Source organism: Myodes glareolus, chromosome 12 (genome assembly GCF_982192425.1).
Source record: "Myodes glareolus chromosome 12, mMyoGla1.1, whole genome shotgun sequence".
NCBI classification, from domain to species: domain Eukaryota; kingdom Metazoa; phylum Chordata; class Mammalia; order Rodentia; family Cricetidae; genus Myodes; species Myodes glareolus.
Genome location: NC_142037.1, coordinates 17773672 through 17831286, shown reverse-complemented (window position 1 = coordinate 17831286; position 57615 = coordinate 17773672). Strand labels below are relative to the sequence as shown.

Here is a 57615-nt window from a genome sequence, read left to right as displayed (position 1 = left end):
GGGGTTAAAGGTGTGTGCCACCATGCCCTTTGGAATTTTATTTTTGAGACTTATTTTAAAAGCAAATAATTTTGTGTGTATGCATATTAAAAAAAACTTTAGTTTTTCAGTGTTGTTTGTAATATTGCTTCATGTTGTCTTTCCAAAGTTAGAAATAGTCACTGTTCTTTAGGTAAAGCAACAGTTTTAAATTCTTCAGGGAAGTGGAGGCACAATGTACTTAAAGGATGCTCATCTCTTACTGTCAGTAAATCTGCTCCATAATCCCATCTGAAGTTCAAATAATTTATAGGTGGATTAAATATTAGTAGTTATGGGAGCAAATCAGAGTCCTCCTTATCATGCTTCGGATGAACCTTGCATCTTCTTGATGATATTATTTACCTTTCAGGAGAGTCCCTAAAAGAAACTCTTCAGTCTTAAGTCCTTCCATGCTGCCACTGCCAAAGTCCCCCCCCCCACCCCCGCCCCAATTGCAGGAAACAGCTTGATGATGCTATCCTTACAGCCTTCTCGACCTTGTCCTCAAATGATCCACACCTCACGGGCCAGTTTATTTCTGAAGTCATCAAAAGCCTGCAAAACTGTGACATTATAGAGCTCATAAATGCTGTGCGATCTGATGCAGCCTTGGCCAGTGACTTCTCCCTGCGGCCGACCCTCCCTCGCTTCCACTAGGAGGAAAAAGAGAAATGTTTTAAACCATTTTCTCCGTAATCTTTGCGGGGGGGGGTGTTACTAATATTTAAATAGAAGGGGGGAGGAGATGCGGCTGAGGATGGCGAGAACGGAGGAGGTGGGGGCGGAGCCTCTGGCCGCAAATATCGCCGCCGCTGAAAGGGAAGGAAGGACATTCGCAAACGCAGCAGCCACTCTGCCGGCACCCAGCGATGGGGCTGTTTGAGGCTTGAGCACCGAGCTCAGACCGGAGAAGGGCGAGAAGGGCCAACCACAGCAGGTGGAAATCCGATCCAGAGCCAGCAAGCAAGAAGAAAGTACCTGAGCACGGCTCCTCCTCCACCCCTTCAGCTAGCGAGAACTACTTTTACCCTCATTGTAAAAGAGAGACTGAGGGAAGGTGAAGGCGATCTGTTTATTAGGAGGGCTTCAGAGAATCCCGAACAGGGCAAGCCGCCGCCCGGTACACCGAGCACAGCCATCCTGGGCTTCTGAAGATAAACCCTTTCCGGAGAATTCCAGCTGGAGTCGCTGGTACAGTTCTATTTTTGTATTTAAATACATATGCTCTTCGCCTCCCCTTTTTTGTTTATCTGTTTGATTGGTTTTGGATTTTTTTTTGTTTTTGTGTTTGTGTTTTTTTGTTTTTTTGTTTTTGTTTTTCGAGACAGGGTTTCTCTGTAGCTTGGAAGCCTGTCCTGGAACTAGCTCTTGTAGACCAGGCTGGCCTCGAACTCAGAGATCCGCCCGCCTCTGCCTCCTAAGTGCCCGCCTCTGCCTCCTGAGTGCTGGCCACCTCCCTTTTAAAAACACGGCCCTTTCTGGTAGCAGGAGTGACACGTGTCAGTACAGAGTGGGAATATTTGCTGCTCTCTCCCGTTTGCTGTCACTTTTAGAGGGTGGGAGCGCTCTCTGTTTCTGAAAAGGGCGTTTTAATTGGGAACTCTTTTTCCACGTATCTATACATTTACACGCACAAGAAGCGTTTAGAAAGAGACAGCTCCTTTTAGCTGGTGGAGATCCGAACCCTACGGAGAAAGATGGAAAAGGGGGCCCGACACCGAAACAACCCTGCGAAGAACCACCCGGGTGGGAGCAGCTCAGACACCAGCACTCAGGCGGAGGCTGGCTCCGGAGGAGGCGGCGGCGTGGCCCTGAAGAAAGAGATCGGATTGGTCAGCGCCTGTGGTATCATTGTAGGTGAGTCCAGGTCCTCTATGACCCCAGCACCACCCCATCCCCTCTCCCGGGGTCCTCCGTGGGACATTAACCCCTCCATGGCTTCTAAAGCAGCTTTGCTTTGTCTAAGACCTGTGTTGTCACCCACCTGTGCTGGCCAAGTCACGCTGTGGGAAAGTGATGTCTGTCATACATCGCCTCAGCCAAGCCAGGCAGAGCGGTGCTTTCCTCAGAATAGAACAAAAAGAGTTCAGGAACCAGACGGGCCCTGCGTCCCAAGCATTGCCTGGGAATTTGTTTAAAGTGTAACAAATTCTTTCCGGCTCGTCCCTAGGCAGTTCCGATCCAGGAGAGCCTAATTCAGGCTGAGACTAGATTTTTAACTAGCTTTTAGCAGCCACCCACAGCGGGCTGTGCACATGCTTTGGGAGCATATTTAGTATTTTGTTGTCTTATGTTATGAAGCTCTGTGGTGTGTAATGCAAAGAGCCAAAAAAGTAATAACACTGCTCTGACTCTTTAGGCTGGTCCGTCCGATGTAGCCCTTGTACAACAGATGCGACAGGGCTGTTCTTCCTGTCTCATAGATGAGGAAAATATGGAAGGGGAACCAGCTGATTGGACTATGTTCTTCTCTAAGTGGAGTTTGCGGTTTCTCTGGTTGCCTAGTGGGAGGCACCTGTGTATTAACGCCCACAGAAGACCCTGTGAGGTTCTCGGAAGGGATTAGGAGTAACTAGAGTGTGGGTTAGAGAAGGAATAGATGAGGGAAATGTGTGTTCCGGCGTGGAAGCTCTTCAGGAGAAGAGCCTGGGCCGTTCTGAGAGTACCGATACAGGTCTCTCTTCCCAACAGCTCTTGTGCAAGGCACAGGCTTCCAGAGACAGCTCCATGCCTTCACAGTACATTCTTGTCTTTGTAAGGAAGCCCAGGAGCTGAGCACTGGGCCGTGGTTCGTCATTGTCTTCTCCATCTAAAGATGGGGCTTTAGGCTGCTGTCTTTGGCAGAGGGCCTCGTCCCACGGAGAGGTCCTCTCAGCCTCAGAGGTGCCTCTGCTGTCTCTCCTGGAGTTTCTGTGTGCTGTGTACCTGTCTCGAAGGTGTACTGTGTCTTGCTGCCCGTGAGTTAGTTTCTCTGGATGGCACATGGCACGGTGTTCCACAAACTGCTCGGGAACATTTGGCTCCACAGCAAGAGTGACACTGGAGAACATCCTTGAAGTCACATAAAATCACTACAGTATTTAGATAATCCTCTTCACCTCTCCACCCCGACTTCAGTGACCGTGTCCTCTCCAACCCCTTTTCAAAACCGACTGCTACCTAATTACCCTAAGCATTGGCAGTTATAAAAAAACAATGTTGTGAGAGAACAGTTCCATAAACAATTAGTCATGGTTTTTCTTGTTATATTTTATTATTACCTTTTCTTGTTATGGTTTCTTTTACTTTCCTTTATCTGAATTGTTCTAAAAAGAAAAATGAATTCAACCTGGTACTCAATCTGTGTAGCGCATACCAATTTAAGGTCTATAAATAGGCCAGAGGCTGTTACGTCTTTCATCAATTTGACTGATAGGATTAGCATCCCCCCACCCCTTGGGAAGTGTCTGATTCATACACAGATGTTCACACACACACTCACAACCTTTTTCTTCCATACTCTGCTTTGCTCACCCATCACCCAATATATAGGGTTTTTCATAGATGGAGGACATTTTCCTATATAATAAGGTTTGTGAGTGTGTGTGTGTGTTTTAATTTTTTTCTAATTTTTTTTAGTATTTTTTTTCTAATGAGCATGTTCAGGTATAATAAGTACCGTTTCAGGGTGGATATTACTACTGCTCTATCTTTAGTGAGAGAGGAAAGAGCTCCTCCTGATGACAAGAAGGTTGACAAATCTGGCCCAAATGCTCCAGGTGATTTTAGGGAAATCAGGATGTTTTTCTAGAGTGTTAGAATCATTTTGCCTTCACTCAAGATAAGCTGAGCAAAGAGCTTTCTTCTTAAGGATGACACGGGACAAAATCTTTTCTCCGTTCCCCCAAGTGAAGAGAAGGTGGTTTTTGTCCTCTTCTGGATGGGTTTCCAAGTGCGCGATAACAATTCAGTTGTTTTCAAGGCCAAGTGCAAACATAAGAGATTGTATTTTCCATTCCCAGTAATCTAGTGCTCAGCATTACCACTGGTGGAAGAAAGATAATTAAAGTGATTTGAAAAGACACAGGAAGGACTGGGGAGATGGCTCAGTGGCTAAGAGCACTTGTTGCTCTTCCAAGAGGACCCAAGTTCAGTTCTCAGCAACCACATGGTGGCTCACAACCATCTGTCACTCCAGGTACAGGACACCTGACACCCCTTTCTGACCCCCGTGGGCATCATGAAAGCTGGCAAAACTTACGCGCACAAAAACAAATAAATCTAAAACAGGCTTGTTGTTTGTTTTAGAATATACACTGCTCTCACAGAGGACTCAGGCTTTGTTCCCTGCAACCACACTGGGCATCTCACAGCCCCCTGCAACCCTGGTTCCACAGGATCCAACATCCTCTTCTAGCACCCAAGGGCACCAGGCACGCATGTAGTGCATATGCATCCATGCCTGCAGCCAACCACATGAAATACAAATAAATCGTCTTAATTTATTATTTTGTGTGTATAGGTGCTTTGCTTGCATGTGTGTCTATTTCACACATGTGTGGTGTCTATGGAGGCCATAAGAGAGGATTGGAGTTACTGAGAGTTGTGAGTCACCATGTAGTGCTGAGAATTGAACCTAGGTCCTCTGAAAAAGCAACCAATGCTCAGAAACTCTGAGCCATCGTCTCTCCAGTCCCCAAATAAATCTCTTTCAGAAAGGAGTGAGTAATAGCCAGGTGGTGGAGGCCCACAACTTTAACCCCAGCACTCGGGAGGCAAAGGCAGGCAGATCTCTGTGAGTTCGAGGCCAGCCTGGTCTATAAGAGCTAGTTCCAGGACAGGCTCCAAAGCTACAGAGAAACCCTGTCTTGGAAAAAAAAAAACAGAAAGAAAAGAAAAGAGCCAAGTAATTTCCTAAGTGAATCAGATTCTTTGTGAGAAAGCGGCATGCGCCCTGGATCTGTTTCATGTCCTGCTAGTTTTTGAAGGAATAAGTTAAAATATGTTTCATATAAGCTCATCAAACTTTATCCACAGTCATCATAGATGACTAGGAGTAGCAGTTACGATGGAATGTAAGATGGACCAATAGAGAGTCATGCTCTACAGCTGTTTATGGTCAGCGCAGGGTGATGAGATCCTTGTCCTTTAAGCAGGGAGCAGCGACAATTAGCAGTGGTGGGGTCATGCAGCATCTAGAGTAAAGCAGGTGAAGGGTGGGCGGTGTCAGAGGAGAGAAGGCCTCTTGGAGGGTGTGGGGAAGGGCAGTGAAGGCGATTCTCGGAGATTTTGTAAATAAAGGAATTTTGACAGAGTTGTTTTCTTGCTGCTTGGCTGAAGACCATCTGCTTGGAACGTTTTGCCGACTCAGGAGTGGGTTGGGAGGAAGGACATCAGGGAGGGAGACAGAGATTTCAAGTAATGGCTTAGTCTGTGATCCCGGCCCTTGGAAGGATTGTGGAGAGTTTGGGGCTGGGTACAGCTAAGTGAGGACCAGAGGGCAGGAGAGGAGAGAAGTCCTGTTCCTCTCTGAATCCACAGTGCAGCAGAGTAAGAAACAGTCACTCCGATGACTTGAACTGAATCGACTCAGGAAGATAGCTGGGAGGAAACACTTGCAGGCTGTCTCAGCAGTGCGTCTTTGTTTTTCATGCACAAGGCCCCAGGTTCAATCACCAGTCCAAAAGCATTTGTCTAAACCAGGCATGATAGCACTTGACAGTGATCTCAACACTCCAGAAGTTAAGGAAAAGGGGTCATGGGTTCAGGGACAGTCTAGCTGTGCATCAAAATTCTATCTCAAGAAAAGAAAAAAAAAAAAAAAACAAGAAAGCAACCAAAAACCGTGAGCCATGGGCATTTACCTAAAAGACTGCTGGGAGCCTAGCTTGGAAAATTGTTGAGCTAGGATTAATTTCAACAACCTGGATAGTTGTTACTTTTCAGTTTTTCTGGTTGTTGCCAGTGGTGGCCCTAGGGGTGGGATCTAGCGGTTCATTAATGGCAAGAGATCTAACACTGAGCCACACATTATCCTGGTCCTCACTGTCAGGCTGTTGCCTTCAGGTATACGCTGGTCAGGGGCCCCCGCCCCCAGGGTGGCAGATGTACTGTGAATGTAAACTCCCTCTAAACCTAGAAGGGTGTGGGAACAGAAAAAGCAATTTGCTGATGATATCAAAATTCCCATTGACAGCCATTATTCCATACGCACACGCACGATGCCAGGTACTCATTATCTGTTTGTCCCTCACAGTAACCTCCATGTGCCCGGCACACGTTATCTCTTCTCACAGATAAGGAAATGAAGGTTCAGAGAAATAAGCAGTTTGCCAAAGGTCATATAAAGAAAATTTTTGGAGCTTCAAACTCTTAAGCATTATTATCTCTTCTTTCTATTTTCTCATTACATTGTGTGTGTGTGTGTGTGTGTGTGTGTATACACTACTCATGTGTATGTATGCAGGTTGAGAACAACTTCAGGAAATTAGTTCTCTAATTCTACTCTGTGAGTCCTGGAGATTGAACTCAGGTCATCAGGCTGGGTGACAAGGACAATCCCCCCACAGAGCCATCTCGCCGGCCCTGTTTCTATTATTATACATCAAATGGGTGTTTTCCTTGAAAATCTCAGCAGGAGTCCTTATTTGTATAGATAAAACATCGTTGCTGCATTCCTATAGAGGAAAGTTCTAGTGTAAGGGATGCCGGGTGGCATCTGAGGGTGCGTGGAGGAGGCCATGCCCCTGCTGCAGTTACAGGAACACCAAGGATGCTCAGTCTGAGGCAGCTGTCCAACACAGGTCATGTTCCCATTAACTCCCTTGTAAGCTATCGTCCTTCCTAGCCATGTGAGGGATGAGTCTACAGAGTTACCTAATATCTAGGTAGCTTTACACCAGTCGCGTATTCAGGTACTTAACTGGAAGAGGTGGGAGTTAGACCTAAAATCAAACAAGCCAACCACAGAGTCTAAAAAAAAAGTGTACTTGTAATGTTTTCAGCATACTGTGTGCCCATAAGGGATATTTGCTGTGACATTACCGGACTTAGGTCTGGCTGCAGCACTGACTCTCAACAGGTTCTTACTATGCAGCTGAGACCATCTTTAAATTTGCCACACAGCTGACCTAACTCAAACAATGCTTCTTCCTTAGCCTCCCAAGTTCTGGGCTTATAGGCATATGCCACCACAACTAGCTAGTGTTTATTTACTTGTTTGTTTGTTTGTGTTTGGTGGTAGTGGAAATGCATACATACATGCATACATAAATACTTACGTGCTAATGCATGTCTGTGTGTGGACATGTGCATGTGAATGCCAGTGCCTACAGAGCCAGAAGAGAGTATCAGACAGCTCGGAGCTGGAGTTGTGAGCCACCCAGCATGAGTGCGAGGAACAGAATTCTGGTTCTAGGAAACAGCAGTGTGCATTCTTATCACCACTAAGCCGTCGCTCCAGCCTCTTTGTTTGGAGGGGACAGAGTTCCACTACGTATGTCTAGCTGAGCTAGAAACCACTTGGTGATTGAGGGTCGCCCCAAACTTGAAACATGTGCCACCATCCAATCATTTTTTGAGGCAGGGTCTCTCTAATTCAGGATGTCCTTGTAGCTATGTAGCCCAGGCTAGCCACAAACTAGTGGCGGTCTTACTACTACGGCCTCTCAAGCGCTGGGATTACAGATGGATGCAAAGCACACATCTGACTTCTGTTTGTTTGGTTGCTTGTTTTTGAGGCAGGATCTGTAGTCTAGGTTGGCCTAGGGTTAACTTCCTTTCTCAGCCTGCTAAAGGCTGGGATTAAAGTTACATGCCACCGTACCCAGCTAGAACAGAATGGTGTTTATTGAGCTCTTACTCAATGCCAACTCCTGTGCTGTACGGTCTTTGCAGATATTATCTTATTTAATCCTGTCAATAATCTGTGGAAGTATAGGTCATAGCTACTTTAAATATGGGAAAACGGAGTCATGGAGGTAATTTGCTGAGGACCGCACAGCCGGTAACTGAAAGGTCTGAGTCCATTTCTAACAATCCAGAGAGAGGGAGGAAAGCTGGCGCGTGTCAGGTGGTACTGGAGAGGGTCCTGGAGGGGGGCTGCCCTGGGAGTGGGATCTGGAGAAACCATGGGTAGGTGACACTGGAAGCCTTTTCAAAATAGGGGTATCTGAGCCGAGTGTGTCAGCTCACACCCGTCGACTCAGTGCTTGAAAGGCTGAGGCAGGAGGATGCTAAATTCAAGGCCAGCCTGAACTACACAAGTGAAGCGGGGAGATCTAGAGAGAAAGCAAATGCGTGTGAGGGGGAGGGGTGTCATGGACTCCGCCCCCTCAGAAGAGCTTACAGTCTAGCTTCTAACATCACAGATTTGTGTCTGATTCCAGAACCGTTTGGTGAACGTTGACTGGAGGGAGCAAGTCTGAAATGCGCTTCTTCAGTTTATGTTCCTTTTTAAAGAAGCCAGGGGACTATTAGGATTTGGTTCATTCAGGATGGAAATATGCTAAAACTGTCATTGTTCTCAAAGAGAATCTGGGACAGAAGCCAGTTCAAAAGCATTTCAAAACAAACACATCTTGGTGAGTAGGAAAAGGTATAGCCAACAGTCAGGAGCTACCATCCCGCGAATGCGTTCTGCTTACCATGTGCAAAGAGAGCTACCGCACCTTCAAGGACTCTTGCACAGTTGGTACCAGGATAGAAATAAAGATTCCATGTAGGTAAATGGGCAGCTGATAGCAGAGATGGGTGCCCACCTGGGTCCTTGAGCAATGCAGACATGCTCCCAGCATGGAGTACAAGATGGCCCTGGCCAGGCATCCTGTTGCATGCTTCCTGCCTCCAGGAACTGGAGAGCTCAAGGGCAGTTTGTTTGAACTTGCAGCTCTCTGGCGCAAATATGTTCCCTCTAAGGGCAGAACTGTGCAGAATAAGGGACTAGCAGGAAATACTAGGGAAGAAACTTAGTACCCAGTAAAGATTTTTAAAAGTACCTAAACCGGGACTAATGACCCACGCCTGAAATTCCAGCCCTTGGGAGGTAGAAGCAGGAAAGCGGTTACACTTCAAAGCCAGCCTGGTTCACCTCATAGTAAATTTCTGAGCACTCGGGACTATTTAGTAAGACCCTGTCTCCACAAACAAAACAAAACAAACAACACTAAGTAGCAGACCTAAGAGCCCGTTTCACTTCAGCAATGGTGACATAGCAGACATAAAAACACTGTGAGCAAATCAAATGACTGCTTCAGGGAGGTGGCGCCACACGCAGACCAGACCTTCTCGTAAGGCTACTGAGGTTTGCTGCTTTCCTCGCACAGAGCTAAGCCAGCAGTCTGTTCCCAACTCAAGAAAAAAAAAAAAAAAAAAAACCCTCCAGGAATTTCTGCTGTTGTTCTTCATGTTTTCTTGTTGTTACTGTGGGATGATGGGCAAGATCTCAACATGCAGCCAGAAGCAGGCTGTTCCAGGAAAAGATTCTGATCTACAGAAAACAAGGACCATTTGGGAGCCCCGGGGAGCTAGAAACTGCTCTCTTCTCACCCCCTCTCCCCAATTCCAGGGCTTGAACCCAGGACCTGCTCCACCCTAGACAAGTACTCTCCAACTGAGCCGTAGCCACTGGCTCCCTTCTCTGAGTTTTAATTCCCTGCTGAGCTACATCTTATTGGCCTCCCAGAGCATGCCAACAGAGAGCTGTCTTCACCACGCCCGTCTCCCGGGACACCTGGCAATGGCAGTGTGCAGGCTGGAGCCCAGGGCTGCTAGGCATAGATGAGGACTGCTCAGGGTTTTAACCGTGATTGTGCATAATTAGGCCTTGTGCTGAGCACGGGTGAATTTCATTTCTAGGAAGCAAAATAATCTCACAAGTCTATTCTGAGCTGTGTTATTTATAGACTGGTTGAAGTTTGGGTTGAAAAGCTTTATCGATCGCCTCGTCCCTCATCCTTTGTCATGCTCACGGGTGTTCCCATTGGTTTGCTTTAAATATCTTCAGCATCAGCATCGGTGACATCACTGCTGGGCTGACGGTTTCATAGCGTGCCTGAAGATGGATCAGATCTCAGGCAGAGCTGTCCATTGTTAAAGCTGGTGCGGCAGCTGGAGCGAGCGTTTCTCATCTGTGTGCCTGGGGAGGTGCTTGCTCACACGTGGACGGAAAGCACACAGACGCTGCAGTTGCTTCTCCACAGTCCAGGTGTGGGGTATGGTTAGCAAGAAACAACACGGGAACTTCAGGCTGCTTCCAGGAGGCATTTGGGAGCCAGGCATGGAGGCTCGTACCTGTCATCCTAGCACTTGGGAGGCTGAGCAGTAGGGTTGCCACAACCAGCCTGGACTATATGGCAAGACCCTGTCTCAAAATTAAAATATTTTAAAGAAAGTTCTAAAAGGTTTTTAGGCCCAGGCTCTGAAAATAGGAAGTTTAAGCCAAAAATTTCCAGGATTTGGATGAGTGTGTTGTAGAGTTCAGAGGACATTAGAGATACAGCGGGAAAGAATGGGCTTTGGAGATCGTCTAGAGTTAGCAAAATGCTTCTCTATGCATGATGTGTGTGCGTGATGGGGTGTGTGTGTGTGTGTGTGTGTGTGTGACTCCGTGTGAATACAAGTGCATTCATGAGTGTGACTAGGGGCATGTGCATGCCACAATACATATGTGGAAGTCCAAGGACAACCTTGGATGTCAATCCTGCTTTTCACCTTTTCAACTGTCTCTCTGTTGCTTGCCACTGTATATACCCGGCTGGTTGGTCCTTCCGACTGCTGTGGATTTTCTTGTCTCCCCTTTCCATCTCTGCACTAAGATTAGTACAGACATGTGGTTTTACATAGGTTCTGGGTATTTGAACACAGGTCTTCGTGGTTTTCTGGCAAGCATTTTAACCACCAAGTCATCTCTTCCACCCCCTATATACAATCTTTGTAACCTTTTTTGTACCTACGTGGTAGGGGCTGTGAAACAGGGCCTCATGTATTCCAGGCTGGCCCCAAATATACTATGTAATTCTGGTCCTCCTGCCTCTGCCTCCCCAGGGTTGGGATTACAGGTGGCGACTACGGTGCCTGGCTTATGTGGTACTGGAAACCAAACTTAAAATTTTGTGTTTGCTGGATAAGCACTCTACCACCTGAGCTCCAGCCTCAGTCTTGTTGTTGCTGCTGTTGTAATTTTAAAATGCTGCAGGTTTATTTAGCTGGAAAGTGGAAGTTTCTTTCCATCTTTTGTTTTGTTTTTTTGTGCCCATGCTGCCTTGAATTTACTAAGTAGCCAAAGTTGGCCTTGAACGCCAGATCCTTCTCCTTCTGCCTCCCAGTTGCTGGGTTTACACGTGTGTGCCACCAAGCCTGGCCTAGCGGAGGTTCCTTGCAGAGTGCTAAAACAAGCCTGTGCTCTGGTCTGTGTCCAGGGAAAGGCTTTGCTCTCTCCCTGGGCTCATCTTTTACCACTTGAGTTCTCACCCCAGCCCACATCCACCATGCACTAACGCTAGCTCAGAAATGTGGGTTCCACCAGTCTGGGCCAGCTCTGCTCAGGCTCCCTCTGGTTAGCAGCCAGCCAGTTGCCTTGTTTTCCTTTGTGAATTTGAATGGCTTCCACAGAGGTGTGGGTATCGTCCTCTTTTCTGCATGAAGCTTTTCTTTTGCTTTGCTTTTTTCTTCTCCTTTTATGTCTTAAAGCGATCTTTTTAAAAAAATGTATGTGTGTGTTGCCTTCAGATGGGTGCTGAGACTTGAACCTGGGTCTTCTGCAAGAACATGGCTCTTAACCACGGATCCATCTCTCCAGCCCCATGTTTTTGAATTTTTGTTTGTTTTGAGTCTCGTTCACTTTTTTGCCATGAAGGCTGGCCTGGATCTTGAGATCCTTCTGCCTTGGTTTTTCCTAGGTAGCCATCCTTCCTAATATATCATTATAATCAAAATAGCACAACTTCTATTCAGCCTGATGTGCTTATCTCTGTTTTCACCTGGACGTCTTCATTCAGTCCTTTTTGTTTTGAGACAAGATATTGCTATGTAGCCTTGGCTGGCCAGGAACTCATGGGGTGGAGGAGACTGACCTTTGCCTTCCTGAAACTGGAATCACAGATGTGGCCACCATACTAGTCCTCTTCACTCAGTTCTCCCTGTGTAGCCCCAGCGATTCTAGGACTCACATTGTAAACCGGCCTGGCCTCAGACTCAGAGATCCACCTGGCTCTACCCCCTGGGTGCCGGTGGTAAAGCATGCACCACCATGCCCGGGCTTCATTTTGTTCTTGAGAGCAGAAGTTGATCTCACTTTCACATTCCCACAGATTTAGCATGTCATATGTGCTTAGAGTGTTTGCTAACTATTAGCAGCCAGTCAATCTTAAAACAAAAAAATCAACAGGAGATTGAAAACGCTGTGCTAGAGCCTTGCCCGGCATGCACAAGGCCGTGGACTTACGCTCCGCTGCTGGGGAGAAGTTGTTTGATACTGCTGAGCTCTGGGTAGTTAAATTAGCTGAGCATGGTGGCCCACATATTTGATCCAAATGCTTAGAAGGCAGAGCGGGCGGATCTCTGTGAGTTTGGGTCCAGCCTGGTCTACAGAGAGAGTTCTAGGACAGCCAAGGCTATATATTGAGACCCTGTCTCAAAGCAAACAAACAAAAACAAAAAAGGAAGTGAAGACAGGAACTTAAGGTCATCCTTGACCACAAATTGAGTTCAAGGCTTGGGTAACATTAAGAGTCTGTCTCATAAAAATAGTTATGATAAGGCTGGCAAGATACCCCAGTGGGTAAAGGCACCTGCCCTCAAGTCTGACAACCTGAGTTCGATCCCCAAACTCACATGTTGGAAGGGAAGAACCACCTCCTGAAGGTCGTCCTCTGCCTTCAGCATGTGCCCCACAGCAAATACACAGCAGTATCTGTACACACACATTGTTGCCAGATCTTTCTTTGTTCTGCGAGGTTCTCTAGTCACTGTGGGATTCTTAGCAGCACTGTTGGCCTTTATACCCTAAGTTCCAGGAGTACCCTTACTCCAGGGTGAAGACTAAATGTGACTCCAGACATTACCAGTTGTTTCCTGGAGGTAGGAGCAAAATTGTCCCTGATTGAAACCCACCAAGGAAGGCAGAGAATGCCGGAGGTAGTTTGTGGGTCCCTGATAGGAACCAGTGGGGGTTTGGCTCTGTAGCCCCTAGGGCCATAATTCTTGTCTTTCAGTAACTGGTGGGTGGTGATTGGCTCCATCTATTTCATTAAAAGGCCATGTAAGAACAAGTACTTCCCAATTACCTTTCAAGGCAAACATGTAGAGAGTGGGCGATCAATAAATACTTCTTGAGGTGCAATTACTGCTGCCCGCCCCTCTGCAGCCTCTAAAAATTATACCTGGACAAGCAGACAACTGAATCAGAGGATGCTTCATGGTCTTGGCTGTACAGTGCTGTTTGGTAGCCAAACCGCCAAAGCCAATCTACTGCATTCGTCTCAGGCTGGACCCTGTCTCTACTGATACAAATACTAGTAATTATTTTTATTTTAGTGTTTCATGGATTAGAGAGTGTCTTGCACAGATGTAAGCTGCCTTGATTCCCCACAGCGGGGCAGGTAGAATGAGAACTGTTACTCCCAGTGTGAACATGAAGGAAATGAATCTTAGAAAAACTGGAGTCTTGTGGCCTGTGAGTGGGGAGGGCGGTGGCTCCTCCAACCCCGAGTCTGCCAGCCACTGTAGTAAGGAATCCAGAACAGCAGCAGGCAGGGATACTGTCCGCATTTCTAATCTTTGTTATGCAACCGAACAGGGCATGTATCAGGGTCTTGGCCTGCTTCCACTCCCACAGAAGCTGTCTGTACAGTCCTGATGGAAAGTGTGTACAGAGCTCACTGTGTGTGTGTGTGTGTGTGTATCAAAGCCTGACCCCACTTCCACGCCATTCTCCAGGTCCTAAAGTGCTGGTGTTCTCCTCCTCCCCACCCACTGGAAAAGTAAAATCACGCTTCCTTTAGCTTTCTCTGCAGTCATAGCCTTGGCCTCAGCCTCTGACTAATGCCCTGCAGGAAGCTGTGGCTGGACTTGAAGACTGGCATGAGCTAGGTCTTTGGATCTAAGTCTTCTGGACATGACAAGTCTGTAATTTCTCTTCTTAGAAAATTCTTTGAGGGCTACGACAGTCTAGTGTGAACAAGCCTTGGTGTGAGTCATGCCATAATGGGAATCACATGGGTGTTGGCACCCGGAAGGGGGAGTGAGTGATTATTCACAGCAAATGTGGATAGTCTCGGTTCTGGCAGTTTTCCTATGAAGACTTGCCCACTGATACAACTTGGCCTCTTTTTTAATGAACACAGCTTGCATGGTTTTTCTTTGACAGAACAAGTCAAGCTAAGCCTCATTGTCCAGGCATCCTAAACTGCAGCTTTAACTAAAGATCTGACAATGATTGCTGTGCTAACGAGTGTGGGTGGAAGAGGGATTAAGACCCTGACCTCAGGCACCTTGGCACCACCAGACAGGCATGCGTGCATCACATTCTTCTTTGGTTTGGTTTGGTTTTGTTTTGTCTTGTTTTTTTTGAGACAGGATTTTTAGATTTATCTGTGTATCCTTGGCTGTCCTAGAACTCACTTTGTAGACCAGGCTGACTTTGAACTCAAAGATCCACTTGTCTCTGCCTCTGGAGTGCTGGGGTCAAAGGCGTGCGCCACCGTGCCCAATATGCATCACATTTTTGAATGACCTTTTAGGCCAGCAGTTCTGTGGGTCAAGACCCCTTTGAGGGTCGAATGACCCTTTCACAGGGGTTTCCTAAGACCGTTAGAAAACACAGATATTTACATTATGATTCATAACAATAGCAAAATTACGGTTATGAAGTAGCAATGAAAGCAATTTTGTGGTTGGGGGTTACCACCATAATCCCCCAACATGAGGAACTGTGTTGAAGGGTCACAGCACTAGGAAGGTTGAAAACCACTGTTTCAGACAATGGGTCTAAGAGTAAAATAAGGGAGAAAAAAAAAATCCCCACAGAAGTCAACTTCCTTCCTCTACATCAAGAAAGACTCAAACCAAGTTGGAAAAGCTCTTTTCTAGTTCTCCTGTCTGGAGCCTCCTTTTGACCTGCCTAAAGGCCCCAGGCCACACTGTGCAGAGGAGAAGCAGCATCAGTCTGGAGGACACCCTGGGCCTGACGTTCAATGACTCAGCTTCTCCACCAGCCTGAACTGCTTACAAGGCGTGTGACTTTGACAGAGTCACTTTCTCTCTCTCTCTCTGAGCCTCCATTTTCACAAGAATAAATAAGAATGATCATCTCAGGAAGACCAGGTGTTAGTATTTTTAAGAGAGCAGTTCTGAGGATCAAGGTACTTAGCACACATCCTTAAGTCACCACTACAGATGATAGAACTGAACCAACGGGAGGAAGTCTAGTCTGCCTTCCACCTCTCTATAAGACCAACTCCCATTGACTGCCCAGTGGAGCGTGTAAGGATGGTCCTAATGTATGTGGGAAATCCTATTTTCACAAAGTCTTAAAGCAGGGTCAGAAGATACAGCCTTCAACCCAGACACTACTAAGTCAGCGGGGAGGTGAGGCCTCTCTAACAGTCTTTTCTGTGCCTCCAGTCAGCTCCCAAATAATGACACTGAGACTTCTTATTAATTACGAAAGCTCTGCCTATAGCTCAGACTTGTTCCTAACTAGCTTTTTTTTCCCCTGTCTCCACTCCATTTTATTGTGACTTATTTTTAGGTGTGTATGTGGGAGGTCTCGCTATGTAGTTCAGGTTAGCCTTATAGTCCAGGCTAGCTCCACATCTCTAGAGTGCTAAGATTACAGGGTATACCACCATGTCCAGTTTAAGTAATGTGGGAGATCAAACCCAGAGATTTAGCCACACTAGGCAAGTATCCTACAAATGGAGCTACATCCCAGCCCTCCTAACTAGCTCTTATAACTTAAATTAACCCATCTATATGAATCTGTGTTCTATCACATGGCTTTACCTCTCTTCTATCTTGTACCTCCTGTTTCCTCTCTGTGTCTCCTGGTTTCCTTCCTGCCTAGATTCCTCCTCTTCTTTCTTTCTCTCCCAGGAAATTCTACCTATCTCTCCTGACTAGCTATTGGTTGTTCAACTTTTTCATTACACCAATCACAGCAATACAACAGCAATGCACCTTCACACAGTGTACAAATATCCCACAACATATCCCCCTTTTGTCTAAATAAAAAGGAAATGGTTTAACCCTAACATAGTAAAACTATATACAATAAGAACAAGTATCAGATAAGAATTACATTCACAATGTCCAGTTCATTTGTACTTGGCAAATTCATAGAAAGTAATGTATTATCTATCCTATCTTAGGGAGTCCAAAGTTTTATACCTAAACCATTTTATATCATAACTTGTATTATCATCTAAAAAAGATCTTTTTAGGCCTTAAAACATCCTTTTTAGACAAACAACTTAAGCTTTTATGTTTCTCAACCTTATAAACTTTGCATCTCTTATGTAAGCTTCTTTTCTGAATTTGGTAACAAGGAAAACTGTAACTATCTTGTCTTCAACCCCATCAAAGACCCAAGAAGGATATACTATTACCTGAGTAAACAGGAAGTGCCAAGCAAGCAACTTCCAAAACTATAGCAATGACAGAAATAGCTGACTACCTGAACAGTCACTCAAGATTCCTCTGCAACATTGGAGCATCCATCTTCAGCATACAGACCTAGAATATCTGAAAGATTTTTTGTGAAGCAGGAAATTTTTGAAAGACTGTCCTACATGGTCTTGGCAGAGTTTGGCACTCACCGTCTTTTGTGTCCTGTTTGTCCAATTTGGACAACATACTGTCAGTGATCAAGATGAGGGCAGTTTTTTTGCCAAGTGGCTAACTTTGTTACGATAAAAGCAAACTCCATATGGAGGTTCTTTGATACTCATCATTCTTTTGAAGTAAATTGGTGCTGTCAGGAGTAGATGTGTCTCACTATCAAGAAAAACCCTATGCTATCAAAACATCCTAAAGACCCTAATCTATATGTCTCTGAAGAGTTTGAAGATGATCTATCTATTTAAAATCTATCTCTATTTGATCTCGTAAACATACCTAACATAACTAGAAGTTTGATTGTTATAGATGACTATATATTTTTTATTATTTTTTTTGAGACAGGGTTTCTCTGTGGAATAGTTCTCTCTGGAACTTGTAGACCAGGCTGTCTTCAAACTCACAGAGATTCTCCTTGCCTCTGTCTCCCAAGTGCTGGGATTAAGGCATGTACCACCATTGCCCAGTTAAAACTTTACATTATATTTTAAGTGAGCTATCTGTATAGATACAATACCTTAAACAAGAGTAGAATATATATGTGTACATATATAATAACAAAAATAACCTTAAATTTGTATCAATATACAAAAATCCATACCAATGTAAAATATTTGAGAATAGTGGTTGTTCAAAAATAAACTCAACAATCTACCCTTTTAAACCCATCATTTCTGTTCCATATTATTCCTTTTTTTTCCTTCAGAAAGAAATCCCTGATTCTAATCTCCTTTGTTTAGTTTTTTCCTTGACCATGACTAATAATAACTTGTAACCAATCATTCTAAAGGATGGCAAACATCCATAACCCACCAAATGACTGAAAACCACCCACCCTACCATTGTGTTCTCTAGACTTCTTTCTGTTGTCTGGAGGCAATGGCATCTTTGGGGACTCTGAGAAAATTGAGATAATGGTCAAGTCCTGGGAGAGCTAGCTGCATTTTTTGTTTAGTCTCTGTGTGATGGGAAAGTGTAGAGCTTTTCTGAAGTCTTGACTGAAGCAGTCTGTGAAACTGGACCATATCAGCAAGCAGCTTTGAAGTTGTTCTGCTTTTTTGTTTGTATTTTGTTTTTCTAGACAAGGTTTCTCTGTAGTTTTAGAGCCTGTCCTGGAACCAGCTCTTGTAGACCAGACTGGCCTCGAACTCACAGAGATCCACCTGCCTCTGCCTCCCGAGTGCTGGGATTAAAGGTGTACACCACCCCAGAATTTTAAGAAAATGGTAGCAGAGGCATTTTGAAGCTAGATCACCTGGGTTACTTGTCTTTATTGGCGTCTGTTTTTTTTGTTCTGAAAACACACAAAATTTTAAAGGTAACATATGTATTATGTTATTAATGTAAGTATGGATGTGAGGGGTGTATAAATCAGCTAAAGATGTTTTTTGTTTTATGATTGAGCAGGTAAAGGCATTTGTCAACTTTATAAGTTTGTTTAGACCATTTAACCAATCCTCCATCCATGCCATATAAAAGGATGGCATATAATAATAAATCATGAGGATTCTGTAGCCAACAAGATTCTTCATGTCTCATCCAGTCTCAGAGCTGTCCCCATGCAGAGGGGTCGGCATATACGTCACCTGTCTTGTCGTTTGTTGTTGTTTTCCTTTATGTCTGCAGCCAGGATTTTCAGGAGGTCTCCCCCAGTCAAACTGATCTTTATTAATTTTGAAAAGAACTATAGTTTTTTTGTTTCCTTTGGAAACATAACCTCTCCCCTAATACAACATATTTTCTGGCTACCATTTTGAAGTTAAGACATTCTTAAAATATATAGGTTGGTTTAATTTAATAGTTTCCTTAATCCAATGTCTCTCAATAACTATTGTTTTTGTATATTATCATTTAATAGCAAAATCCACAAAACATCATACAGGATCCAGACACCCTGGGCATTTCCCATCTTTATATGGCTTATTCTTTTTATATTTCTTTATTCTTTATTTAAAGACTTTATTATTTTAAAGCTATTTATTTTCTTCTATGACTGTCTATATCCATTTTTCTTTCTTCAGAATCTAAGCACATTTTTAAGCATAATACATCTGTTCAGATATTTTCTCAGTATGGATCTGACTTTATATGTGTCGGTAGCCTTTTGTGACCTTGTGAGACAAAGTTTAACTAGCTAGGCCCTCTTTGGATCCACCCAGCTTTAGGTCCACCAGGCATCCTAGCTCTGGTGAGCTGTTGTGTCTGCACTGCTGCAGACATTTCTATCTCGTCTCCCACAAGTGCTCTGTTGCATAGAGGGACTCTTAAAGGAGTCCCGCCTCCTGCCTCTACACTGTGAGCAGTAGGCTCTGTATATGGACCCCATGTTGAGAACCATTTGTAATGGGTCTTTTTTCTGTCTCACAGCCAGCTCTTAAATAATGACATGGAGACTTCTTATTAATTATGAAAGCTCAGCCTATAACTTAGGCTTGCTCCTAACTAGCTTTTATATCTTAATTAGCCCATTTATATTAATCTGTATTCTATTGTGTGATGTTACCTCTCTGCCATCTTATACCTCCTGTTTCCTTACCGTGTCTCCTGGCTTCCCTGTGTGCCTCGATTCCTCCTCTTCTTTCTTTCTCTCCCCACAAATGCCACCTATACCTCCTGCCTAGCCATTGGCCATTCAGCTTTTCATTACACCAATCACAGCAAAACACCTTCACACAGTATACAAATATCCCACGACACCTTTCTGGGTCTCTGTCTCTTCAACTGTAAAATGGGGATAATAATACCTCCCTTGTTTCCTTTAAGAAATAATTAGTCCACAGACCCCCTCAAAGATTAGCTAGTGGGCAGGAGAAATGGCTCAGAGGGTAAGAGCACTGGCTGCTCTTCCAGAGGTCCTGAGTTCAATTCCCAGCAACCACATGGTGGCTCACAACCATCTGTAATGAGACCTGGTGCCTTCTATGCCAGTAGTACATTGTATGCTTAATAAATAAATAAATCTTAAAAAAAAAAAAGATTAGCTGTATACCTCATCTGCCAGGGGACCCAGTGACATGTGTACTCTGACAGTGTCCCAGAGGCTGCAGAAGTACTGATAATCCTGGTCGATTCTTATGGCTGTTTATTTGCCCAGAATCCTTAGCAGAACATCGACTCTTCATTCCTGAGCAGACAAAACCTTTAACAGGACACCCACCTTCCCACCAAAACTGCTCTTCTCATTTCCAAGAAATGCCTGGGCATTCCCTCTTCCATTTCACTACCTTAAGACCAAAGTCGACCCTTGTTTTTCTCCCAGTGTTGTTTTTCTAATCCTGAAGCTGATTCGTAGACTAAGCTTGTTTCTCTCTTCTTAGCCGGTCCTTTAGATCCCTCTTGTGATAATCCCCAGATAGGAAGGAATTTATTGTCCTCTTCCAGAAGTTCTGACTCTAATGCTCTCCGTTCCCGGCTTCCTGTCTTCCAGGGAATAGCAGAGTACTTAGCTTTGGCAGGTGAACAATGTTTTTGCTTTGTTGTTTTGTTTTGAGACAGAGCTGAACACTGTGCTTCAAGAACTGATCTCAGACTCAAGGCAATTCTCCTGCCTTGGCCTGCTGAGTGCTGGGGTGGTTAGTGTGAGCCAATACATTGCCCATCCTGAAGGATCACTTGACAGGATGACCAAGCCCTGGGGCCTGGAATACCTGACCTTTTAGTCTCCGCTAAGACAGCGGTTCATAGAGAGCGTGGTAACAAAGATATCTTCTTGTCCTATCAAAGGACTTCACATAGCATGTGAGGAAGGAGGGGAAAGAAAGATGTCTGTAACAGCTGACCCCTTTTATCTGCTGCTTCTTGGCCTGATATTTGCATTTGAGCTTGACGTTGATGAACTGTTTCACCCTTTGGTTTTATTTTTATCTGTATCTCCGAAGGAAAACATGTTTGAAAGAGAATGTATTCTTATCTGTGGCTTTTTTATTTTGGAACAGGGTCTCACTTACAGCCCTAGCTGGCCTGGAATTTGCTACATAGACCAGGTTGGCTTTGAACTCACAGCCATCTGCCTGCATCTGTCTCTTGAATGCTGGGATTAAAGATTTGTGCTACCACCCTGGCTATTCTGATTTTAAAAATAAAATAAAATTTAAAAACATTTATTTTAGTTTTATTTGGACTTTTTTGTTGTTTTGCTTTTTGTTTGTTGGCCTGTTGTTTTTTTGTTTTTTGTTTTTTGGGTTTTTTTTTTTTACTTTAACCATTTTGTTCAAATTCAAAGTCCTGATCCAGGGGCTGAGGTGAGAGCTTAGATGTTAAGAGCACTGGCTGCTCTTCCAAAAGACCTGGATTCAATTCCCAGCACCCACGTGGTGGCTTACAGCCATCTATAACTGTAGTTTCAGGGAATCTGACTCCCTCTTCTGACATCTGTAGGATTCAGGTATGTATGTGGTCACAGACTTACATGCAGCTAAAACACCCATACATATTAAATACACATACATACATACATACATACATACATGTCCTATCTCAGCATCCTGAATACTTCACGCTACATCTTTTCAGTTTGAGAAGTAGCATCAGGTGTTACACCTGAGAGGAGTAGAGGATTGGAATGTGACTTTTCTTTGCTTCCCCTTTGATTCATTACTGTGTTTCTGGCCCTGACTGCAAATTGGATTTTGAGGGGCAGGCATAGTGTTGCGTCCCTGTGATCCTAACACTCAGAAAGCAGGGACATTTGGATTGGTGCAAGTTCAAGGATAGCCTAATTTACTAGTCTGTGTATAGGAATTCCAGGCTAGCTAACTAATTGTATTGCACAACCTCATCTCAAAATAAAAGACAATTGAATTTTGGCTTGGAAGTGAATGCCTTAGAAGTGAATTGAGGTTGAATTCTGGCTGGTTTTGGAAAATGAAACATAGAACTTTATACCTGGAAAAAAATGTTCACCAGGCAGTGGTGATGCACACCTTAAATCCCAGCACTCAGGAGGCAGAGACAGGCAGATCTCTATGACGTGAAGCCAGCCTGGTCTACAGAGCAAGTTCCAGACAGCTAGGGCTACGTAGAAAAAAAACCCTGTCTTGAAAAAAAGAAAGGAAGGAAGGAAGGAAGGAAGGAAGGAAGGAAGGAAGGAAGGAAGGAAGGTAGGTAGGTATTTTTTAAAGATTTATTATTTTATGCATAGGAGTGTTTTGCCTGTATGAATGTATGTGCACCACATTCATACCTAGTACCCTCAAAGATCAGAAGAGGGCTTCGGATTCCCTGGGACTGGAGTTACAGATGGTTGCAAGCCTTATGTGGGTTCTGGGAATTGAACCCAGGTTTTCTGCAAGAGCAATAGTGCTCTTAACCACTGAACCAACTCTCCAGCCCAGACTTTACACTTTTTATCTCACTGATTCCAAACCACCGAAGATAGGCGAGACACTGTGGAGCCCATGGGCTAAGGCAAGCTCTCCAGCCCTGCCTCTCTCTCCTGAACCTAGCCAGTCTCTGCTTCAGGCATTGAGCAGGGAGCTGGGAAGGGTGTGAGAAGGGAGCTTTCAGGGGACATCATTTCCACCTTCAGTGTAGAGATGAATGAAGCCAGTTTAGGAAGATGTGTGTCGGAACCATCCCTACTCTCCTCCCACCCTGCCCAGTGCACACGACCCAGGAGCCCCCTTTCTGTGCTTGCTGCTGGCCTCTCTCTGAGAGGACTCCAACCCTGAGCATGCAGAAGTGGATTAGTGAAAAGAGCACCAGATTAAGCATCAGGAGACAGCTTTCAAGATCCAATTTTACCCATCAGTAGCTAAGGAATTTAGAGAAAGCCACTTAACCCCATGGTCTCTTCACCTTTTGGTCGGTAAAGTGGAGAGAAATTCCTCTCCCTGAATTCTACAGGGTGATTCTGAGGGTCATATGACACCACGGAGAGGGAGCCTCTGAAATATGGTGCTGAGGTTTTGCACGTCCTGTGCTCTCAGAAGCTGTGGCTATGGCAACTGCGACTGTTTGATAGGCTTGTTTCATGCTCTCCAACAAGGGTGGGGCTGTCGCGGCCATGTAGAAAACAGCTTCTAGGCTGTTGTCTCCACTCATAAATGTTTTGTTTTATTTTAAACCAGGGTTTCACTATGTAACCCAGGTTAACCTTGAACTTCTGATCCTCCTGCCTGGGCTTCTCAAGTATTGGGATTCCAAGTATGAGTCACTATACCCACCCCATAGTCACAAGTCGTCATAGTGTGTGGCCATAATCTGTCCAAAAGAATTAGCTCTTTGGTTCATTTCTGAAGCTCTCTAGTTGGCAGATGGTCTCTGAGCAGAGCATGTTCCCGGTCCTTTCTTTTTAGCCAATTCTAAGAGCCTGTCACTTTAGCTAGAACCTGTGTAGCCAGTCAGAGCATCCTGAGATTCAATACTTGCTCCAGCCGTCACTACTGCGTGGCCTCACATAACTCATTTTGCTTCTCTGAGACTTGTTTTCCTCTGCTGAAAATATGAGCAATGTTATCTGACCCCCTAGGAGTTTTCCAGGGAATAAAAGAGACTTGTAAGTTCCTGTGAATGTGTGTCAGTTCGCTGCCCTTTCCCCTACTCGAGGAAGAATTGTTACAGGACATCCCTGCCCAGAGTTCGTGGAGATCTTGGAGACATTTTAGAACCAGATCAGAGATAAGACCCTAGTAAGAATTATTGCCGGACATCATAACCCACATCACAAAGATGCTTCAGAATCATGTTAGAGATGAGATGACCCTGAAATGTCACCTATTCTGACCTCACTGAATCTTTGTGCCTTGTGCAGGGAACATCATCGGCTCTGGGATCTTTGTCTCACCAAAGGGTGTGCTGGAGAACGCTGGCTCTGTGGGCCTGGCTCTCATCGTCTGGATAGTGACAGGCATCATCACAGCTGTGGGAGCCCTCTGCTATGCTGAGCTGGGCGTCACCATCCCTAAATCCGGAGGTGACTACTCCTATGTCAAGGACATCTTCGGAGGACTGGCTGGGTGAGCAGATCTGGAGGCCTGGGTGGTCTAAAGCAAATGTCCAACCTTTTGCGTACCAATCTGACTCTGTCATCTAAAAATGTATTTATGTCACACTCAGCTATCCTGGGATGCATGTGGTCCATGGGCTGCAAGTTAGTGCCACTGGTGAAGGAAAAGGAGAAATCTGGGACAGAAGGGCCAGATCGAAAGAGTCCAAGGGCAGGAGTTTCAAGTCTCCGGTGTGTTGCCAATCATGTAACCAACAGATGAGCCACACTGCAATTCTTATCTCTACATTAAGCCTGATAGGCAAGGTTCCATAAACAAAGTAAATGACAACACTGACCACAGAATTCTAGGAAAAGTAATCACATAAAGGAAGCCCTATACACGTGAAGGTGACTTCCTTAGCTAGAACATGTGTCCCCAGTCAGAGCATCCTGAGATGAAGCATCCCCTCTCTTCACATTGCCAAGGTTGATGGCCTCCTTCCAGAGTCTCAATCTTGAGTTTTCTTGGCTTCTCTAACCCAGACTGACGAACTCAGCCTTCGCTAAAGTGCCAAAGTGTGTGTAAGGTGCTTGCCCTGAAGACTCCTGTCTGATATCTCCCTGGCAACTGCTCACATAGCCACACCTTTAGGGTGTTCTGCTTATCAGAATTCTGGGGTTGCATGCTTACTTTTTCAACCCTTGGATGTAAAGGGCTAACGTTACAGAGAGGATTGACGGGAAAAGGAGAAAGCCCACACACCAGGATGTGTGTCAGCACTAGCTGAAATCTATGGAGGACTTTGCTATTACATCATGTCATCGGCATTACAAAGGACTGGGGGTCTCATTTGGGATAGGGCAAGAGCTGGCCTCTTCAGTATCTGTAGAAACAAAAGGAGAAATATGCCTTTAATCCACTGGTATTTGTTCATTTGCTCAAGACATCCCCCCATCCCTGCCCCTTTCCTGACTTCTGATGACTCTGGCTCGCTGCCCTGGCAGCCAATGATTTTGCTGTTCTTCCTTTAGGTTCCTGAGGCTGTGGATTGCTGTGCTGGTGATCTACCCCACCAACCAAGCTGTCATCGCCCTCACCTTCTCCAACTACGTGCTGCAGCCGCTCTTCCCTACCTGCTTCCCCCCGGAGTCTGGTCTGCGCCTCCTGGCTGCCATCTGCTTGTGTAAGTGGCATCTGGACCTCACTTCAGCCTCTTTCGGTTTTCCTGACGACCTTCATGTCTTGGTTTCTCTTTTCTTTCTTCTCTCTCTCTCTCTCTCTCTCTCTCTCTCTCTCTCTCTCTCTCTCCCCTTTCCATTCCATATGAATGTGTTTTGGATGAGTGGATTCTCCATAGAGTTACCTCTAGTGCTGCATAGAAAGCCAGGTATGGTGTCACATGCCTGTAATACCAGAACTTGGAAGGCAAAGGTAGGAGGATATTGAGCTGGTGGCCAACATGGGCTACATAATGACAGCCTATCACAAAGAAGTAGAAATAGCTTCTTGGAGACACAGTCGTCTTTGATGCTAGGACATTGACCCTTTCACTTCTACTATCTGATTTCTGGTTGGAGCCTCATGGCCATAATTACCTCACTGATTCATGAGGTAAGATGGGCCATATTATTGTTTTCCTAAGGCTAGATCAGGAGACCAAGAGCCGAGCAAGTGACTTTCTAGGAGGCAGACCCTGCATGGAGTCCAGGTCTTTGGAGTCCTTGGTCTTTCAGTACAATGGTGCTGGCTCCTACAGCTGCTGAGAAGACCCCAATAGCCTCATGGCAGGCAGTTGTGACAATTTAGAGATTGCCAACTCATGAACATTGTGAACTGTGTCGGAGGAGAGTTTATCCTTTGTCCATGTCCTAGGTAGGTTTTTGGTTTTGTTTGGTTTTGTTTGTTTTGTTTTGTTTTTGAGACAGGGTTTCTCTCTGTAGCCCTGGCTGTCTTAGAGCTCTATATGTAGACCAGGCTGGCCCCAAACTGACAGAGATCCAGCTGCCTCTACCCTCTGAGTGCCTGGATTAAAGGTGTGCACCACCATGCCTGCCTTGGATGAGTTACTTTGATTCGTTGTTTGTTTGAAGTGGTGGAAAAGCCTTGGAGGCATGGTTAGGATTAATTGGCTGCAGTGAAAACCCAGAATGGGAAGATGCTCGCAAGGTGGACTCAGCAGATCTTCGAGAGAAAGGTTCTGTGGAACCGACTTCTAAGCTCTGACAGCAGTGATCTTGGTGGGCTGGGATGCTCCGTGTCTTTACTCAAACACCAGCTCCTCAAGCAACTGCTTGAGTTTCAGAGGCTGCACTCAAAGGGTTGGCTTGGGGCCTGTCTTCAGTACACAGCTTCTGACAGTGTAGCGACCAGCCTTGCTATTCCTTTCCAGGTCCAGCCATTGTCCTTCTGTGTTGCTGGTGTGATAGGGTAAGAGGAACCCACCACTCTAGACAATCTCCCAGGACAGGCATCTGAGACCTTAGCAAGAGGGCTTTGTTTGGCGATGGAGATTGGCCCTGATGTAGACCCTACACCTAGGCAAGGTGAAATATGAGGCCGAACCCCGTTTGGGGCAGTGGTCACTTGTTTTGTCTGGTCTGCTTACAGACCAGAGGTGAGTAAGTGTGCGCCCCCTCAACTCTACTCCACACATTCTGATTGCTTGGCCAAGCTGTTGTCTGCCTCCTTGCGAGATCAGATCATACATGGTAAGCAATCCTTTGTGTGCATCAGGAGGGTGTCTGTTAGAAGCACAGATCTTTCTGTACCTCGGAGAGTTGGGGTATATGGGTATTAGGATCACTAACTTGTTTCATAGATAGAGCTCAAGCTGGGGCAGTGTAGGAATGCAGGAGAAGTTGCTGCTTCTGCCTTCAGCCCAGCTAATGTGGGGGGAAGGAGAGAGCACACAAGTGTCAGCTGCTGTGTCGGTGTCTTGTGCACTCAGGCAGCTTCCTCCTTCCCGCTGACGCTACCAAAGTCTCAGACAAGAGGGCTCCTCTGACCCTCTCCTAGAAACCCAGAGCTCCACAACTGTGAGGCTTCCAACCCTTGCCCAGGAGAGGAACTAGACCACACTATGCTGTTCCTTTACCACAGACTGCCACGGGTTTGACACTTTGCACAGTGACTCTGAAGTTGTGAGGTCTATGCGCACGCACACCCTGCCCGGGCTAGGATGGTCCCAGCCCTTCCAGGTGGTAAAATGAGGTCTTCTCCAGCCAGCTCCAGAGAGGCAGGCAGCATACAGTGCACTCCATGCCTGCCCTCCCTGGATACTGCCCAGACAAGTCATGGAGAATGGGAGACACTTGCTGTCTCCCTTTCCTACCTTCAAAGAGCTAATAAAGTCTCCGTGGCCCTCCCCTGCCTCCTGAGTGGAGCTGCAAGGGGAGTGCCTCCAACTGAGCAGAGCCGGTCTTGTCCTCCGGGAACAGTCATTTTTCACTCTCCTTGAGATGTGTGTCTAGATATTATTCCAGCGGGAAAATCTTAAACTCAAATGTATTCCTCCTACTTCCGTTAGGGGACTACCGGGGATGGAAGACAGGTCCCAGATGTTCTGAGCCTGTGTACAGAGGTTCTGGTCTCTGGTTCGTTGAATGTCATTTTGCTTTGGGAAATGGGGGGTGGGGGTCTCACTATGTAGCCCAAGTTAGCTTTGAATTTGCTATGTAGGCCAGGCTGACCTCAAACTTGTGGCAGCCTTCCTGCCTCAGCCTCTCTGATGTGGGATTCATAAGCATCATCTCTCCTACTAGTACTTTATTAAAAGCCCACGTTGGACTCTTCTTCAACAGTCTCTCGGGACAGCCTGTGTTGAAAACAATTTGTTGATCCAATGCTTCATGATGCTGGCATCTTTGGGGCAAGGGAGCTTTTGAGATGTGGTTTTGCTCTGTAGCAAGTGGCCCTGGTTGGCCTGAAACTTAATATATAGATCAGGCTACCCTGAAACCCATTGTATTGACCAGGCTATCCTCCAAACCTTGAACTTGTGACTTTCCCCTGTCATGTCTGGTCAATTCCATGCCCTGCTCTATGACAGGGCTCTACCATGTAACCCAAGCCACCTTTGAATTTACTGTGTAGCCTAGCTTTAAACATGTCATTCTCCTGCCTCAGGTTCCTAAAGGCTGAGTTTCCCATGGGTGAGGGTGCCACCAGCACCCTGGTATTGTGACATCTTTGGTTCCAGTACTCCTTCGCAGCATGGCCACTGTCATCCAGTGTCGCCTATCCTCTTAGCAGGTGCCGGGTCGCCCAGTTCTGTGAAATAGTCTTCGTGTACTTTAAAGATGGAGTCAGGATGTCACCCAGCTTCAGCAGACTTTTGAAAGAAGCTGCAGAGAGTGTCTTAGCTAGGGTTTCTATTGCCGCAGTGAAACCCCGTGACCAAAGAGCAAGCTGAGGACGGAAGGGTTTATTTGCCGTACACTTCAGCACTATTGCTCCTCACTGAAGGAAGTCAGGGCAGGATCCTGGAGGCAGGAGCTGATGCAGAGGCCGTGGAGGGGAGCTGCTTACAGGCTTGTCTCCATGGCTTGCTCAGCCCACATTCTTAGAGTTAGAGAACCCAGGATCACCAGCCCAGGGATGGCACCACCCACCCGGGGTTGGGCCCTCTCGCATTGATCACTAAATGAGAAAATGACTCACTTTCATGGAGGCATTTTCTCAACTGAGGCTCCTTCCTCTGATGACTACAGCTGGTGTCAAGTTCACACAAAACCAGCCAGGACAAAGAGCATGGATGGTGGGGGGTGGGGACGCTTGCGCCGGAAACTTTGCTTTCCGTTGTCTTATTTGGCTGATGATTGACTGGACCTACTGAGTCATGAGAGGTTTGAAGAAAGGCCACCCTTGGTGGAGCCACTGGTCTATAATGTGGGGTGCAAAGGAGTGTGGGTGTGGCAAAGCCTGGGCCCAGTGCTGGGGTGGGATCGTTTTTGGAAGAAATGGTTTTCTGAATTTCTGAAGAGAAATGAAGTTGGGACAAGCCAAATAGGGGTGGAGAGGCAGAAAGAACCTGATGTAACTGCCTTGCCTGCCCAGTGCCTGGAGGGGGCGGGGGGGGGGTGGGAAAGAGGACAGGAGGAAAAGAAGGAACTGCAGATTGGGACCTGTTTGTGCAACCACCACAGCGCTGTGGGTTATTCTGTTATTTAGGTCAAAGCTGATTACTTGCTGCTGAGTCAGCAGAATATCCCTGGTCACCAGGCAATAATAAAAGAAAGCATTTTACATTTTAATTTGATGAAAAGCCTTTCTCTCTGGCCTCCCAGAGCAAGCGTATTGGGGGAAGTGGGTTAAAACTCAGTTTTGACGCGCCTGCTTTTGTGATTTGTTTCTCTTCGTTATCTACAAAGTAAATGGCTGTGACCTCCAGGAGAACCATGAAATAAATTATGAAAGAGTCTTAGTGACACACCTCCTTGCTGCCCTTGCCCTACCCCTGCACCATGCTTATGGAGGGCAGGTACCCCCATTCTAACCCATCTACTGAGGTGTAAATGAGGTATGAGATGCAGTGCTGCCTCTCCAGCTCTTCTGTCCCCTTCTGTCCCGTGGGCCCATCTTCTGGGCGTTAAGTGACTTTCTAGAGTTAAAAGGCAAAATTCAAATGATTTAGTTGGTCTAGGACCCAAGCAATTCTGCCTCGGGCCTCCCAAATACCTACTGGTGCACACCAGCAACTTCAAAATCCCACTTAAGTTTGATTTGTCTTCTATAATCAGGAAGCAAGTCTTTCCACAAAACAGACTAAGTCCTGGGGGTCTGGAGAGATGGCACAGCAGCAGTTAAGCATGCCTGCTGCTCTTGGAGAGGACCAGCGTTCACTTCCCAGCAACCGCGTCACTTTGGTGACTCACAGTCATCTATATATAACCCTAGCTCGAGGGACTCAAACACCCTCGTCTGGCCTTCTGGAACTCTCATGTGCATGCACATAAAAGTGTGCAACAACACACACACATAAGCATATTTTTTTTACTCTGAAAAAAAAAAAAGAATAAGATTTCTAATGTCCTAGCAGATAAGGTTGGTTTTTATAGACAGAGAAGGGCTTGAAGACAGCAGAAACAAAAGTCGAAAAAGCAGATCGGTAATTCAAAGCTACTGTCCTCATAAACCAAGGCAAGGGAGACATGGTGACAAGAGGCAGCTGATTAGCTTACCATCAGGTTAGTTCAGATTATCCCTTTTCATATGGGTTAGAGCAGGGGGAATTTGTCATACTGATTGAATGTGACATCTTTGGAAACTGTGGCTGTTATCTCTCTAATCCTGAGCCTCAGAAGGTCGGATAAAGTTTACTGAAACACGGATGACTTCATTTTGAGGTTCGGCCTGCTGTTGGGTCCCCAGTGCAGGGGCTCAGGGCAAACATGGCCTCCTGTAACTTTCATTTAACAACTGTCACAAACACTGTGGCTGCAGTGGCGCAATGGGTGCTGGGTGTACGGGACGCCCTTTCATAGTCTGTCCTCTGAGTCTTGGCCAGGGCTTGGAGGTGTGAGCCGGGGATGAACCCAAGGTCTCAAACTCCTGCTAAGTAAGATTTCTACCACCAAGCCACACCCTAGCCCTCCTCGAAGAATCCTGTTTCCCAACCTTTTGGTTTCTGCCTCTCTTTCTTCTCTTGGAGATCGGCATGTGTTTAAGACAGTCCCTGGCTCCATTCCTTTTCTTTTGGGACTAAAGTCACTGCCCAATGTTTTAATGACACTGCTGTCACTCACAGACTGCTTGGAGATCTTGCCCTACAGAAATTCCTTCTTCTCACCCAGTGGAGAAAGAAGCATAGCTGAAGGGAAAAGCTTCTTATCATGGACTCCATCTCTCCGCAGAGATTCCTAAGAGATTCCATCCCTCCACAGAGATTCCAAAGAGATTGCTGCTCCCAGGCGGCAGACTTCTCCCCATTCCCTGAGCTGTTTGGAAGGGGAAGAACTTCAGGCATTTCTTCTAGCCCTGAATCACTCTCAATCCCTCTGCAGAGGCCCCAGCTGCCTGGAGCAGGACGCTGCCCTGTTTTGCAAGCCTTCTGCAAATTAATCCCTTGACACAGAGGCTTCAGCAGGATCTAAATCCCCTGTTCATCTTCTCTTGAACCTTCACGTTCTCTAGACTCAGACGTCTTATGCCCAAACATTAAATATTGCTCAGATTCCGGGGTGGCGCTTCCTTCTTGCCTTTCCCTTGCCCCAGAAGACTTCTCTAGCCAGTAGACAAAAGCAGAGTTTGAAGGACTTGAAGGTTACATTCGGCAAGAAAGAACAGCTTGTATATATCTAAAGAAGAGGAACTCCTAAGGCATTTGAGCAGGAACACATGATTTGTTGAGGAATAGCATGTGATAAAGTTCACACTTGGATGAAAGAAGACAGTGAAACTTGAAACATAGAAACAGGCCAAACGTTTGTGCAGGCTGAGAAGGTGGTGGCCTGAACAAACACTGGGCTCACAGAGATGCTGTGCTGTCGGAAGCGGGACATTTTAGGGGCCGAAGCAACCTTTTTACCACTGAGGAGTAGGGGTCTGGGGAGCCTTGTGCGTAAGCTAGCCATGCCCCGCGCTGGGTGACGACGGGCAGTTGGGATGTGTTCTCTCTGCCTCTGCCTTCCAGGTCCTCCCAGGGTCCTGCTGGGCACTGAGCAGGTTTCTACTCAGAAGTCTTCCTCCGGATGACTGTCCTAGGATCCTGCTAAAAAGGCTGCTATAAAGCAGTGCGACCAGAGGTGGGAATGTGACTCAGTGGTGAACACCTGACTAGCGGCACAAAGCTCTTGGTTTGATCCCCAGCACCATGACAAAGTGAAGAAAGAAAATACTAGTAACTCGGAAAACCCTTCCTTCTTGGGAAGTACTAGAGAGATGAGACTCACCACGCTGTCCAATAGTTACTAAATACCCATAATATACCAGAGACTGTTTTCAATAGGCATAATATAAAAATAGAAAAAAAAATCTTCTTTTTGCCAGTTGTCGTGATATACACATGCAATCCCAGCATTCATAGGCTAAGGCAGGAGAACTGTCACAAGTTTAAGGCCAACCTGGACTACAGGGTGAGCTCTGGGCTAACCTGGGCTACAGAGTGAGACTCTAAAACAAACCATTTGAAAATAACCAGGCAGTGTCCAGCACAGATTGGAAAACTGAATGGGCTGGAGCAGGAAAATGTTCTCCAACGTGGTCCTTTTGATGGGACTGCAGTCTGTTTAATATCACCACATTATAGAATAAACAGTAAGAAATATCAAGACCAAGCTTGGTGGTGCACACCCTTAATCCCAGTACTCAGTAGGCAGAGGCAGGAGGACCTCTGTGAGTTCAGGGCCAACCTGGTCTACATATCCAGGATATCCAGGGCTACCTAGAGAAACTGTCTAAAAAATGCAAAACAAAGAAGTACAACAAAAGTGGGGACCCCATCCTGAAGGGGTCAGCTGTACCCCAAGGTAAAGCAGGAAGGCACTGAAGGATTTCAAAACAGTAACACTACCAGCGTTGCATTTAGAGGACTTTGCTGCACAGTAAAGAATGGATGGCCCTTGGGAGAAAGGCCAGGGGCAAGGAAGCTGATTGCATGGGAGTTACAGGAATCCAGGTTAGAACTGTCCGTGAGGTGACTCATGGTGGGTGTAGAAAGAAGTTCATGGATTCGGCGGTTAGACAATAAAATTACCAGGATTGTTGAGTGTGGTGGTACACGCCTTTAACACAACCATTCGGGAGGCAGAAGCAGGCTGATCTCTGTGAATTCGAGCCCCCCCCCAGGTGTACATCACTAGCCCAGGCTAGCCAGTACTATATAGTAAGACCCTGTCTAAAAAAGTACAAAAATGATTACCAGGATCGGGTGGAAGATTCAAAGAGCACACATTTTTCTTTTAAGGGGTTCTATGTAAATAAATCGAGGACGGCACTAGGCCTTATTTTAGTGTTTTCTCCTGCTGCGGCTGGTTGGCTGCAGTCCCTGCTGTCCCTCACTCTCAAGAGCCTTTACCAGGACTTGAAGAAGACATCCCCTGTGCCTTTGGACTTTGACTACAGGGCCAGAGTAAATGCCCACATCTTAGTGCTATTTCGGCTCCATTTCCTATCAGACCTCTGAGGTGTTTCTGTTCCCTGATGCCCTGGAAATCAGGGTGTCTCGGTCATAGTTGCCATATGTGTCCAGGAGGGACTCGGTTTTGATCTCCAGTAAAAAGAACAACTGGTAGCACTTTGTGTTTTATGTGTCGTAGTGAGCAATCGCCTAGATCACAGAGACCTTGGTGGCCATGCTCCCTAGGAACCCATTGGTTTCAGACACTTGAAGCTGCTGGTTTGCGCCCCGCCTGTCCTCAGGCCGGGGTTTGGCTGCCCCTGGCCTCCTGAGAAGAACCTCTGTCTGGTCTCACTGTGCTTGGCTGTCTGACCCAGGTCGCCTCCCTCTTCAGCCTCTGTCAGCCTCTCTCTTACATCCTGCCTTTCTTTTCACTCCTGGACTGGAGTTTGCTCCAGCTCCCACTCTGAACACAGCAGAGTGAAGGGCTTGTTTCTGTGACTGGTTCCACCCTGTTTGTGGACATGAGGAAGAATCCAAAGGGTTCCTGAACCAAATCTTCAGGAGTCCAGCTTCCAGCAGGAAGATTCCCTTCCTTACTTGTGGCAACCCTGCTTGGATTCCCTCTACCCTTCTGTAGCCCTTCTCAGGGCTCACTTAGGTTTCCCAGGGGAACCCATGGCTGTGATTTATAAAATCATCTGCTAGGAGTCTGGTGAGCTTTTCAGGATTAACGTTCTATGCCAGATTTACATCACATGCCAGAGGCCATGAACTCAGGGGACTTAAGGAATTATGAGGGTGGGGCCCTCCCGCTACTGAATGCAAGGGACAGGTTAGCTAGTTTAAGTTTGAATGTTAGCTGCCCTCACAGTTGGGATGGCTGAACCATGTCGGGAACTTACAGCATGGTCCAGGTTTATACATCTTGGTGAACACCAAGTCCACAAGCTTCCCAGTCCGCAAACCTTCCAGACCTCCTACGACCCACCCCGCTCCCCAAGACTGAGTATGATAAAGAGCCAGTCAAACCCTGCTGAGCAGTTTAGACCCGGCAGAAGCAGCCATCAGCCTTGCCCTGTGTCCGAGGCATCAGCTCTGAGAGCTGGGAAGTGAGACAGGAAACTTCAGACTCAGTTGGGAAGTGAAGAGTCAGGTTAAAATGAGGCTCCATGGGTGGCGTGGCATGGCATGTCGTTTCTACTCTCTCTACTGCCCCGCCCAGCTCAGAGCCACGTTTAGCTAGCACTGAAGAAAGAAGTACTCAGCTCTCAGAAAATGCTGAGCGAGGCGTTCGGACTTCTTGGCTAAACGAAGTACTAAGTGGTGATTCAGCAGAAACTCTGGGTCTAGCTTCTGGCACTTGAGAGGAAAGGACGTGAAGAAAGGGGAAGAGAGGAGGAGGTGGCATAGCAGGAGCTCAAAGTGTCCAGGAGAAACTGTGACAGGCATGACTTCCAGAAATGCCGGCTGTCAGCTAGCCACTCTCCTCCTCTGAGCGCTTGTCCTTGAAGCGGAGAGGAAACCGCACCAAGACCCTCTTCTTCCTATAAAAGGGAGCTCTGAGGTTTCTAAATTATCAGTGCAACAAGATGAAAGCAGCTTGGGAAGGAACATATACTCCGCTTTGGTGGGCAAAATCTCTTTCAAAACCAAACCACCGCTGCATACTTCATAGCAGGTCTCAGGATCAAAGCGTCATTCATGAAGAAAGGCCGCTTTGATTGTTGGGATGCCGTGGCTCTGTTTTGATGCTTTGTCCCGGCCGTCGGGTTATTTACATCCACGGCTTCCTGCAGTCACGTCGCATCACATGTCCAACAATGCCAGCGTTTGTTGTAGGTAGGCAGGGTGCCTGAAGGCTTTATGATGTGGCTCCTCACCCCATGTGAGAACTGTCTCCAGGTGGTGGCACACACTTGTGTTCCCAACACTAGGGAGGCAGCTGCGGGGAGGGTCAAGAGTTCCCAGCCAGGCTCAGCCACACAGTGAGTTGGAGGCTTGCTTCAGGTCCATGAGAGCCTGCCAAAGGAGAAAAGAAAAGAAGGAAGAAAGAGAAAGTAAAGGAAAGAAAAAGGTGTCACTGGGGAAGATATGGGGCAGTTCCTGGGAGCCAATTCCCTGTCTTCCCCTCCTACTCGGCACCCGTCCATCCACTTAAACCTCTTTAAGAAACCAGTCGCTCAGTCCTGCAGCTTTCTGGGCAGAACCAGACCTTATCTCAGCCTCGGGTTGTGTGCCTTAGAACCCTAAGTACTATTTTCTCTGCCTATCAGTGCCTTTTGGCAGCCAGCAACAGCTACCTCCTAGATCTGGAAAGGGATGAGGTTAGACGTGCCCAGTATTTCCATGATTAGAAACACGTGCCCAGTTCCTCCTCTGAGTGGTGGAAGCAGCCAAGCACCCCTTGTCTAGCCTATCACAGAGCTAAATGTGGTCACACCCTCTCCGGCCACTGGGACCGTATCCCAGCAGCCTCATGGGCACCCTGCAGGGCTGTGCACGCAGATAGATACCTTGTCCTTCTGCTGTGGCCCCAGAGTCACTGAAACAGGAGTTGTTGGCCAGAGCACGACCTAAGGTGAGACCATGACACCAACCTTCCTGGCACCCCACTCACCCTGGCCAGGTGGAATTTATAGCTGGTTCAGTCGGCTGGATGCTCCATCCCAGAAAGGTGCTTATTTTGAAGTTCCAGAGAGGAACAGGGTGTTCTGGTTGCTGCAGAGTGACGTCGCCGCTTCCCTTTTCCAGCAGCTGTCTGCCTTGCATCTTTCTCTTTTCTGTCCTGGCCTTTGCCATCCTCCCGTCTGCTCCTCTCTGCCTCCTTTTCTGTCTCAGTTGCCTTACTTCCCCTTTGCTCCCTACACAGTTTCTCACACTCTCTCTTCTTCACCGTCTGTCTTTACTGCCTCTGGTATACCTATTCATCCTCCCCCTCCTCTCCCTTTCTGTCTGTCTTCCTTCCTTCCTTTCTTTGAGACGAGGTCTCTTTATATACTCCTAGCTACCCTAGACCTCAGTATATAAAATGGCTAGCCTCAGATTTGCCTCTGTCTTTGCCTCTGCCCCCTAAGTACTGGGATTCCAGGTATGTGCCCCACCCAGTCGTTCCCTCTTCCACTTCTACACAACACTGTTTTCATTTCCCTAAAAAGATGAGGAGAAGCCGACTTCTGGCAATATTCAACATAAATAAGCTTTCTCAAGCTGCCTCCAGTTCTGTCCTGATTAAGAAATTCAAACTAAGCCAGGCATGGTGGCTTATAACTGAAACAGTGAAACTCCTGAGGCTGAAGTGAGTTCGAAGTCAACCTGAACTACATAGGAATATTCTATCTTTTAAAAAAAAAATCACAGAGGACTAGAAAGATGGCTCACGAGGAAAGTGCTTGCTGCATAAGCATGAGGACCTCAGCTCCCATCCCCACCACATCCGTGTAAAAAGCCAGAGGTAAATGTGTAGTCCCAGCGCCGGAGGCAAAGGCAGGAGGGTCTGGGGCTCACCTGGCAGGCCAGTTTAGCCAGTTGGTGAGCTCCAGTTTCAGCGAGAGACCCTACATCAAAACGTAGGTGGGAAACAATAAAGATATCTACCTGATGTTGGCCCCTCGCCCTCACGCGTGTTCATGTTTCCTCATGCATGTGCGCATACACACAGCCCCACACATCCATGCATCCATAGAGAAAGAGCGAGCAGCTGCAGTGGGGCACACCTGTAGTCTCTGCACTTGGGAGGTGCAGAGAGGAGGATCAGCAGTTTGGAGCCAGCCTGGACTGCATGAGATTGTATCTCAAAACACATACATACACATATAAACGCAAATGGGTTCCCCAAGCTCAGAGGGAATGTGGGGTTTGTGATGTAAGGGCAGAAATTCAAGTCACTCACGGCAAAGGGCTTCTGAGGATCAGCCTGGCTGTTCCCCGTTTTGGCGTGCTACTTCCTGCTGCTCAGAGTGTCACCTGGATTGGGGCCAGGCTAGTATCTCTGGGTGACAGACAGCAGTGAGCATGGGTACCTCCAGCAGGAGCTGAGGAGGCGAGTGACAGGAAAGGAACAATTAGTGGATGATGAAACACCCAGGCTGGGCTTTAGCCAGAGGACTGCAGGAGCCGTCCCATCATGCTTTGGCCACTCAATAGCTGGGGTCTTAGTTACTCGTATAAAACGAGGTTTGGGTTCCTTAAGGTCATTCTTCGAAGGCTAGAAATATGCATCGGGGAGTGGGGCCCAGACCTGCAGACCTACCTAGAGAGTAGAGCATTGGCTACATATCTGGTCCGTTTATCTCAAAACAAGCCAATCGAGCCCTCTCTCCAAATAGTCTCATCCCTGTTTGCACCTGTCAGCCTGGACGGACAGCTTCAGGGCCAGCAGCCGGTTTGACAGGATGGAGATTGAGGAACGTGTTTGTGGCGTCCTAAGAATGGTATAGAATGACCCTTTGCTCAACAGGAAGCCAGAGTCCACATCCAGAGGCATGGCATACTTGAAAATAGCTTCTTAGTACTGGGTAAGGATGGCCTGTGCCTTGTCAGCTTTCTTCTGGGGAAGAGAAGTGGTCAGCCTACACACACCCCGATCTGCCCAACATCGCAGGCAATCACCAGCCCTGTTTCATAGGATTGTTCCTTCATGCAAAAAAAAACAAAAAAAAAACAAAAAAAAAAAACAAAAAAAAAACTGTAATACTCCTTGAGCAACACAGTGAAGTTCCAGCATTTGGGAGGCAGAGGCAGGAGGATCTCTGTCAGTTTGAGGCCAGCCTGGTCTACAGAGCTAGTTCCAGGACATCAAAGGCTACACAAAGAAACCCTGTCTCCTTCACTCAGAACATGCTCTGGGATCTCATTAGCTACTGCCTAGCAGGGTCACTAATGGCTGTGTGGACGGATGGCTTCTCTGCTGGCCCTGAGGAGGTCAGCAGCAGCAGCTGTCTGTGGGGCATTCCCTCTTAGCATAAGAGCATAAGAACTAGCCATTTGTTTCACTGTCCTCCATTTCTGGAGGCTGAGGCACCGTTGAGCATCTTGGCTTCTGGTCCAGTCTTCCGTCCACTAGCTCCACAGCCCCTGCTCCATCCTGAAGTCTCTTGTCCCATGTGTCTAGATAGCTTGGGTTCAAAGGCCCCAGGGTGGGTGAGTTGTAGAGGACGAGCATGAGAAAGAAGAAACCGGTTGGGAGTTGAGAAGAAGCAGGAATGAAGGGAGCAAAGTTGGGAACACAGGAAGAAGTACCAGGGGTCAGTCAAACAAACAAGGCAACAGTGCGTAGCGTTACCTGGTGTGTGGTGTGGCCTCTCTTGTAAAGAAATGAGTGTATGTGTGTGCACCTTTATCCCTTGATCCATCCCACTGACCTGATACAACCTCTTTAAAACCCACTCTATGGAGCTGGAGAGATGGCACCTGGGTTGATTCCTCGCACCCATGTCAGGCAGCCCACAACTTCCTGTACCACCTCCTTTCTCAGCTACTTAAGTCAGCCTCTGGCTGCTCTGCCACAGTGATCCTGAGAAAATCACATGGCGCCAGCCTTCATTTTCAGTAGGTGGATCTAGGACTTAGTGTATGGGAGGCAAATGCTCTGCCATGAATTAGAACTGTAGCCTTCTTTACTTTTTTAAGATAGGGTCTTACCGAGTTGCCCAAGCTGGCTTCGAACCCATTCTTGTAGTCCATGCAGGCTTTGAACTGGCATCCTTCTGCCGCGGTCTCCCATGAAGCTGGGATTACAGACCTGTAGCACCAAGTCTGGCTCACATTCTCTTTTTGAGTTTATGTTTACAAACATTTTTTAATTAACCATCTAAAGTTTTAGACAGTACACACAGATTACAAGATATCTTCGCAGGATGCAATGGACTGTTTTTAGACACAGAGCAGATACAGTAGCTGTGCGTACTTCAAGTTATAAAGTCCTGTGGGAGTTAAAACTGCCACATCTCTCTGAGGGAACATTCCTATCTCCTTCCCTCTAAGTTTCTAATACCCTCCCCCTCCTGACCTCTTCACTCTTTACACCAGCCATTCTGAGTTCTACTTACTCGTTGTGCCCTCGGCCGACACTCAAACTCGCCCGGTCTTCCTCTGACCAGAAGTGAGCGTGGCAGGCATAGCCCTGACTGAATATTCTGAGGAATCCCAAGCAACATCACAGCTCCCTAATCTATTTTTAGAACATTCTAAATGAAGATTAGTTTATACTACTGACCACTGTGTTTTATTTCAAATGATCTCAAGAGGTGAATTCTAAATTGCCTCTTATTTATAGTTTATAATCTATCAACGACTCCACCCCCTACAAATGCTCCCTGTCTGCCCTAAACCTCATGTGTCTTACCGCCTACCGAATTAAGCCTAGAGAAATCACAGAATGGGTTCTGTCAAAGTGTGTCTGGTGTCTACAACCGACTATATGACGTCTTCCTACCTCTTCCCTGAGGAATGAAATCAGTCACCGGGCTCTTGAAATCATCTCTTGGGTGTTTTTTTTTCCTCAGCACTGGGTACCGAATCCAGGGCCTCACATAGGCAAAGAACCACTCTACCATTGAGCCCCAGCCTCGGCCTCTTGGCTTTCCCTCTTACCTCCTCTCATGACCTCTGATAAATAAGGAGACCCACAAAACAATGGGGACAAGCCAGGCATGAAGGTGCACACTTGCAATCCCAGCACTGGGAGATGGAGGCAGGAGGATTGGCAGTTCAGATTCACCCACAACTGTATATAGAGTTGGAGGCCAGCCTAGGATGTATGAAACCCTGTCTCCAAACAGGCAAGCAAGGGGATGAAGAACAAAGGGATCGTGCCTGGGATCATCCTGGTATCCTGTACCCACTTGCCTTGCTAGACGTTGGACCTGTGGTCTTTGTTTTTGTTTTGTTTGGGGGGCAGGGTTGTCCATGTGAACCTATAGCTACCTGGAATACGGAGGAATTTGGAGGATTCCAATGGGATTAGATGGAGGAGGACTATTGTCCTGTGCTGTGGGTTTCTCTCAGAAGAAGGAAGCCACTCTTGTCCATGGCAAGACAGTCACCCAGAGAGGAAGAGCAGAGGGTGTTGCCCTAGTTGTGGGGTCCCAGCTTGGTTGGGCAACCAGAAGAGCTGGAATGTCATCTTGCCGTACGGAAGTGAGCCAACGGCATCAGCGCACTGCTGACCTCAGCTTCACGAGTCCACGTTTAGAGAGACCTCCTCTTCCTGTTGGACTCTGGAGCCTGGGTGCATATTACCCTGCTGCTCCCTATAGTGTCTCTGTTTTGGTGCTGGGGTTTGACCCCAGGGCACATGGTAAGTGCACACTCCACCACGGAACCACACCCCAGCTCCACCCAGTCGCTCTCTCAAAGCTTCTCTTGCGGAAGCCAGGTCCTGCTTTCTGCTGCTTCTGCACAGTGTCTGTCCCTGGGTTCCTTTTACTGCTCCTTTGTTAAACCACCACAATCTCAAGTGGCTTCAGACAGCACAGTTTTGTAGCAGTTTCTCATCGGCCACCAGCCTGCAAATAATGACCTGGAGACTTGTTATTAATTATGGAAGCTTGACCTTAGCTTAGGCTTGTCTCAACTAGCTCTTATAACTTAGGTTAACCCATATTTTTAAGCACTCTTCTGCCATGCAGCATTAGCTCACTTTCATCTTGCCCCTCCTGTCCCCTCTCATGTCTCCTGACTTCTCATGCATCCCTAGATTCCTCCTCCTCTTCTTTCTCTCCCGGGAAATCCGGCCTCTACCTCCTGCCTAGCTATTGGCTGTTCAGCTTTTTATCACACCAATCACAGCAACATATTTTCACACAGTGTACAAATATCCCACAACATAATTTGTTGTCTTACGGTCTTGGAGGTCAGAAGTCCTAAACTCAAGTGTCTGCGAGGCTGCGTCCCGTACTAGCTCTGCTCTCAACACATTGTTTTGTGCTCACCTTTTTTGTTTGGTTTTGAATTGGGGAGCTAGAGTGTTGAGGGAGGTAGTTAAGACAAAATCTCTCTAGTTCAGGCTGACCTGGAACTCACTAAGCAGCCAAAGCTAGACTCAGACTCATGTAGGCTGACCTCAGCCTTCTGAGTGCTGGGATGACAAGCTCACAGCATGGTGTCTAGCTTTCTCTCGGCTCATTTGCATACTGGTTTACCTGGCCATGGTAGACCCTGTGTAGAGAGGTGGGGGGGGGGTAGAAACTGTTACGTTTCAGGCTATAGTGCAACTGGTCACATCTACATGTGGCTTTCCTGAAGTCCCTAGCTTCCAGGTGGGCAGAATTCAGGGTCTAGTTGCACAGAGACAGAGAGAACATAGTCATTGGCAGCAGGAAGGGGTGCTGGAAGGCAGATGGGCTGCACCAGGCCTTCTCTGCAGGAAGGCCTTGGCAAACACCCAGTCAGCACTGCCTTCACTCTCTGACCTTTCCTCTCTGGTTGAGGCTCAAGTTTCAGCTGCTGTGAGGGAAGCTGTCGGCTGTACCAGGAGACTCAAAGTCCCTCTCTTCTCTCAGTCACGTGCTGTGAAGGGTAGGCCTTGGACCTGCAGCATTGTTCTGAGAGATTAGGGGGCACAGGCAGTCCGCCCAACCCTGTTCCTCAGCAGTTGTCTTACTTCTCAACGGTTAAACATTAGTCAGGGTCTGAGTTCTCCTGAAGGCTGGCGGTAGCAGAAGTCATTAACAAGACTACCTGACAAAACACCCGTCCTTCAGTCACCTCAGCCTCCCCGAGTCTTGTAAAGAGGATTTTATGTTTTCTGTCCCAGCACGTAGGGAACGATTCCCCCTCTTAGCAGGAGGCGCTCCTGTGGGTTTGTCTTGCTCTCCCTTCCCTCAAGTACTTTCCTGTCTTCTCCCTCCCGGTCCGCCTTCGCCACCCCTTGGTGGAAGATAGTTTTGTTCTGGGGAGGTTGAGGGGTCAAGGAGCAAGCCCTTACTTTGTAAATCCTCACCCATCCCTTAGCCCCATGTGTTTTGCTTTCTAGTCTTCTTTGAAAAAGCCAGTCTCCTTCACCCTTCAGTCACGGCTGCTGTTGCTGCCCGGATTGCTGGGTACGGGACACCTGGCCTTGTACCCAGTGTTTCTCAGGGCCCTGGGGAGAAGAAGAGGTCATGGCCAAGATGTTGAGAGTGATTCGGGTTGGATTGTCACCAGGCACGTGATCCTGAAATCCTTACTGAATTGAGTAAGATAACCAAACGTGTATTCATCAAGCTCTCTGTCCATCTGGAACATTCAAGTATTTACAAAATGTTCTCCCTGTTCAGGCTCTTAAAATCCTTCTTCCAGGAACATGTTTTGATTCTTCAGCTACGGTAGCAACCTGACTAATAGCTCGTGCATGAGGAATCAAGAGTTTCTACTCTCAAAAGTCAGTCTTTCCCTTACTCTTTCAACTCTATGAAAACAACTAGGGATTGTCTCCCTGATTAATGAAATTCTAAGGGAATAGGGGAGAATGGTATGGGCTGTGGAATTCAGAGAGAGATTGGAGAACGAATGGATCATGGCATTTTTTTCCTTTATTAAATATTTGTTGTTCATCTGCTATTTGTAAGCACTGATAATATGCTTGGGAGTTAAAGATGTAAAAAAGATAAAAGAAACAAATTATATATACAATATATATAATTTTATATATTTATATTTATATAATTTATATTTATATATTATAATATATAATATATATATATATTTCAAAAACAGAATTTTAAATGCAGCCCTGGCTAACCCAGTACTTGATATGTACTCTGGTGCAGCCTTGAACTCAGAGCAGTCCCCCTGCCTCAGATAACTTTAATATGACTAGGTACCACAATGAGATATAAGCAAAACGGTGTCGGACTGCTCCCTCCAGGAAGGACAAACCTTGCACCTTGTCTGTAAGATGTGGCTGCTATAGCTTACCGTGAGGGCATGTTGTCGAGGAATCAATAAAATGACAAAGTACCGGAACAGGTAGATCTGGGAAGGTAGGAGGAGTTTGCCGGTCCCAGACAATCAGGGAAGAAGATCACAGATAGCTAGTGAAGCAGGGCCTTCCTGCATTGTGGACGCGTCCCCAAGGATCTAGTGCAGTTAGAACGCACTTGCGGACAAGGTGTCGCTGTGGCGTAGCGTTCAAGTGAGCCATGAAAGGCAGAAGTGGCCTCTTGCTTTCACGGTGCTGTGGGCAACTTCTGAGCACTAGAGAGTACCCTGACCAGTGTTTCAGGAAAAGGAGAGCCAGAAAGATTCTTTTCCCCTTTGTTCTCAGCAAATTGTTTGCAACACTCTGGAAATTAAGAATCTTGCTTTAGCCAGGCGTGGTTGTGTGCACCTTTAATCCCAGCACCCAGGAGGCAGAGGCAGGCGGATCTCTGTGAGGTCGAGGCCAGCCTGGTCTACGGAGTGAGTTCCAGGACAGCCAGGACTGTTTCACAGAGAAACCCTGTCTCGGGAAAAATAGATAGATAGATAGATAGATAGCCAGACAGATAGAACCATTTTCATCCCAGTCCAGGGAAACTGCCTGTTCAACAGTTTGTCTCTACTGTTTTCTGATTTTTAGGTAGAAAGATGACAAATGCCTAGAGTTTACCTTTCTCTTTGGCTAAAATTATATTCTCCTATATATATATATATAAAATTATATGCCACCATGTCCAGATCTTTGCAAGTTTGGGGGTCTTGGAGGGGTCAGTTGATAGAGTTTAGTGTTCTGAAACAGGGTGCCATACTGTAGCCCAGGCTAGCCCAAATTCTTTATGTAACCCAGACTGGCCTCGAACTCTCAACAGTGCTTCTGTGTCCTTACCCAGGCCAGACTACAGGCCTGGCCTCCATACCGCGTTTCTTTGTAGATAGCTTTAGATATATAATCACCCCAAAACTGGCAGGACCTGAGTAGCCGTCAGAATGGAAAAAAACAACCTTGTAGCTAGATAAGAAATAAATAGTACCTCACAGTGAAAACAAACTGTTAATATATAACAAAATTAGTAGCTCTCAGTGTAAGAAGTCAGATCCAAAAGCCGACGTATTCTAGAATTCCCTTTGTGTGACATTTTGGAGCAGAACTCGGATTAGTGGTCACCCTTGGTGGGGGGAGAGGACAAGTGATCCAAGGAGGCAGGACACACAGGCACATTTTTAGAACGTTGGGATACCGAGTGTGATAATGGCTCACAATTCATTTGTCCAATCTCATCAAAATGTACTCTTGAAGAAGGTGGATTCTGAGGTGGATGTGGTGGCACAAACCTGTACCTCGGACACTTCAAGAGGAGGCTAAGGCAGGAGGGCACAAATTTCTGTTGCTGCTGCTTGTTGCTGTAAGGTGAATTTCGTACTTGAATGACCTAAGCATCAAAAGTCCTTAACCTTCTGCTGCCCCAAAACCTGACTCAGGAAGGCAATATCCAAGATTATACTAGCGGCTGGACGTTTCCCCATGAACAGATGATAACTGGAATCCGAAGTCCATTCTGTACCCTGATGGTGAACAAGTCTCCTGAGTCAGAGCCCACACGTCTCTGCCTATCTGGCTTCTAGCCCTGGACGGGAACGAATGCTCTGACCAAGCCCTAATTTGGGGCATGTAATCCCCATTGTAACCTGTTAACCGAGCCAGAGTCTCTGCTCACCGGGGCTGTGGGTGTGAGGTCGGGAGGCAGTGTGTCCTGCAGACTCTGAGGGCGTATCTGGTGCTGTCGTTTCAGTGCTGCTGACTTGGGTCAACTGCTCCAGTGTTCGCTGGGCCACCCGGGTTCAAGACATCTTCACAGCTGGGAAGCTCCTGGCCCTGGCCCTGATCATTATCATGGGCGTCGTGCAGATATGCAAAGGTAATGTCGTGGGGACCACTGGGCTCTGCACAACTCCTCACCCACCCTTTGCCTGCACGCATCCGGAGGTTTCCTGGCTGTGACTTAGACTGACTTCTGTTGTCCATTTGCTTGACAAAGGAGATGAGAAAGTGTTTTCAGGGTTAGGGACACCCCCACCTCCACTCCCATACGCCATCTTGCAAAGATCCATCCCTCCACACTTTTCCTCACGACAGCTAAGCAAGGGCCCCAGATCGCTGAACTCAGTTGCCCTTTTGGCACAACCCCAGGGAAGAAGTTTTTTGTTTTTTTTTTGTTTTTTTTTTTTTAACATTTTCTGTTGTGCTTTCTTAGTATCTTAAAATGAAGACCAGAAGAGGAGAATCTTATGCATTTCAGTATTACTCATAATCTCCGGGGGAAAGAGCTCTACATTCTTCATGCCTCTGCCAACATTTCCCATTGGATTTGATCTGTATTTGGTTTCCATGGGACCCGCAGCACTGCTGGGCTCTGGCGTCACTGCCTCTTGGAGAAAGTGAGATGACAAACAGGAGCACCTCCTGCCTGCCCCCCAGCTCTGAAGGCAGAGCGGAGGCCCTGCAGACTGCGTCTGTGCCAGATGCCCCCCTGGTCGTGTTCATCAGCGGCATTAAGCCCTTTGTGGGAGGCCATACTGTTTCCAGGAATCTAGGCTTAGGAAACGTCCTGTCTTTCCAAAGATGATGACTTTTTCCTGACCCGATCTCAGCTCGTTCTCCTGCTCACACAAATCTCCTGAGTTCCTGTCCTAATGCTGAGCTGCGGATGTCTAAATAACACAGAGTAATTACTCTGTTTTATCTCAGCCCTTTTTAGTCAGCAGCTATGGGCATCTGTGCTGTGTGTGTGTGTGTGTGTGTGTGTGTGTGTGTGTGTGTGTGTGTGTATACCCAAACCCAGGGGAATCAAACCAGGGCCCTCTGCAGGTCCAGCCAGTGCTCTGAACTGCTAAGCCATCTCTTCAGCCCAATGCCAGTTTTTTGAGGGTCCACAGTATTCAGAAACTGTGGTAAATTCTGGGAAGGCAGTTTAAAGGCTCTTTACTGAAGGACCCAGAAGGAGACCAGATATCCCTTAGGAAGTGATGGGCTATTCGCAAAGCAAGCAAACATGCTTGGACTGACAGGGCACTAGAGCTCTGTGTGAGCTTGCATTTGACTGACAGTTGTTCCTTAAGCTTTCTTCATAAAAACACAAATCTTATGTCAAGGAAAGTCGTAAAAAAACTGCCGTTGATGCTAACCTCCCCATTTACATGAACCTTCCTTCCAATAACATTGCCTTTTAAAAAAGGACAGTCTGCCAGGCATGGTAGCCCATACCATCCCAGCACTAGGGAGGCAGAGGCAGGAGGATATCTTTGAGTACAAGGTCAGCCTGGTCTACAAAGCAAGTTCCAGGATAGCCAGCACAGTTACAGAGAAACCCTGTCTCAAAAAAAAAAAAAAAAAAAAAAGAAAAAAGAAATAATATAAAAATAATAAAGGACATTCTGAGATGTGCTTTGAACCTGAACCCTTGTTTGGACACATGGTTCTGAGGTGCCGGGGCCTGAGAAGCTCTGGGCCTGGATCTCCCCACTGCTCTTAGCTCTCCTTCTCTCACACAGTGGGCTCACTGAGGAGCAGACAGGAAGCTGGCATATCCCCACAGGGGAGGGTGAGACAAGGCATGAGGCAGCCAGGGGCTGCTGAGCGTGGGCTCGTCTCTCTGAGTAGCCACCTGCCTGTTGTATCCACAGGAGAATTCTTTTGGTTGGAGCCAAAGAATGCATTTGAGAATTTTCAAGAACCTGACATCGGCCTCATCGCTCTGGCTTTCCTCCAGGGCTCCTTTGCCTATGGAGGCTGGAACTTTCTTAATTACGTGACTGAGGAACTTGTGGATCCTTACAAGTGAGTCAAAGCATCCATCCAGGTCTTCTGGTGACCCTTGGGCCACACGGTGCCCATCGCTGGGAAAGGGAGCGCAAATCCACGTCTTGCCCCGCCCTGGCTGCGTCCTGCTCTTTCAGGAAGCAACAGTTCATTTCCCGGGAATTTGAACCACTTGCTGTCCACCTTGCTAAGAAAAGAGAAAGGGTCCTACGACTGTCCCAGGGCAAGTAGAGAATCAGAAAGCTGGGTCAGCTGGTGGTGCACACCTTTAATCCCAGTGTGTAGGAGGCAGAGGCAGGTGGATCTCAGTGAGTTCAAGGTCAGCCTGGTCTACAGAGTGAGTTCCAAGACAGCTGAGAAACAGAGAAACCCTGTCTTGAAAAACCAAAAAAGAAGAAAAAAGTCAGAAAGCTATACAGGCCAGTGTGACTGCTGTACGGAGGAGCTGTCCTGAGAAGTCTTGGCATTGTATCTGTTCGGAGCCAGGCCCAGCCTTGTGTTTTAAGACAGCAGAAAGGGTGCATGGTCCAGATCTGAGTGATAAGAAGCGATAAGTAGCTAGCCTAAGCTGTTGCATTTCCTCCAAATTATCCTACCCCACCTGAGTCAAAGCCTGCCTCCCAAAGAGAGGAAAGGCCAAGAAGCTGTAGGTCTAGACTCCTGTGGTCCCCTGGCAGAACACACTCCTCGTCCGGGCTTCCCTCTCATCTCCTCTCCCTCTACAGGAACCTTCCCAGAGCCATCTTCATCTCCATCCCACTGGTCACATTTGTGTATGTCTTTGCCAATGTCGCGTATGTCACTGCAATGTCCCCCCAGGAGCTGCTGGCTTCAAATGCAGTCGCCGTGGTAAGAAATGGTTCTGGGTCCCAGACCCAGAGCGCTGATGTAGATCTGCCTACTTAGCCCACATGCTTTTCCCTGATCCAGCGCCTCATGACATTGGAAGCCATCCCACCTCCTCAGGGTCAAATCTACTTGTGTCCCCGACAGGGTATCTTTAAGTGCCCAGGAGCAAACCAATGGCTGGGTTGGCCAAAACAGTTGCCATGGCTTTTGGTGTTGAAATATCTAATGTTTTATAGAACAAGGTCACTCACTCCTGGTCTAGGGTACTTTAAGCATGCAGGTTATATAAGGAGACAGACTGCTCTTCACAAAGACAGATGCTTGCCCAAGACGTACTGATTCTCTCTCTTTCTTTCCTTCTCTGGGAATCATGCAGACTTATGGCTCTCATCAGGGAAAAGTGGGTATTGAAGGGCCAAGGATGTAATTCAGTAGGAGAGTACTTGCCTAGCATGTGCAAGGTCCCATGTTCTGTCCCCAACACCACACACACACACACACACACACACACACACACACCAGTAAATAATTCAGAAATCAGAGAGATTTCTGCTCTTTGGGCAAAGAGCTCACAGAGAACCTGATATCTGAGGTAGGCCTAGGAGCCATGCTATCCCTTCACCTAGCTTCAGACCAAACACGCTCATCACTTGCCTCATCATTGGAGATAAAGATGCTCTGCTGTCTCCTGTGGCTGGCTGGCTGCCTGCTTCTAATTCCTGCAGCTCCCTACACACAACACCAGGACATCTGTTCTAGATCTCACCTTCCAGGCTCGTACCATACATCTGTCTCAGAGACTCCAGAGAAGGCTGGACCCCTAAACTGTATATATACATGTATATGTACATGAAGATGCACCTACAAGTTCACAGCCACTTCTTTCTCAGCTAAAGAAACTAGCCAGTCTTTATTTTCCTACCAGCAGAACCTGCTTCTGTGAATTTAGAGACTCTGCCTCGGGTTCATTCCTCTTTTGCAGATGGGAAACTGAGGCTCAAAATTAACAAAGCCAGGGCTGAGAGAGAATTATCTCAGTGGTGGAACACTTGCCTAGCACAAGCCAGATCCTGCACTTGATCCGCCATGTGCGTGCACACACACACACACACACACACACACACACACACACACACACATGCATGTTATAAGCCTGTTCAAGCTGTTCAAGGTGGAACTAGGATGTAAATCCAGATCTGATTCATCAGTGTATCTCCGTGTACAGAGAATCTGTAGTGCACATACTGGACTTTCAGCAAATGGCTTCCAATCTCGGCCCCTCCGTTGCCCCTGTGTAGGATCACTAAATGCCTCAATTTCTTCATTTGTAATGGAGGATGAGTGTTAGTTCATTACTGTTATCACCGCCATACTCTGGCCCCCTCAGCTAATTAGCCCACAGCATGTGGTCCTGATGTGTAGCTGTCCCTGCAGCCTGGTAGTCTGGACCCTGGCTCTCAGAGAGGATCAGCAAGGTAGATGGGAGACAGGCACTCCAGAAGTGAGGAGCAAGCTGGGACAGCTTACTTCTCTCTTGCCACTCACTTCTTGTTTTCTTTCCCAGACTTTTGGAGAGAAGCTTCTGGGGGTCATGGCCTGGATCATGCCCATCTCCGTTGCCCTGTCCACATTTGGAGGAGTCAATGGCTCACTCTTCACCTCCTCCCGGTGAGTGCTTGCCCAGGGCATTTCTGGGCCACTTTCCTGTGTCCATTGTTCTGTGTGTATTTAATGGACTTGTCTGTCAGCAGGGTTCTGTGCTACCTCCTGAGTGGTGACTTTGCAGGAGTATGCATGTCAGTGGGTATGCTGAGGGGGTCTGCTGCTCACAGAGTGACCTCTGTGGTGTCCAGGTGGCAGCCCGCTTGCTTTGGCAGCAGGACAGTATCTTGACTACTTTTCTAGAGTCCCTGTTCCCCCTTGCCTAGATGCTGGCTGCTACTGTCCAGAAAGAAACCTCCTTTGAAAGGGACCAAGAAGGATTCTTATGCTTGAAGCCTCTGGATCTGGCTTCCCATGAATGTCTGGAGTCAGACTCCACATGGGATGAGATCCCTCTGAGTGTTGTAAGGATGTAGGGCTGCTCCGTACTCTGTGGGAGGCCACAAGGCTGGGTAGGGAAGAGCAGAAAGGAAACTTTTTCAATGAAAGCCAATAGGCACCACCCCAACCCAGAATTCCTTGGAAAGCCAGAAACATGAGTGGGCCATGGAGCCTTGCCTCTTCCTATCCAGGGGTCAGGCCCTCCTTTATGTCCTTTTTTCCGTCTCTAGAGTGGACTTCTGAGTGTACAGGTGTCAAAGGGTCATCATTAGTGTGGCCCATAGGGTTTCTATGTCCTCGGAGCACGGCCCCATTCCCAAGATGACTCTGGACTCAGCTGTTTGCCAAGCCCCCTGTCACATCCCAGAGAAGTTCCTGAGACATGACAGAGACTTCCATGTTTTCAGGATCCAGAGCAATAAAGTGTGGGTATCACCCGTGCCTGCGGAGGGTGCACACTCACCCCTAGCAACGTCGTGTGCATGTTACACAGGAGCCGTGGCCACCTGGAGGCCCTAGCAGAGGGCGAGCAGTGGAAGAGCAGTGACCCATGAGGCTCCCTGGGATCTGTTGGAGGACAGTGGCTGGCTACAGTCGCTTTAGTTTGGGGTTTGTCCCTCGGGCAGGCCACACAGTGGTCTGCATGCATGCAGCATAGTCGTGTGTGCATGCAGGAGATGCCAGAGGCGTGGCCTCCCTTCCCAGGCCACCTCTGCTCACCTACTACTTTCCTTCTCTCCTCCTTCCCTCCCTCCTCTTTCATTCTTTTATGTCTCAGTTTGACTTGGATGGTCCTTGCTGAGCAAGCAGTGTGTGTGTGTGTGTGTGTGTGTGTGTACACGCGCCTGTGCGCGCGATCATACTCTCCATTGTTCCCTAGCTTATGAACCCAACATGGGACTGGTAGACCTGGACAGTTGGTCCTGGCTGTACATGGAGGAGGACATGAATGAGAGCCTGGCAATGTGCATGATGTAACACATAGAGCCCCCTAGGTTCAACCTAGTGCATGAGACTGTAGCTGGAAAAGACCGTAGCATGGTAAAAGGGAGGGGCTGCATGTGTTTGCATGAAATTAGAGAAGCTGGCCTGAATAGTTCATGGTGACGACTGCTAATGGGTGCTTGGAGTCACGGTCAGCTCCCATACTTCTGAGCTGCCACTGTTAGCACCACTCAACCCTGTATGCAAAGCACGGAGTGGCAGTGCTCTTAGAATCCCTGGTCTGTACCAGGAGTGGTGGCACACACCACTGGTCTCAGCCCTCAGGAGGCCAAATCAAGAAGGCCAAGAGCCTGAGCCACATACAGCCAAAGCCTGTGCACCAGCAGGCTATCACCTTCCTGTCATCCATTGGGGGCCACTTGCCCTAGAGAAAAGTAAAAGTCGGAGACTTAGCAAGTAAAGAAACTTACTGCCAAGCCTGGTGACCTGAGTTTGACCCCGGGAACCCAACTCGCAGGGTGGAAGGGGAGAACTGACTTTCACAAGCTGTCGTTTGACCTCCACACGTGTGCCATAGAGAACATACACACAAACAAATAAGTAAATAACTGAGATTGAAACTTTTAAAGAGAACAGATTGTGAATACTGTCGTGTAAAGGACTGCTGGCAGTTACAGGACTGGTTTTGGTGGCCAGTTGTCTTGTTTTGTTCTGTTTGGAAGAAGCATAAAGAGAGAGAGGGAAGAGCTGCTTTAATGTTACTCTCTGTGAGTCTATGTCTCTGTCTCTCTCTGTCTTCTCCACTATTTCCTTCCCCTCCTAAGGGTGTATAATCCCCCTCCCATTTTTTAGATTTTGTTTTTAAAATTACCTTTTAGGCCCGGAGAGATGGCTCAGTGGTTAAGAGCAATGGCTGCTCTTCCAGAGGACCCGAGTTCAAATTCCCAGCACCCACATGGTAGTCACAGCTGTCTGTAATTCCCCAATGCATATAAGATAAAGTGAAATTTTAAAAAAAGAAAAAATACCTTTTAATGTAGGTGACTTTTGCCTGAGTGTGTGTCTGTGCACTATGTGCACGCCTGGAACCCACAGCGTCAGAAGAGGGCGTCAGGTCCCCTGGAACTGGAATTGCAAGTGGCTGTGAACCACCATGTAGGTACTGGGAGTTGAACTCAGGTCCTCTGCAAGAACAAAAAGTGCTCTTAACCAAAGAGCCAGCCCTCCAGCCCCGTCCCCATCTGTGAGACAGGGGCTCATATAAGGCTTGCCTCAAACTGGAAACCCCCCACCTCGGGCTTGGTGTGCCAGGTTCGCAGCCATGTGCCATCAGGATCACAGTTTTGTATTCTGCATTTTTGCTTGATGTTGTATTGTGAGCATGTTCTCACATAATCATTTTCTTCAGAAACATGATTTCAAGGGCTGAAGAGATGGCCCAGATTCAACTCCTAGCACCCACACGGCGGCTCAACCATCTGTAACGATTTGACTGCTTCTTCTGGCCTCTACCGGCATGGCGCACAGACATACATTTCAGACAAACACCCACACGCATGAAATAAAATCTTAAAAAACTCAATTTTTTTTACTTCATAATTTTCTATCTTATGGATAAATCTTAATTATTTTTTTTTTAGTCAGCCTCATAATTTTAAGCACTCAGGTCATTTGCAGTCTGACTCAGCGCCAGAGCCTTCGTGTGAGCCTTTCAGCGCCTCTCCATTGTTTCTGTTTGCTTTTAAGAAGTCTTCTTGGGAATAGAAAGTGTAGTTCTGAGGGTACAAACTTTGAGTTCACAAAGTTTAAGTGTGACTGCTAAGTGGACAGTTACAGACACCGAAGAAGACACCTCAGAACTTCCCCTGGCTGTCACCTGCCCTTTTCCGGTCCGCCGCCCTCTCCACTCTCACAGAAGCAGCTGCTCTCTGAATACAACGAGGATGTTCTTAAAGCCTTGCAGGGAAGCCCAGAGCTGTGTGTCAGGGAATCAATAGCCCTTAAGGGTCAGAAGGTTCTTATTTAAAGGAGAAATACGGTCAGGTAAAGAGACCAACTTTAGTTCCAACATTCGGAAAATGAAGGCAGGAGGATCAGGGATTCAAGGCTTGTCTTGGCTTCAGAGAAGTCCAGGGCCACATAGGCTGCTTGAGAATGGGCCTCAAAGAACTCAAACTAAAAAAGAAGGGCAGAGAAGCCATTCCCGGAGCCTTGACACACAGGAGTGATTCGGAGGGAGCCAGCAAGCTCACACTCTCAGTCTCCACATGCCCAGGCTCTGTCCACCTATCTCTTGGCTGCCTCTGGTCTGCCTGTGCCTGCATTTGGGAACGTGGGCCCTGTGGTTAATGGGCTGGAAAGTGTGCACACAAAGGCAGGTCCCAGCTGGTGGAGGGTGCTAGTGTGGGGGCCAAAGGTGGGCGTGAATGAGAGAGCCTCGGCTTAGTGGGTCCCAGGCTATCCCAGGCTGACCGACTTTTCTCCTCACCAGGCTGTTCTTTGCTGGAGCCAGAGAAGGCCACCTTCCCAGCGTGTTGGCCATGATCCATGTGAAGCGCTGCACCCCAATCCCAGCGCTGCTCTTCACAGTAAGCCCCCCCTCCCCGCTGCTGCTGGCCTTGCGCAGATCCTTCCCACACTTTGTGGCTCGCCTGGGTTGGGATTCACACCATCTGCACACACATACCTGTTCCCCTTCTAGCTCTGCATTGCGGTAGGCCCTGCCTGAGATAGCATGTGTGGCCATTGCGATGCTTTGTGAAGGTCAGGGGATATAATTAGAGAAGATCTTAAACACCCACGACTCTCAGGCTGGCTCATTTTCCTTCTCCTGTCCGATGGAGTCAGACTGAAAAGACTTGGGGTGCCACAGTCTCACAAAAACATGTCTTTGTCCCTGACTTCACTGGCACCTGCTCCCACAAGGGTACAGCGCTGAGCCTCCGCTTCAGCTGGACAGGGCACACGCTCACCCTTCTCCCCTTCCACCACTTCCTGCCCTGGACCCTGTCAGCCTCTGGGAAGGGGCCATCGAAATAAACCTAGTTCAGGGCACACGTGATAAAAAAAAAAGTCACGGACAGAGGAAAACTCTTGAATTGAAGGTGGGGGAAAGGCCACTTTGAATGGCGAAGAAATGGTATAAAAAGAACAGAAGCATTTCGAGCAGCAGCCCTCTGCCACGGGTGGCGACCTCCACAGGGGTCGCTTATCAGATCCCCTGCAGTCAGACATTTACATTACAATCCCTAACAGTAGCAAAACTACAGTTATGAAGTAGCAATGAAAATAATTTTATCCTTGAAGGGGGGTCACCACAGCATGAGGAACTGTGTTAAAGGGGTGCAAGGTTAGGAAGATTGCAAACCACTGCTCTAGAGAGGAGTAAAGGAAGTCCTAAAGACTTGTCCTCATTACATTTTTTGAATTAATTTTGTTTTCCTTCTGAATCTTGGATAAAACATCGCGAATTACTTTGAGCCACACGTGGTGGCACACACCTTTAATCCCAACACCCAGGAGGCAGAGGCAGATAGATCTGTCTAAGTTTGAGGCCAGTCTGGCTTACAGAGCAAGTTCTAGGACAACCAGGGCTACAGAGAGAGACCTTGTCTCAAAGAAGCCAGAGAGATGTTCCTGGCAATAAAGGTACAGGCCGTCCTAGGCTATTCAAGGCAGCTGTGAAGTCCCTATCTTGAGATGTCCGCTATAAACTAGCACACCTGGCCTGGAGGGGCGGACCATCCCCTAACCTCTCACGTCACTCTCACGTCCCCAGTGCCTCTCCACGCTGCTGATGCTGGTCACCAGTGACATGTACACACTCATCAACTACGTGGGCTTCATCAACTACCTCTTCTACGGGGTAACAGTTGCAGGGCAGATAGTCCTTCGCTGGAAAAAGCCGGACATCCCCCGCCCCATCAAGGTGAGAGGACCTGCCTCGGAGCCCCTCCCTTCCTCTGCTGCATCCAGTGTGGGGCAGATTTTTGAATCATTGTGGCTCTTGGCCACATGTGTGCATGTGAGATCGTCATTTCCTTACCTCACTCTTAAGTCTTACACCCTGGGTGGGCCCTAGCCCTCCAATGTCAGGGTTCGTTACATGATGTCTCTATCCCAAAGTGAATCTCCTTCTGTCTGCTTGTCTACATTCTAACCGAGACCCATTCTAACTTGAGACCCATTTGGTGCATCCAGATGAGGCCTGGCCTGGAAGTAGATGTGAAGACAGGAGCCAAAACAGACCCAGATCGTTTCTTTCCTCCCCCTCCAGGACCTCTGAAAGTGTACACTAACGCCCTTCCTGGCTTCTCAGTCCCCTGGGCTTCTCTGGCTGACACAGGCACTTATATGAGTCATGAGGTCTTATCTGACCTCACCTGGGAGGGAACTGAACAATAAAGGCCCTTACTTCCCTGCGCCACTGCCCGACTTCACCAACATCTGTTGATAGAGCACCTATAAGAGCCCGAAGTGCGGGACACAGGGCTGAGTGGAGCTCAGCCATTGCCCTCAAGGAGGAGGATGAAGAAGAGAAAGGGTGCCCTCATCCTCAAGACTCTAAGAGCCACATAACTCACGGTACTTCCGTCCCACAGATCAATCTGCTGTTTCCCATCATATATTTGCTCTTCTGGGCCTTCCTGCTGATCTTCAGCCTGTGGTCGGAGCCAGTGGTATGTGGCATCGGCCTGGCTATCATGCTGACGGGAGTACCTGTCTATTTCCTGGGTGTCTACTGGCAACACAAACCGAAGTGTTTCAATGACTTCATTGGTAAGTAGTGGCTAGAGAGGGGGCCTCTTGGGAAGATGCAGAGCAGTCTAATGGGGGAGCCCTACCAGAATCAGGAAGCCAAGGTTTACCTTCACTTGAGTCCACAGGGTTCCTCATTCAGGGCCAGGAATGGCAGATGTCTTCAAAGACCTCTAAGGAGAGAAGACCAGCTGGCATCCACGGACAGACCTGGGGCAGCCTAACAGTCATCCACCAGTTCCGTACAGGCACTGACCTGGTTTCTGTATTGTTCCTTTCCACAGAGTCACTAACCCTAGTGAGTCAGAAGATGTGTGTGGTCGTGTATCCCAAGGTGGATGGGGACTCGGGGACAGAGGAGGCAACCAGTGAGATGGAGGAACAGCACAAGCCCATCTTCCAGCCTACTCCTGTCAAGGACCAGGACTCAGAGGAACAGCCCTAGCCCTGAGGATTGCCGTCCCTTTAACTGACCACTCCCCACTTCATCCTCTCTGCCCTGCATCCCTGCCTACGTCCCCCTAACACACACACACACACACACACACACACACACACACACACACCTATACTTCTGTCAGGCAGGGCCAAGTCCTGGGTGTCCACAGTGACAAGTTCTAAACAAAGACACTGACCTCTGTACCCAAAGAACCCGCTTCCAGTCCCAAGGCCCATGGTCGAGGTCAGTGCACCAGGGCCTGCAGACACTCCAAGGGTTAGAGGAGACTGGAGGTGCCATGGGTACCCTGCAGGACTCTTCCTCCTGGGCCCATGCCCTTCCGGTGCCTCTAAGAAACCCGGGTTCGCTGCTGCTTCTTCTCCCTAGTTCTGAGCCCAGGTGAAGCTTCAATTGGGAAGGAGGTGGCAGCACAGTGGGCTGGTCGGGGAAGGCAAAGCGAACACAAGTGTCACCACTCACCATCCTCTAGAGAGACAGGAATGCCTCTTCGCTCACCAGGGACCCTAGACCCCTACCACTCCACTGCCCAGCCTAGGCCCCCTGCTGAGAAACTTCCCTTTCAGGATGCCTCTTCCCCACTGAGCTAGGGACCAAGAAGGAGGACCACCACCCTATCCCCAGCTCTAAGCCAAGCTTGTGGAGTACATAGGGGTAGGCTGCGACTGCAGAAGCCACGCCCTACCCCTGATCTGCCCCTGCTTCTGCCTCCTGTCTCCTTGTGGTGCCAAAGCTCCCTGAAGCCAGAAAAGCTTCTTATGTTCAGTCAAATAGATACCTATCTCTCTCTCTCTTAAGGGCAAAGTGACTCAGCTACCCCCTCGCCCCATGTGAAAGAGCAGTGGCCCTCTGAGCATCCCAGCCGCTCTTCCCACCCACAGCACTGCCAGCCACCCTCACGCTTTTTCTTCCCTGGACCTTGGCTCAAGGACCAGGCAGGAAGGATCACCAAGCCCTTCAGGCCTGAGATTAAGAGTCAAACCAGCCTTAAGTCATCTCCCCTCCAAGAACTGAGCCTAAAAATACTCCCTAGTTCTACCCTTCAGGACAGACTTGGTGTTAAATGCCTCCCCTGGAAGGAAGGGTGCTTCCCCCTCCCCAGAGATGCTCAGCCCTCACCCTGGGGAGACCATGTTGCTGGGGGAGTGTTTTCTGAAGGCTGGTTCTTCTCCCCTCCCCCAACTCAAATGATCCCACCACCATCCTGCCATCCCATTTGGGACAAGATGGAAGGGCAGTGACAGAATGCCACTCCCTTTGGAGAGCTCAGAAAAGTCCCTTCCATGAGAGCTACCGACCTGTGCTCTACGGGAAGGTAACAGTGTTTGCCTTGTCCTGGCAGCCTCCATGTCTGCTGTGCCAAGGACCCACCCCCCCCATTCCATCTACTTAAACTGGAACACCCCAGGGCCTTTTCCTGGCCCGTCAGGTCCCCTGACTTCTCACCTAGCTCACCTGACCCCTAACTGGTGAGAGGCTGGGTTTAGGCTGATTATGGCCCTTCAGAGTGCAGTCCAGGCAGGCTGTGGGGCCTCTGGAGGACCAGGGACCATCCCTCCATCCCTTTCTTCTCATTCCTTAAGCCTCTACCCACCCCCTCTTTGAATTATTATCTTTTTTTTTAAGTGGATGCCTTACTTTTTTGGATAAATATTTTTGAACTTGGCATTTCTATTTCTTTTAAATTTTTTAATGTATGGTGGTTTCGGGGGGGCAGAGCTAGTCCCTTAATAATCTGTCACTGAGTTCATTTAGGTCTTAAGTTTTCTCGGTTTGTTTTGTGGAGTGTTTTCAAGTAATAAAATTTTAAATGGAAATGAAGCAATGCTGTTAATCAGATGACTGCTGGCCGGTGGTGGCGTGCTGCAGAGGCAGGCAGAGTTCTGAGTGTCGAGGCCAGCCTGGCCCGCAGTAAATCGAGTTCCAGGACAGTCTGGGCTACATAGAGAAAACCTGTCTCAAAAAAGGAAAAAAAAAAAATCAGATGACTCCTGAATCAGAGTCTGTAGACATTTTTACTTAATCC

The 57615-nt window shown here is 47.6% G+C and overlaps 1 protein-coding gene across 3 annotated transcripts; it reads left to right on the top strand.

Annotated features, from left to right (window-relative positions):
* The first annotated feature begins 821 nt into the window (after positions 1–821).
* Positions 822–57410, top strand: Slc7a8 (solute carrier family 7 member 8). 3 transcript variants are annotated; one of them, XM_048444818.3, is made up of 12 exons: positions 822–1212; positions 1662–1878; positions 23585–23789; positions 24794–24945; positions 44511–44636; positions 46402–46555; positions 47263–47386; positions 48951–49054; positions 52866–52962; positions 54153–54302; positions 54976–55153; positions 55417–57410. In XM_048444818.3, the coding sequence occupies exons 2-12, from the start codon at positions 1719–1721 to the stop codon at positions 55575–55577; spliced, it is 1611 nt and encodes a 536-aa protein (XP_048300775.3). In that variant the 5' UTR covers positions 822–1212; positions 1662–1718; the 3' UTR covers positions 55578–57410. The 3 variants fall into 3 exon arrangements, with proteins under 3 accessions (XP_048300775.3, XP_048300768.3, XP_085554646.2); XM_048444811.3 differs by having other exon boundaries at positions 1659–1878; XM_085698520.2 differs by having other exon boundaries at positions 822–1878.
* The last annotated feature ends 205 nt before the right edge of the window (positions 57411–57615 follow it).

Coding starts and splice junctions, on each gene's coding strand:
- Slc7a8 (XM_048444818.3), top strand. CDS start 1,719: ATGGAAAAGGGGGCCCGACACCGAAACAACCCTGCGAAGAACCACCCG. Junction 23,790..24,793: donor ATCTTCGGAGGACTGGCTGG/GTGAGCAGATCT, acceptor TTCTTCCTTTAG/GTTCCTGAGGCTGTGGATTG. Junction 54,303..54,975: donor ACATCCCCCGCCCCATCAAG/GTGAGAGGACCT, acceptor TCCGTCCCACAG/ATCAATCTGCTGTTTCCCAT.